Source organism: Mixophyes fleayi, chromosome 11 (assembly GCF_038048845.1).
Source record: "Mixophyes fleayi isolate aMixFle1 chromosome 11, aMixFle1.hap1, whole genome shotgun sequence".
NCBI classification, from domain to species: Eukaryota; Metazoa; Chordata; class Amphibia; order Anura; family Limnodynastidae; genus Mixophyes; species Mixophyes fleayi.
This window is the reverse complement of record NC_134412.1, coordinates 73,076,506-73,142,028: the sequence shown is the minus strand read 5'-3', so window position 1 is coordinate 73,142,028 and position 65,523 is coordinate 73,076,506. Positions and strand designations below refer to the sequence as shown.

General features: G+C 41.4%; 1 protein-coding gene across 2 annotated transcripts; it reads left to right on the top strand.

Moving 5' to 3' along the window:
- The first annotated feature begins 22,343 nt into the window (after positions 1-22,343).
- Positions 22,344-34,879, top strand: ENO1 (enolase 1). Of its 2 annotated transcripts, none has more exons than XM_075191670.1 (12): positions 22,344-22,498; positions 25,717-25,807; positions 27,527-27,622; positions 28,452-28,510; positions 30,186-30,255; positions 30,632-30,765; positions 30,994-31,216; positions 32,563-32,760; positions 32,846-33,047; positions 33,533-33,641; positions 33,737-33,795; positions 34,419-34,879. In XM_075191670.1, the coding sequence occupies exons 2-12, from the start codon at positions 25,723-25,725 to the stop codon at positions 34,486-34,488; spliced, it is 1,305 nt and encodes a 434-aa protein (XP_075047771.1). In that variant the 5' UTR covers positions 22,344-22,498; positions 25,717-25,722; the 3' UTR covers positions 34,489-34,879. The 2 variants fall into 2 exon arrangements, with proteins under 2 accessions (XP_075047771.1, XP_075047772.1); XM_075191671.1 differs by lacking the exon at positions 28,452-28,510 and adding an exon at positions 28,168-28,226.
- The last annotated feature ends 30,644 nt before the right edge of the window (positions 34,880-65,523 follow it).

Below are 65,523 nucleotides of genomic sequence, written 5' to 3'. Positions count from 1 at the left end.
GGCTCTGGGCAAACTCTGATATTGGAAGACTGCCAAGAAGTGGCATTTTGTTGGCAAAAAAAATATGTATATTTACATCCCTGCATTGACTATCATGCCTTAAATTTAATCACAGTATTAAAACAAAACCTGCTTCTTCTAGGCTGGACTTCAGGGGGAACTATCATCTGTTCCAGGTTAGATATGGTACAAATGGAAAACAGCATTGCACACCCAATACATCCATATCGAACACATGGTCATGCCATTTGAACTTTGCAACACCTCTGCTACCTTTCATCACATTTTTAATGATGTGTTTAAAGATTTACTGGACCAGTTCATAGTGACTTACTTGGATCCTGATTTATTCACACTTTCTTTCAGAACACCAGAGACATGTCAGAATTGGCATGTCTCCAATTATTTTTGCTAAACTGGAAAAATATTCTTTGGAAGAGGAGTCGTAGGAGAATCATAGGCAACAACAGCCAAACAGCAGGGTCTAGAAATCCGTAAAACAAATCTAACAGAAAGAGAGAAATCACAGATGGGGGTTTTCTTTTGTCATTACTTACAGCTATGTATTAAACCCTGCAAAATCCAAAGTTGTCAAGAAAAGCATGCAATTGTTGCTCCAGGGGGGCTTTGTTCAGCCATACAATGCCACCTTCCTGCTAGTGTCGTCACATAGTCACAGAGAAGCCCTGCAAAGTACTGAACAGAAGTCCTGGACTCCCACAACTGTGAATCACCAACTCCTACGACTTTACCACCCCTACGAAATAGATAAGCAACAAATTTGAAGCTGTTCAGTCACTATGAATCTGAGGATGTAAGGTCGTGCCTGACTACTTCTGTTAGTTGTGAGCTGCAGTTGCAATATAAGATACCACTGGACTAGCTTTACATATACTTGCCCACTATTATAAGAGCATTAGAGGTCATTATGAGATGCCTTTATCCCTCATCTTGAGAGGTTGAGTCTCTCCATTCATGGGGCATCGAAATCAGGGGCAGGCTGGGCTGGGGGGCAGGGGGAATCTGCCCCCCAGGCCGGTCTCACCGTGGGCTACCTTGGGCTTGGTCACTAGGCCACCTGCATTTTTTTCCTTTAAAATAGGCTGCTGAGTCGAGTCTTGACCCCAGGCCAAAATTTGCCAGCCCTCCCCTGATGGAGATCCACCTCTCAAATGATGAGACATGATCAAATACGCAAATGCTATTTACCCTTTTCCCCTCTCTACCTATTCTTTCCCCATTGGCACCGATACCCCTAATGTGTACTAATCACACCTAGGCAAGTATCTTGATAAAAAGCAGAATGCACTTTTATTGTAGCCTTAAAACAACATTGAAAAAAGCCATAGCACTTTTAAGGCAAAGTACCAGTGGGTTCACTGCAGCAGATAGAGACAAAGTCACCAGTCCCCTGAGAGATGTTCCAGCTAAGCTGACCTTCTGCTTCTTCACTCCTCTAAAAGGCAAACCAGCGACCAAGTCCAGTGTTACGTCTCTTTTGGTTGGCACACAAAGAGACAAAGTCGTCTGAGTCTTATGCCACTTCCAGATGTCCTCAAGGATTTCCTTACCAAGTCCAATGTCTGTACTGTCTGAGCAACAGTCTGTAGAAACTGGAGGAGAGGCTGCTTTTATGGTCAATTTCCCACAGTGGTGACATTTGCAGCTAGGTGGGTGCTAGACAGTGAGCCCCATCCAGGTTGGCAGACGCTTTTCAGAGCGTCTGACACCAACTTTTCTGTCTATCACATAATCAGCAGCAGCCCTGCAGAGTTCGGGAAGCCTGGATGAACTCGATGTTAAACTATAGGGTCCCACTTGTCAGTACAAAGTAACATGAACACTTTGATATTGGGGCATCTGGAGTTACCTCCCAATTTAACCTCTTACTGTTTTTTTGGCAAAATCATGCTCCGAACTGACTGGCACTTCTGATAACATGTGGTCAACTGCTAGCATATGAAGTTCTGCAAGGTGAAGTGCTAGAGGTTGGCAAATGACCCCAGTGAGACCAGCAGATGGTAGCTCATTTTTAGGACTTTGTACATAATATAGCGGTGCCCGAAAAATCCACATGGCTACATTTAAGAATAGTGCCAACTTATCCTTACAAATACATATGTATATACAGTTACATACTAGAGAGGGGATGACAAGTGGGCTTAGTCTTTATTTTCAGTAGCCCGGCACTCTGATCTTACCATAACCTACTGTAGACTGTATCTATTCCCTCGTTGTGCAAGCTTACATCATACAAAATAAAAGGGCTAAACACCCCCAGAGAATAACCTCGGCAATGGCAGCTGTAGAGATTACTAACTCTATTTTGGCCCCCATAAACAGTGGTCTCATGTACTTACTTTACCCATTCCCAATTACCGCCTGGTTTATACCAGTATAATTCCTACCTCTTGATCAGATCATGACCTGGTACACGTAGAATTTCAACCACTAATCTCTTCCTCTAAATTATGTCTTCCAAGACTCAACAAATCCCCTATGGTAGATTAGGCTACATGAACAACTCTGAGGTTGACATGTACTTCTCCTCCAATAAGAAGCCCTAGACCCAAGTGTTATATATGGGAAAAAGTTTGTGGACACCAAAGAGAAAAACAATAATGTAGATAAGCTATGGCTAAAAGCCAAAATTATTAGCTAATCCAAAGCCACCAACGAACACATTCTAGATATCTACTAGCATAATAATCTTATAGCAATATTGCTAAATCAGATGAAGGAAACTCTAATTTTAACAAGAATGCCAATAAAGCAAACAAACTTTCAAACCAGTGGTTTCCATTCAATACTTTGGGCCCAAACATACACATTTTGTAATGTAGCATTGTATCTCTGAGCTTTAGTTTATCAGATCCTGTTATGTCTGGACTCACACGGAGTAATATTGTTTAGTGTGGTTGCTATGGGCAACAGACATTATTGCGCAGTCTTGGGGCTGTTTGGTCTGATCCTCTCCAACTCCAGATTGCATTTTATTTTCCCTTCACTTTACGTGACAGCTCTCAGGATTCAGACGCGGGGATGCAGTCATGCTGCAGGCAGTTTGACCTTAAACACTTCTTCTCGGATTCACAGAAATTCCTTCAAATGGTATTTCTGGCATCACAATAATAAAACAAAACCACAGACATATTTTGGTGGTAGATGGAACCATCTTTTAGCATTGACAAATCTGAGATCACTTACAGATCACTTACAGTTTTCTCCCTCTTGAGACAAAAAAACCGAATAGATGTCAACTTTGAATTGTGTAACAGCGTATGTGATACTTTGGTTCATATTTACCCTGTCACTTTCCTCTCCAATTATCCCAAGACATGGCCAAGAGAATAACACTTTTCTCTGAGGATAGACTATATAACATTTGTGCAATCGCCCTGACATGACACTTTTAGGGGCACATTTATCAATATTCGTCAATAATGAAAAATAGTTATCAATCCTTATCGCATGGATAAGGATTGAACTATTTCTCAAATTTATTAAAAAATCTCCACAGGAGCAGCAGTCACGAAAAACTGCTGTTCCTGTGAAGTTAAAAACTTATCTTTTCACTGCCTGTTCATTCCCAAAGCTACTGTGCGGTCTCAAGAAGCCTTGCACTTACCCCTCTGTCTATGTGATTTAGTAAGAACATTTATGTAATAGCACTTTATAGTGTGTGGTCCAAACCATGAATGGGAGATATTGCGTTAACTGGACACAGTGGTCGTGATGTAGAGAAGACATCAAGCTTGTGTGTTTTCTTTCCCAACCCCCCGGCATGTTTGCTGTGCAGCAGAACTGAGCCAATCACTTCAATCCTGCAGAGACCAAAGACGTAGTTTAGTATTCTGCTCTTCCAGGCAGTCATGTACATAGACACGTCACAGATCATCACTGGAAGGAGCCTGTGACAAAGGCTGTGTGCTGGAACCTTGTAACCACTCAAACAGTGGGGCTCACATGAAATAAAATGCCTGGCAATGTTCTATGGCAGGGCTGTCCAATTATTTACATATATATATATATATGTCATATATACAAATTGGGCCTGATTCATTAAGGAACGCAATTTGCATTTTTTTTGTAATTGGACAGAAATTGCACGCCAGTATTTAAATACAAGCAGATCTGTTAAAACATTTCCAGTTGAATGCGGGTTTAAGTACATTCTGCTTATACGGCACTTGTATGCAGACAGACATAACACCCTGCAGTATACACATAATGCTTATGTGCAATATAAAAACCCAAAATACATTAACACCTATTAATAATATAACCATTAATAAAACTACATAAAAAATGTAAAAAAAAGTTTGTTTTCTTTCCTGATTTTTTTACATGAAATGCATTTATCAGGATGTTATTAATGTCAACTGTACCTAAAAAGCATTTTTACAGTTGCTCTTAATTGAAAATACTAGCATGCATACGAGACCATCATCACTATCAATCGGCACTTACACCTGGTCTGTAGCTGCTGCAAGTGATACAAATAAAAATCATGTAGCTTAGAGATTCCCAGAACGTGAATTGGACGACTGTGTGAGCTCTCGACCTTGGCACGCCCTTACTGTACATTGTCTATGTACATACCTCCTTCCCTCCCCCGTTTCGCCTTTGAAATTGCAGGCTGTCGTAAGTGTCCTTTTCGTTAAAAGATGAATTACAGGCACATAACGGGACTTACATCCTTGATGATTCAAGACCATTATAACTATGTCCTCACTTGACATATACAATGTACCACAACAGAGTCTACGGGGATTATCAGGGACAGTGAACAAATCCGGAAGGCTGCATCCAGCCCCTGGTATCCTATTGGGCAGCCTTGGCCTAAGACAGTGTTTCTCACCTCCAGTCCTCAGGACTCCCTAGCAGTACATGTTTTCCATATCTCCTTGCTGGAGCACAGGTGTATTCATTACTGACTGACACTGTGTAGCAGGTGGTATAATTATTTCACTGGTCACCTGGAAATCCTGCACTGTTAGTGGGTCCTGAGGACTGGAGTTGAGAAACACTGGCCTAAGAGATCAGGACTGTAGTCACTATATTGGCACAGGAATGCACGAGCTCTATTGTTTGTATGTATGTGTATGTGGTAAATGATTATTAACCCCTGAAATCATTTATGAGAAATCAGTTTATAACCGTGCATGCTTACTGCTGCACATTGCTGTGCAAAATAGGCTAAACACAACTTATATCATTTTTTGGACGAGCAGAGAAATTTATTATAACAGATATCCACTGAACAGAGTTTATATGTTGAAAACAATGCACAGATGTCACTAGTTTAAGATTTGAGTAGGCAATTTGAGGGCCCATTACAAACCTGTAATGTCCAGTTTTCTCTAGCCAGAGATACGAAACCACACACCTATCTTTCTGGGTCCCAAGCCTAGGGGGAATTTTTTTATAGCTTCAGATCTCCACGTCACTGGCCCTATCAATGCCGTGTGGTGCATTTGTGCCGTGCCGTGCCATGCCGTACCGTGCCACGCCGTGCCGTACCGTGCCACGCCGTGCCGTACCGTGCCACGCCGTGCTGTACCGTGCCACGCCGTGCCGTACCATGCCGCTGACCAGGATCCCTCATGTGATGATGAAGCTGTCCACATCATTGTACCTGTTCCTGTGAAGCCTCGCTCCTGCTCTGTCCACCCATAACCTTGCCTGCATTCACTGCGAAGCGAGCGTTTCTATGGTAATGCTGAGTGTGCTACACATACATAGGTTCATCGTTTGAGCACAGAATATCTTCCAGTGATCAGTTATCTTCCTACTGCATATACCAAAATACCTAATAATGATCTGAATGATTTTGATCAGAATGGTATTAGGCAACGGTGATTTTGGAGACTCTGCAATATTGGGCTTATTGCCCAATATTGCATATGTGGCCAGTTTCAGGGTATAATAACATTATTTTGCCTCTGTCTGTAAATGTTGGCAGCAATGTAGCAGTGGATTAAAGCTAGAAAACACGCTATGAGCTGGAGAGCTATTGAGCTGTCTAAAGCCATGTAACAATAAATAGAGCAACCGAAATCAATAAAGTCATTTCAAGGATGTTACGTTATGTAATCAATCACATCCAGCCCTATGTCTGTGTATTACATCTCTGTAAACCGAGCAATGAGTATCACCCACAATGAGGGGCTGGATGTACTGGAGTACAGTGCAGAGCAGGGGAGCTGCATGTAACGTATATAATGTATAATGTGTAGGCGTTTCACCTGGAATTGACTACATAGAAATGCTTATTTTTCTACTGAGTTTTAAATTAATAACGGCCGTCCACGATATGTATATTCAACAGAAGAGCGTGTGCCAAGGAAAACTGAATGTTGGCCACCGTCTTAGGTCGGAGTAGACAGGGTCCACCAGCAAAGCAATTACAGAGACCCATTTTAGAGTTGAAAATCACAATATGTAGTGTAGCACACATATGTATAATGTGGACTTATTTGGTAAATGGTTTTGTTATATCAAAGGGTAATAAAGACACGTTATCCATGCTTCCCTTGTATTGAATTCAGCTAAAGAGACTCATTCAAGCTTTAGACTAAGACTAAGACTCTCAGATACATTTCTTGACCAGTCTGAGTCTGCTTGTCCAATATGTACATACAGGAGATTCCTGAATCAATGTCAATTATTACATTATCATATAAATACTAATTGCCTATTTTTATGTATTTTTTTTGCATTTGAGACCCGAACAGAGCGTTATATCTGCCCACATTTTCGTGTATAACACTGACAGCCACTGCTGAACGAAGAGGAATGAGCGCATTCAGAGTGGGCTGCTAGTATTACATAGTCACAGTGCTCATGCACTATTACTGTACAATCCCCATAAGAAGTGACACACTGGGGCTGTACATACCATAAGCTGCAGTAACTTGTTGTGCCATAGGCAATGTCAGCAGATATACGCAGTGACACAATGGTTGTGCTTCTGCCTCACAGTATCCGTGGCTTGGGGTCGATTCTAACCCAGGGCAATATCTTCGTGAAGTTCATTTGTTCTTCCAAAATTCAAGTAGATTTTGTCCACATGCTCCAGTTTCTTCCCACAGTCAAAATACCTACTGGAAGGTCAGTCCTACTTCATAAGACTAACTTACCTACTAGTAGGTTAGTCCTACTTCATAAGACTAACCTACCTACTAGTAGGTTAGTCCTATTTCATAACACTAACTTACCTACTAGTAGGTTAGTCCTACTTCATAAGACTAACCTACCTGCTAGTAGGTTAGCCCTACTTCATAAGACTAACCTACCTGCTAGTAGGTTAGTCCTGCTTCATAAGACTAACCTACCTGCTAGTAGGTTAGTCCTGCTTCATAAGACTAACCTACTTACTAGTATGTTAGTCCAACTTAATAAGACTAACCTACCTACTAGTAGGTTAGTCCTAATTCATAAAACTACCCTACCTACTAGTAGGTTAGTCCAACTTAATAAGACTAATTTACCTACTAGTAGGTTAGTCCTACTTCATACTAACCTACCTACTAGTAGGTTAGTATTATGAAGGAACCAGGAGTTCTTCATTACCCAACACCATTCCAGCATGTCTCAGAACAAAGGTATTTCTCTAGTGATAGATATTAGAAACTCCTCAGAGAGGAGAAACATTTGGGCGCTTCTGTGTAGCCTCAAAGTGGGATTAATTAAAGCAAATAAATAATTACAAAGTCACCATATAATAATGCGTTTTTCTATATTTTCTATGGTCTCTAGTGATAGAGACAGATTTCTGTATACTCCGTTATATTCTCAGTATAGGAAGGTGAATGTCTTTGACTGACCAAGTCAGATCCCTGACCTGAATCCGATACAAGATGTTTGGATGGACTTGAAGACAGCAGTCCATCACCACTCACCACGAAATTTCACTGAGTTTGAAAAACTCCAAATCTTCCAACATCAATAGATAAGGTGTACATGAGAGCACCTTGTTTTTAGGATGATCTTACCTAAAAACAAGAAGTACAGACAAGCATTGGAAAGTATACAGAAAGAAAGAAACTGACAGTCGATTAATTGATGGTTGTAAGTTTTGCTCTTTAATTAAAACATCTTCTATAACTTCCAGAGCACCTGGATAATGTCCTCAGATTTCTGCTACTAACACGATCATCAAGTGGATACACAAATAGCACAAGGAGGAGGAGAAGAGGCAGCAATGGGTTAGGAACCAGGATATAGGGCAGTCAAGGACACAGCTCTCAAGGAGCAGAGAACTGCGGAGAAGATGAAAGCTGTAATAATTAAAGCATGCAGAGCTCATCAATAATCCATTCCTCAGAGAAGAGCCAGTGCCATGGCACAATTGTTTTACTGTTGTACAATTATAGGGAAGTGGGCTGTCCAATAAAGCGGGAGACACCAGATGACAGCCAGTGTTTCTACATCTGACCTTGACAAAGTCACTTTATCTTTTCCTGTCTGTGTTATTAGCATTAGACAAAGTTAAAACAAAGACATGTATTGTTCCTGTGTCATTTTACTGCATATCCTATTACTGCTGCATCATCCCACTGTATGCTGGAGTGTCGAGTATTAAAATACAGCACTTCATTTTCTGTGCAATCTCTTCGGGGTAAATTGCCTTATTATTATTATTATTATTATTATCATTTATTTGTTAGGCGCCACAAGGTTTCCGCAGTTATGTGTAAGTCGCAGCTAATATGTATATATATATATATATATATATATATATATATATATATATATATATATATATAATTTTTTTTTTTTTTTCATTTTATTTTAAAAAGATAATATTTATATAGAATTGCAGAATCACCTCTTCACTGTAAAGTAATAAAACATCAACACGTATGTTTAGTGGTGTGCTAATAACACTTAAGTACTGAACCATGTTGCAAAATTTGGCCCTGGGTATCCGCTCCTGAGACCCTTATCTGCTCTACTGATTATGGACAGAGGCCGAGGGAAAACCTAGTGAAGGTATGTTTGGGCTTTCAGTTCTATAGGCAAAGCGGAACCTCTGTAGAGAATGGACCTACATCTCCCTTCATTTCCGGGCCCACAGCAGCCGCACGGGTTTCTTCCACGGTAGTTTCAACACTAATGCTATGTAGAATACTGCACACATTTGCAAATTTTAGGTGGATCATAACCACTCTTCCACATTTAGGCTGGGTACACACTACAGGGTTTGCAGCAATTATCGAGCCAATCACACGATAAAGGACCATTCGGCCCGATATCACATCAGTGTGTACGCTCCAACGATGTTCCAAAGCACATCGTATCGTTTCATTTGATTTTTAAACCGGACTAAAAATCTTGTTCAACGATGGAACGAAGTCGTTCCAATCCGGCAGTGTGTAAGCACGAACCTTCAGCAATATCCATAGATCTCCATGGGGTGTGCAAAGTCACGATCTTTTCAGCCGATGGTTATGACAGATAAAGAGCACAGATCTGAAGGTAAATCGTGTAAAATGTGTATAGTGTGTACACATGAATCGACATGCTGATCTGGGCTTTTTTTTTTTTTTACCTCAGTTGTTGGTAAAATTGTTAATGATATTGCATCAGGAGACATTTCCTGTAGTGTGTGCCCAGCCTTAGGCAATCTTTAGGACTCCTGCAATTTATAAACAACTCCCCTTGTGTTTAGAGTTAGACAGACAAGGTTACTGGAGGGATTGCTCAGCAATAACTGTAGTTATTAAGATTGCCTCTTGCTTCTTGAACTGAAACCTGCAGTAGTAGTAACATTACTGTGTATACCTTTTGCAAAACAGATATGCTGCAGCTACAATGTCCATTATATAAACCATGGGCATTTTTAAATGCACTGAGATGTCTGTTTAGGTTACATTCAAGGACAAATGTCCTTAAAGGCCTCAGTGGGAGAAGTCATCATCATTCGTCATGTCATCTTTGGGTTAACCCTATGAAGACTACACATTTCTAAGTGTAGATGTGCATTAATATAGAGCCGGCAAGTGAAACAACAGACGGTTTCCGAATATAGAAGAAACACTATGGTGGAGTTACCTTTTGTAACACTTGTGCTGTGTCTATTTCTTTCTTCACCTTGAACTCTGACCCCTGAGCAGGTGTGATGTCACTCAGAACATGTGACAGGTGTAACGTCAGGGACAAGGGCAGAGGGTGAACAATTCAGTAGCCGCGTTTAGGTGTTTAAGCAAATAATATAAGCCCAACATTTTATCATTTTGTGAGAGAAAAAAATAACAACTTCTCTTTTTTTGTGTGTGTGTGTGATTCACCACATTTTTCAGCATTAAGGGATAGATTTAATAAACCTTTTGAAAACGAAAAGTGGAGGTATTACCCAAAGCAACCAAACAGAGTCTAGCTATCAATTATATAGTACATGCTTCACATAAGCCACAGAAAACTGAGTAGAGTTAAGGGCATAGGCAAACTGAGGGGGGGTTTCCTAGTGACTGGAAACCCCCTCCAAGCCTGGGGCACTATATAATTGAGGTGGCTGGACCCTGCCCCCGCTTCACCCGACTCTGCTTGAAAAGGGAGAGCTGCGTGCACTACTGTTAGAACAATGTACTAACAGTCGTGTACACAGCATTGCCCATGTATATTATGGGGATAGGAAGAGTTGGAGAGCAGCCAAACACTGTCTAATATTATAGCCACGCCCCCATGCATGATGGTCACGCCCACTGGCAGAGTGGTGTGGAAACACCCCTCTACGAATCCTGCGTTTGCCCCTGAAGGGCATACCTGCCTCCTCTCCCAGAATGTCCATAAGAGTCCTAAATTAGCAGTTCTAGTCCCTCAAGACATTAGCATAAAAAAACAATCATTTCATAAGCAAGAAATCTCCTCTACATGATACACACATATCCATCCAGGGCAACTCTGCCTCCAACTCCATATGCTCTGAATATGTGAGATGTACAGAACGTGACAATAATAATAATAATAATAAACATTATAGTCCAACACTTTGACATTTTTAGTTTATTTTAAAAGAAAATATTTTTTAGGTCATCAGCACAGAGTAGTGATATGAGGCGTTGATCATTATGGTGCATACAAATAGTGGTGTCAAACAGACATATATATAAAACAAACTTCATACACCCCATTCGTTTTTAGATTAATTTCACTTAAACTTAATATTTGATCCCAACATGTAAATCTTCTTAACATTAGCCTGATTCCTCTTATAAACTTATCTAAAGTTTTAACCCTAGACTTAACATTAGCTACAGCCCCAATCTACCCTAAGTCACATTTGGAAACCTAGATCAAGCCCTGAAATTATCCTAACAGAGATCTGGTATTGTCTCCCCGAATTCTAATAATGTACGAAACATTCTCACAGTATTATCTGCTGTTAAACTCTATTTTTGGGGCGCAACTGCCCCTCGGGTGTTACAATAATGTAATTTTTTCCCCTAGACTAACAAAAATTCTCAAAGTGTCTCTGGTTGTATATGGCCTAATCATAAAGACTACTGTTACATATGATCAAATTGACAATGGCTATAAATGGATTTTAGGCATTATTTATCATTAATATAATTATTTATTTATATGGCTCCACAAGGTTTCCGCAGCGTCGTACAAAATACAAAGTACCATAGGAACAGTGGACCATACAGGGTACAACAGTACAGAACAAGATGAATAAAAGGAAGACTCCAATAGCTCCAAGCATCCTAAAGGGAGGGGAAACAGACAGCAGGCACGAGAGGAGTGAGTGGAGGGGATCAAACACAAGAGGAGCGCAAATAGGAAAGAGGGAGGAGGAGAAAACGATGGAGAAAGTTAGGTGGATGGCTGGCAGGTTTTGAGGAAAAGATGGGTTTTGAGAGCCTGTTTGAAGGTGCTCAGATTAGGGAACAGACGGGTGGAGCGAGGGAGGTCGTTCCAGTGAAGGTGGGCAGCCCGGGAGAAATCTTGAATTCTGGGGTGGGATGAGGTAATCGGTGCAGAGGAGAGGCAACGGTCATTGGCCGAGGACAAGGAACGGGAGGGAGTGTGAATGGAGATATATGGGGCAGTGGAGTGGGAAATGGGCCTTGTAGGTGATGGTGAGCAGCTGAAAAAGGATTCTCTAGGAGAAAGGGAGCTAGTGTAGGGTAAGGCAGATAGGGGACCCTGCGGAGGAGCGGCGTGAGAGAAGGATAAGCCTCGCAGCCACATTGACAATAGAGCGAAGGGGAGTGAGATGTAAGTGGGAGAGTCCGATGAGGAGAAGGTAACAGTAATCAAGACAGGAAATAATGAGTGCATGGATAATGGTTTTAGCAGCATCCTGACAAAAGAAGGCCCAAATTGAAAGCGACAGGATTGGGCATGGGATTCAATGTGGGGAACAAAAGAGAGGGTAGAGTCCAGGGTGACACCCAGGCAGCGAAGTTGGGGAAAAGGAGAGATGGTGGTGTTATGAACAGTGATGGAGAGATCAAGGTGGGGTGAAGATTTAGAAGGAGGGAAAACAATGAGTTCAGTTTTCTCAATGTTGAATTTGAGAAAAACGTGAAGACATTCAAGAGGAGATGGCGGAAAGACAGTCAGAAACACGAGAGGGGGGGGTCAGGAGAAGAGATGAAGGTTTGAATGTCATCAGTGTAGAGGTGATACTGTAGGCCAAAGGAATAGATAAGATCACCCAGGGAGGTAGTGTACAGTGAGATAAGGGCTGAGAACAGTGCCCTGAGGGACCTAACGGGGAGGGCGGAGGGGGGTGAGGAAGAGTCAGGAGTGGAAACAGAGAAGCAGCGGTTTGCAAGGTAGGAGGTGAACCAAGACAGTGCCAGAGAGGCCGCGAGAAAGAAGGGTCTGCAGGAGGAAGAGTCCACAGTGTTGAAGGCCCCATGCAGTCCAGGAGAATGAGTAGGAAGAAATGCCCCTTGGATAAACAGAGAGAAGGAGAAGAGATGGTGGTCTGAGAGAGGGAAGGGGGAATTAGAGAAGTCAGAGAGGACACATAGATGAGAGAAAACAAGGTTGAGGGAGTGACTAAAACAGTGGGTGGGGGAAGAGGTCCACTGAGTGAGGCTAAAGGAGGAGGAAAGAGCAAAATATTTGATTGAGGTGGGGTCGGTGGGGTTGTCAATAGGGATGTTAAAGTCGTCAAGTATGATGGAGGGAAGGTCAGAGAAAAGGAAGTGGGGAAGCCATGCTGCAAAGTTATCAAGGAAAAGTGAAGGGGGCCAGGGGGGCAGTAAATGCATATAATAATGGTGATTTGTCAAATCTTCCCAATATTTAAAGGAACTGTTTAAGCTTAAACATTTTGGAGTTTTGCAAAATTGGGTCATCAAGACAATTTTCATGAATAGAATAAGCTTCCCTTATACAATATAGGCAGATCTACACTGCTCTTAGGCTAGAGCAACGGTTCCCAAAGTGTGCGCCGTGGCTCCCAGGCGCTGTCACTGGGGTGCCGCGGCGCTGTCACTGGGGTGCAGCCAGAGGAAAACGAAAAAAACGAAAAAAAACCCAAAACTTACCAATCTGCGCGGCGCCGGGACCCAGCATCCTCCTCTCTCCTGCAGCGCGCCCGACAATCAGTGACAAGCTGCAGGAGAGAGGAGGATGCTGGGTCCCGGCGCCGCGCAGATTGGTAAGTTTTGGTTTTTTTTCGTATTTTTTTCTTTTTCCTCTGGCTGGTCGCAGGCGCTGCTTTAACCCTTTCATGCACTATGACGTTTTTTTGTATCATATGTGATGTGCCGCACTGCAGAATAATGCTTAAAAATGTAGTACAGGTGCCCAGAATCCCTTCTCAAGACCAAACTTTAAATTCCAATATAAAGAGAAACCATTTCTGGCACTGAATAAACACTTGCATTGTCTGTGTTTTGCGCCGCGCGGATTGGTAATTTTTTTTCCTTTTGGCTGGCCGCGGCGGAGGGGGGCAGAGTGGCGGCAGAGTGAGAGAGGAGCATAGAGAAAGGGCGAGAGACTGTCACAGAGTGAGACGGTGGCAGAGAGGCAAAGGCAGAGTGAGAGGGGCAGAGAGAGTGGCAAAGTGATAGGGGGCAGCGGGGACAGCGTGAGAGGGGGCAGCTGAGAGAGGGCAGAGGGGCAGAGTGAGAGAGGGCAGAGGGGCAGAGTGTGAGGAGGCAGCGTGAGAGAGGGGAGAGTGGGAGCGTGAGAGAGGGCAGAGGGGCAGCATGAGAGAGGGCAGAGTGAGAGGGCAGATGGGGCAGCGTAAGAGGGGGCAGAGGGGCAACGTGAGAGAGGGCAGAGTGAGAGGGCAGACGGGGCAGAGGGGCAGCGTGAGAGAGGGCAGAGTGGCAGTGTGAGAGGGCAGAGGGGCAGATTGTGGAGGCAGAGGGGCAGATTGAGGAGGCAGTGTGAGAGAGGGCAGAGGGGCAGCGTGAGAGAGGGCAGAAGGCAGCGTGAGAGAGGGCAGCGCTTAGAGAGGGCAGAGTGAGAGGGCAGACGAGGCAGCGTGAGAGAGGGCAGAGTGAGAGGAGGCAGTGTGAGAGAGGGCAGAGTGAGAGGGCAGACGGGGCAGCGTGAGAGGGGGCAGCGTAACTGGATGCAGAGGGGGCAGAGTGTGTGGAGATGAAGGAGGTCACAGTGTGAGTTAGTTGTCAATTATTCTTTGACTGAAATATAATTGAAAAAAATATATATATAATAATACTGCTCAGTAATTATTTTGGAGGGGTGCCTTGAAAAAATTATGGAGACTCTAAGGGTGCCGCGAACTGCAAAAGTTTGGGAACCACTGAGCTAGAGCATCTACTTGTCCCCCTAGTGTACTAACGGAGTATGCCAACTTCCTGGTCCTTGGAACTGCATGAAAAATCAATTTGCACCTAAATTTATGGTGTGAAGATCCACAGTACACATGTTGGAAATAATGAAACATCACTTCAAAGTCCAACCTACAAACGCTTCTGGACCTTTTTTTTGTTGTTCATTTAGATTTTTCCATTTTTCTAAAATACTGGTCATGTGAGTGTGGCCACATCAGAACTGTGTTTATTACTTGGACCTTCTTGTGTTTGAAGCTTTTTATTACATTGGTCGCACTGCGTCTAGAAACTCTTTTTTACGTACAATTGCAACTGCAAGGGTGCAAAATGCATATCATTAAAAGTATAGTCCATGAAGCACGGAACATCCCTGTATATACACTATGTCCCCATCTTTTTATTTATAATTTTAGCATGTGGGTGAAAAAGTAGGGACATTCATGCCTCTAATCCTCAGCAAAGAATGCCCCAAGCAGCCCAACTTCTTCACAGGCCAAAGCTGGGTACAACTAAATGCAAAACAAATGCGTGATTTTCACTTCTGTGGTTTGCAAAATTCAATCCAGCGTGAGGTCTCACCTCACAGATGTACTGTAATATCTGGAAGTGTGCGCGGCCTTGTATCGTGCGAGGCTCCTATGTGACCTTGCGCTGAACTGAATTTCCCCCTTAAAGCCACAGAAGTAAACAGTGAATATACTGTATACAGTGCACCATTGTTCACAAATAGATGAAAACTCACTGTTCTGTAGCAAGCATTAACTTTTATGCCATAGATAAGCAACATCACAATAGCTCTGGATGGTGAAATCGGTAACATAATCAGACTGCATATTGTAAATGAAACGCAGGGGTGACCCGTCAGTAACATGAGATGCTGCTGGACTCACCCACAACCCATAAAACCCCCTCACCCTCGCCCCTCCATGCCCCCAGCACTAACACTGCTTTAAAACAACTGTGGGATGGTTTGAACAAAGGAGAGTGTGTGTTCCCCCCTTTCTTTCACTGAAACCATCCACCAAGGGGCATATAATACTCCAATCTTATACCACATCCTGCAAATTCTGCTTTTAACCTTTTACACACACAGGTGCTGCTCCTCTCTGTCCTGGGCACAGCAGGATTGCCGATAGCTGTTCATATAACTCTCCTACACTGAATTCTGATTGGCTGACAGAGTGCAGGGCAGGATCATGTAATAATAACTGAAATTATCCATCTCTCTGGAAGAACAGCAGTACTCTGCTCAAAGCCTGGGGACTAGACTTTTTTAGAAGTTGACAGATCTGCATCATGTATAGTGTATTACATGTTATGTACATGGGTACAAGCTACATGTGGGGCAGTACACTTCCCTTTGGCCCTGTCTCTATATGCATTAACCCTCCTGCATATTTCTAACCTTTGTGTTTTGCAGCATATAAGAAATCAAAACGGCCAGAGATCATGGGCATATTTCAGGTGCTGCTCTATTCTCATACAGTTACATTTAATGGAAAACCCATACACCAAGCTAGATTATTCTGCTGGGAAGTGGAGCTAAAGCTTCTTTTGGTAGATCTATTTATTATAATATTAACATGCTATTGTGACCATAAAAACACAGTTTATTTATTTGTTTTAACAATGCATAAAGGTACACATATGTGTATATAATTTATTAGTGAACCGTACTATAAGCATATGAGAAGCAGTAAACAGATTCAGCATACATTTTTTGGGTACACTACAAGTACTGCACCATAGAAACGATTGAATTATTATTATTATTAGTAGTAGTAGTAGTTTTCATACTTGCCAACTCTCCCGGAATGTCCAGGAGACTCCTTTATAATAGGAAATACTGATTACAGTTAATTTATTTCAAGTAAGAACATGTTCTGTTGGAAATGGATTTATCTGGAATATTACAAAGCATCTTTTTTTGTAACAACCATTAAATATTTTTTATTTGAAAGCCATCAACGGATTTGGTACCTTTTTTATTAATAAACCATGGCTTATTTTTGGCTTCAGTTTTAAAATTCAAAGACTCTGATGTGTTAACCTCAAATTGTCTTCTTGTAATTAAACGGAAAACGCTTCCCAATTAACAATCAAAGTACATTTATTAGAATATTATAAACATTCCCCCTTCTTTCAATTTACAATATGGTTCATTTCCCTGAGCCTTACAAAACCTGTCAGCTGTGACTACAGAGAAAGGGAGTTCAACAGATCAGGAATGTGTCCTAAATAGCAGTGTATTTTAGTGAGGATATGCATGCCAGCCAACTGTCTACAATTTGCAGCCAACGTCTCTTCACATCAGTCTCAAAGTGTTGTGGTGGAACACACCACTTATACAGCAATTTCACTGTTAAACCACTGATTCAGCAACTCTCATCCGTCAACTTAGTATACATGAACTTCACTAATCCATGGTTTGTTGCGTTATTTTCTTTTCGGAATTATTTTGGGATAAAGTCAGGACAAACCATGTTACAATGCAAGTGGTGTAAATTAGTTTACTGCTTAATTATATATATATAATTATTTATAAGTTAAATACTGGCTGTTTTGTCATGTAGCACACCAATGCTTGATAGCTTTATTTTTACACTGAATTTTAAAGTTGATCTAGGACATGTCCTACGCCAACTATAAATCTGTCTCCACATTTTAAATCTACCTCTCACCTCCAATACAACATGGTTTTTCACAGATGTAAAGTTACTCCTTTTTATGGCTTTGCTCTCCTTAATGAGGCAGGCCTATAAGGTTTAAGAGAGAGAATATAACACAGTAGGTTATTTGAGCAAAGGACAGGGGGTTCAGCAAGCTGAGTTAGCAAATTATGTTACACGCCAGACAAGTTTGTGTTCTTATTTTCAGTGACACTAATTATCAAAAAGCTGTTTAACAGCTATGACATGCAAAGACAAATAGTATTCAGTGAGATGTGACTGGAAAATGTCAGACTAGTTTTAAATATTGTCTTGTGTTTGTTAAGGGCAGAAGTGTGAGACAAACACGGTTTGGAACTGTGTCATAGACTATCTGATATATGAAATCATCACAGTGTGACCCTAATCACCGGGATAAAATGGTTCAGGCTACAGTACACCTTCCCACAGTGTCCCTGTGCAAATTGGGACAGTGTCTGTGGCAGCATACACACAAAAAGTGGTGTGGTCCCATCACTTTGGAGCATGACAAGTTATGTTGGAGCTTTGGAGCATGCCATGTCACCAGGATGGGGGGTGCCTAAAGCTTCTAAAGCACAAGGCCGCTGCCAAGCCCTTTACCCTCCTCTCAACACAACCCTGCATGCCCCGCACACCAGTGGCAGGTACAGACAGCACATGCTCACCATTGACGCACTTCTTAACAAGCCTGGTATTTGGGACAAAAGTCCTTACTGTCTGGGTGGCAAAACATTCCCCTCCAATTCAGATTATCCTATCTAAATCGGGACAGTTGGGAGGTATCTTACAGCTGCTCGCATTAATAGCAAGTGTGACAGGATGGACCGCCTATGCCACCCTGTCTGTTGTTGCTGGGAACCGGCTGGGCTTACTTTGCCACTGTTCTCTTTCGTTATCCCAAATGCGCCCTCTAACCGCAGTAGGAGGGGCTTACAAATGCTGCCGCCACTGGACTCCTTACCGGCATCCAGTCCCGGGTTTCTTCTGGGTAACTGACCCTGCTAGTGTACCCCATTGCTGGTGTACCTGGGCTGGTACCCCTGACCTCGTCCTATAGATCAGGGTTGCTGTGGATGGATCCTCCTGGCCTATCACACTGGCCGGAGCTGCTGATAGTAAGCAGAGTAGTGGTACCGGAAAGCTGGGTCCAAATCTCAGAACAGCTGGGAATGGATTAGAGTTGGGTCTAATCTGTAGGTCACAGGGATAGACAAGTTTACAAGCAGGTCTTTGAAGCAAGTAATGTTTATGTGCTCACCCTGGTTGAAGGTACCAGTGAGCAGGTCAGATGAAACAAGAACAATTTTCAATACAAAACAATGCTTTTATATAGTTTTGGACACAGCCTCACAGGGGAAAGCCAGCTCCCTGAGATCTGACCTATTTTTAGAATCAGGATGCAATATGTTTTCCCAAACATGGGTTTACATGCAATGCAAAGCTAACAATATTTACACTTGATGTGATTTCCTGCATCTTGTTATAGACACAGGACATCTAACAGCAAGGCAAGTCTAATTAAACCTTCCTGTGCCTTCAGGTGCTGGACCCTCACACATCAAAAGGTCTAATTAACATGAGATTAACATGGGTCATTTCTTCAGACAGTTGTAGAATACACATTCCCAAAGAAAAGTTACAAACCCCCAACCAAATCATTTCCCCACACCAAAATACACAAAACACTTCCTCAACAATTGCTTTTTGCATCAGGTATATACCTCATAAATAATGCATTTCCTCTAGCAAAGTTAAAACAAAAACGAATTTCCTCCCCTGGTCTCAGAAATAAAGATATTTCCTTAACCAAAATACACATAATATAAAAAAAAAGTACATTTGCAATTATATAAATAAGCGCCCTGCACTATTTCCTTTAAATAAATTTATACCATAAGTTATTTATAAGTGATCCTGTCACAGTAAGCAACCTGTGCTGTCATTGGTTACTGCTGCTACAGCTCTCCCCACTATAGTCAGCTCAGTAGCCAATCAAAATGCACTGCAGAAGAAGCAACCAAAGTGCTTGTAATTAATGACAGCACAGGTTGCTTCTTATTAATACAACTGTATCTGGCAGGATGTCATTCTGGATAATATGGGATCAAAAAATTATCATTGTGAGTTAAATAATATGCTGGACAATTGGCAGCTACATAATACGATAAATAATCAAGCGTTGTATAGCACCCGACAACTTGGCCTAAATAAATGCTGGATAATTGGGGATGAAAAATATGCTTCAAAATTTGGAACTATATAATACACTGGAGAAGTGGGAGCTATACAATATGCTTGTTTTGTGCAGTGTCTCGTGTGACACATACTACTTTCTATGTTACACAGTAAAATTAAATATGTTAACATATCTGCAAAGTAGAAATGATTAGCAGCGCATTAACATCATTTTTTGAAAACAGCCATTGTTCAGATATTTTCACAATATAAAGCAAACGTCTAGTATTTCTAGTATGCAAGTACGAGTGGGGAGACAATTCAGTAAGCATTTTATTAATTTAAAAATAAAATAATTGGCCCAAAATATGACCAGATTTTTCAATTCAAGACCAAGAACACATTAGTGCTCTGCATGATGCACAGTTATTTTATTATTATCTATTATCTATAAGGCGCCACTAAAGGTCCACAGCTTCGTACATAGCGCATAGGTGAAACAGACCTCAGCATACAGGGCAGTACAAGCAACAGAAACAAAGTGCATTTAAATCAATTCAGCTGTGAACAGGTGTGCTGGACGGGTTGGGTATGTGTCCCCGGCTACCAGTACACCGACAAGGACTTACCCGACTTGAGAAGGCAGAAGCTGGCAATCACGAAGCAATGTTAAAAGTGAAGGTTTGAAATCACTACGTGTCAGAATCGGGAGGAATGCAGAAGCCGGCAGATAGAAAGTCATGTGACTTTCTGGGACTATGCTATTATTAGGGGTGTTAAAAGAGTAATGTAGGGAGGCGGCGGATGTACAATATTTTTGTCTATTCTGCGCTTCTATGCATTACTTCGATAACCGCCCTAATAATAGTATAGTCCCAGAAAGTCACATGACTTTCTGTGTGCCGGCTTCTACATTCCTCGCGATTGTACCTGGTAGTAATTTCAAAGCTTCGCTGGGCAAAGGGGTATAGGTGAATTACAGAACAAAGAGAAAATACAAAGGGGTGGAGGAGAGGTGGGGAGTGAGCTGAGGTAGGCTGAACCTGTGCCCAGAAGTGTGGACAGAACTAACAGGATCAGGGCAAGGATGGAGATGCAGAGGTAAGAGAGAAGAGAAGAGCCAAGGGCAGGGGCCAAAGGCTAGGATGCAAAAATAGATATGGTGCGCCAAAGGCAAGGTGAGTAGTGAGAGGAGGACAAGAGAACAGAGGGCCTTACTCAAGGGAGCTTACAATCTAAAGGGGAGGGTACTACATGAAAGGGAGGGTACACTGACAAGAATCACAAAGTCAGGGTGAGGAGACTAGAACTCAGAAGGGAGAGATGAACAAGAGCGGGTAGTCGTAGGAATGAGGGTGAGGTAGAGCACGGTTATTGAAGAAGGATTGTGAAGAGGAGTAGGGAAGGGGAGAGGTTAGACAGAGGAAGGGTAGGCTTTCCTGAATAGATGGGGTTTAAGGGAGTGTTTGAAGTTTTGTAGGCTAGGGGATAGCCTCATAGAACGAGGGAGATCGTTCCAGAGAAGGGGGGCAGCACAGATGAGAAGTGGTAACGAGGTGGGACGTGAGGCGGCAGTCGTTGGCTGACCATAAAGGGCCAGAAGGAGTATGAATGGAGATGTGGTTGGCGACATAATGAGCAGCGGACTTGCGTTTGGTGAGTGTCTAAATGGCCCTAGTGTGGTCAAATGTGCTATTGTCTAAAGTTTATTGATTTATTCTGTGTGGCAGGATATATGGTCTAAGAATCTGCCATTCTTCTTTAGTATATCTATATGTGTGGGTAAGTTGCAGCCCATTTGGTGTGATAGGACTGCTGTAGTCTTAGATGAGAGCGCTCTAGGAAGTGTTACATTTTATATGTTAATTTAACTGTTTTGCACTAATGTAATTTAACCGCTTACTCTACACTTTAATAACATGGGGCCTGATTCATTAAGGATCTTAAATGATGAGGTATCTTATTTCAGTCTCCTGGACAAAACTATGTTACAATGCAAGGGGTGCAAGCTAGATTTCTGTTTTGCACATAAGTTAAATACTGACTGTTTTTTCATGTAGCACACAAATATCAACTTTAATTTACAGTGTACAAATAAGCTATCAAGTATGTGTGTGCTACATGAAAAAACAGTCAGTAACTATTTAACCTATGTGCAAAACAGAAATCTAGTTTGCACCCCTTGCATTGTAACATAGTTTTGTCCAGGAGACTGAAATAAGATACCTCATCATTTAAGATCCTTAATGAATCAGACCCTTGGTAATGACATCTTCACTGAAAAAAACAAATCAAATTGATAAGTTATAATGTGTTTAATAATTGAGGGGTTAGTACCATTTTAAGCAAACACTATCTACACAAAAGCAATGATCTTTAAATGTTATTATATTATATGACTATGATTATCTTAAGGACAATATATAGTAGTTTGCTTTGGATCTATTTTTCTAATTCTTTTGTTTTCTTTCTAATAAGTTATACAACTGTGATGCTCTTTAGCTACTCTATAATGTAATGTAGAAATGTTAACACCAGCATCACGCTTCATGGTACGCATCTTATTTGCGTATGACACAGAGCTCCCTGCAGCTCCCCCATCACGTGTGCGCCCCCGCACGTACAGCGTCCATCCACCTGTGAGTGACAGCTCTCCAGTCCCCAACTTCCTGGCTGCCTCAGCACGGTCGCATGAGCGCCTTTCAGCCAATCGCGTTCAACCAGGGGAACTCCAAGGGGGCTTGTGACGGCCAATATAGGGCGGGCCCTTGTGGAAGGGGTTGCGCTGTATAAAAGCTGAGCGCTGCTGTAATTTCGTCTCATTTCTTGCAGCCGGGAAGCAGAGTATAACACCAACAGGTAAGAGCAGGCAGTGTGATCATAGACTGGAAATCTGTGTCTTTATAAGCTGATAATGATCAATACTGAGCTGCATTTCTGCTTTCTTGTACATCATTAATACTTATTTTATTTAAGCTATAGCTTCACTTCTAGTGGAAGGTAATAATAATCTCTCCTATTTGTGGTGTAATTAAATTCATTTAAAAGATAAAAAGAACATTGCATTTGTATTTATAATGGATTACTTACACTGCAATCTGGTTATTGCATTGCAATGTCTGATTGCTATGTGGTGATAAAAATCCGGCCACTGCAAGCAGATGCAATGTCTGCCTGCTGGCTCCACCTTGGTGTGGATGAGGTAAGTGGTAGTCTGTATAGAGGTGTCCTATGTGTATGTGAGGGCAATATGACACTAGTGGTTACTGTACAGTATGCTTATGACAGATGCTAGGACTCAGCTGCTGTCTACCAGAAATAGAAAGTGCATTCATAGGGTGGGATTTGATTGCTTAGTTCATCTTCTTAGAGTTAATCCCCCACCCCCATTTATGTCTCTAAAATATTCATTTTTGCAGTGAGATTTCAAGACCTGTTGCACAAATGAATGGCGGTTGGTCATGACTGTTCCTTGTTGCTGTGACAGGCGTTGATTGGTGCTGTGGCCTTTTTTTTTTTTTTGTCTTGTTCAGCTATTCTAGAGCACTGCTTATGTTTCCTTGGTAGTAAGTAATGAGGCACATTTCTTAGGCTGTATGCAGAGGAACTGAGTCATAATCTAAAAATGGATGCCATCTCTGTGAAACTTCCACTACATCATATCCTCCCCTTGGGTACTTGCAGAAGAAATGCTATAACGAGCAGATTCCGGGGATGCTTATTGGCATTAAATCATATATTAAAGCTGTTGCATGGTTTTTGTGGCACAGCAGATAAGTGGGTGTGGTACACTTGTAGGTTTGATAATATCTGCCAAATATTTTACAATCTGGCGCGCTGAGTCTGCACATGCTCAATTCTTAGGGGTGAGAAATATCTGCAGCGTGATGCTTGCAGGGACGATAGGCAATGTCTTTATTTGAAATGCACAATGTTATACAGTAGAATATATTTTCCTTGCATGACACCTTTGTTTCTTCTATACAGCTTTTATTGCTATGGTGGCTAAATGTAACTGAAGTACAGGGAGGCATTTGCTTGCTTGATGACCTGCAATATCCCACAGCATTGCACCATGTATTAACTAATCGTTCTAGCTGCCATATTCATTAGTGTGTAATATGGCTGAGCCCCTGCTATGCTGTTGTTGCCATTCAGTGATTTATTTTCACTGTACCATCTTATGTTTCTCATGTATATCTATCTGAGCAGGCCACATAGCCAGTAGAAACTGTTGCACTAAGATAATTATGCTTGGCTTAGAACAAACAAGCTGTGTTTCATATCTTGTTGCTAGGACACCATTTTCATGAAGTTGCAGAATTGCACCAAGGGACCCATTACCCCTGTACAAAATATTCATTCATTAATAGTGATCTCTCTGTGTGAGCAACTGCACGTCTACAAAACCAGGCATTTTCGGTAAATGAGCAATCCTAGCCCTGAGTCACTGGTCTTTCTGGAGCCAGGGCCATCCCCCTGCAAGAAAGGAAGTGCTTTTATGAGTAATAATCCACATTTCAAGAAACGAGGCCACAACTGTTTCTTCACTCTTGCGCCATTGCTGCTGTATTCTGGTACAAAAAAAAAATCAGCCCTGCAAACCTGACTAGCTTCATGGGTATATGAAAGGGTTAATTAAATGCAGCCCTGCTGCTAGGCCATTCTGGATTAGAATGGAGGCAGCTGCAGCTGTAGATCTCTAGGCACCCAATGCAGTCTCGCTTTGGAAGTGGGTCATTAGTGACCTGTTTACTGCAGAGAAAGCTGCAGTGAATGTTTTGCTTTAACGCTGCCCTTTTTCTTCGACCTTTGTACTGTCTGTGGGGAAAAAAAACAATACGTAACATTGTACAGGGCTCACCTCTACAGTGTGGATGGGCACTTTGCTGACAGAGGAGCATCGTGGGAAATGTAGTTTAGCAATTGCTTAAATGCTAATAACTGACAGTTACATGTTCAGTTAAGATGTATATTATATATAAACCAGAATGTTTAGAGTAGGCACACTCTTGTTTCATTAATGATGAATTAAAGGTGAATAATGAAATATGGAGGGGTAACAAATTGTTTGCTTTGACTAATTAAATTAATAGAATCCGGTCAGACAGAAGCATGATCTAGGCAGACATGGGAAAGGGCTCTCAGCTGTGTAGGATGCTCCGTGTTCCCTGGTGAACGTTGCTATGTAAAATATCCTTTAATTGCGTGAGCTGATGCTACGTGATCACTAATATACTAGTGAATGGAGGAAACTCCTCTTCAGCAGGGGAGGGGGAGCGAAATCTGTCTCGGCGTGTAACAAAGGAGTTAACCTGTAGTGCTGCATTATGTTCCAAAGGAGGCGGGGAAACAGGAACCAGGAAGGAAAGGTTCTATCAAGGTCATTACAGCTGTGTATAGACAACATATGATGAACCCTATAGCCAGATATCTGACAACATGGCTCAGTTTTTACAGCTTGCTGGGTTTGTAATAGTGTGTTGGACACAGCCTGTACTGATGATATAGATGACCTTGGGGGAAATGTCAGGCCTTAAGTCCATCCTTGTAAAATTAAATCTTAACCCTCTCTGCCGGTGTAAGATGCTATATCTGCATTCTGTTGCAGACAGCTTCTGTTGGCATCTGCTAAACACATAATAGGTGACCAGTTTAAAACCCCCGTTACAATGCTTCACCATCATCCCAGAGCTTTCTCCCAATCATAAAACTATACATTCAAATATACACTGAGACTTCCAATTATTGGCACACGAATAACCAAAACCTCACATAATGGTTAGTGATGGAACTGGCGACTGCAGTGCTCACATAGTTCCTGTTATAATTGTAGAAACAATGGCTTATTCTATTATAATGGGATTCTGTTGGGCTCCAAGAGCCGGTTGACAAGTAAAAACAGCCGAGGCGAGCACCTGGGAAATAGGTGATGGGGAGCACACTGTGGAGGCTGTAGTGATGACTTATTTCTTCTGTTTTTTTGGTGGTTGGGGGGGGGGGGAGGGTGAGGAGAGTTGTTGTCACAAATATATAACTTGCTTATATACTTATATGTATATTTTCTCTGCAATCAGGGCACCATGGCAGTACTAAAGGTCTGTTCAAGAGAAATCTTTGATTCCCGTGGGAACCCTACTGTAGAGGTTGACCTCTATACAGAAAAAGGTTGGTTACTTAACTATTTGTTCCTGTCGTCCCACAAGTGTTCCCCAATACAAGGCTTGCTTACTCTAGAAAGATGCTATATGGATGCTGCATGCAGTAATCCAGTTATTTACTTATGACTTCAGTCTAAAACAGGATTAATGGAGTGTTAAACAACATAGGGAAATGCATGGAAACTGTTCCTGTGCCAGTATATAACTGTCTCCACACTACCTGGAGCACAAGTGTATTAGGGACTGAAGCCTTCTAAAATATCCACCGGTCATGTGAGATACATGCGCTCTTACTAATGTACAGAATGATTGGAGTGAAAATAAATCTTGTACCTGTTATACAAAGGAAGAGGTTTCAGCAATCTATATCTATTATCTATATCTATCCTTCTACTTGTCCCCCTTCCTTTAAATCTGGGAGTTATGCATGTCATTTGGCTTTTTATGATGCTGCTTTATGGCCTGCAAAGCTACCTGTCCCATCATGCCTTGCTGTTTCTCTGCTTAAGCAGATACTTTATGCACCAGTCAAGCTAATTGACACTGCCTATATTAAACAATATATTTGGCTTGTCTCTGATATGTTTGTTGCATTATATAAGACTTCCAGATTCAAGTAACATAAGTAAGGTGGACAGAGTTGTCCAGCTCTTCCACTGCACAAAATGAGGAGCAGAGGTATCTGAACACGTCTCATCCCCGAACATTCTTAACTTCAATTATCTGACTGCTTCAATTGACGATTGGCACGAAAGCTCAGGGATCCTGCCAGGACAGCTGAGGGTAGTGTGAAAAAGAAATTAAGGATCTCCTAGAAAGAGTTCCACATGCAATGTACTGTCAAATAAGAAGCCAATACTGCATCTTTCATGTGGTCTAATCCAGCTACTGTAAGTTGTTCAAACCTTAATTGCAACTAGGGGGAATTCTACAATTGATATGTAATATATTTGTTCTATCCAGTTAGTTGCTGTATCTTTTCAAGACTGAATTGTATGTAGCGTTATTAAATGCCTACTGCTAGACTTGAGGAGAAGGCTGCGCTTTTATGACCTGACTTTTGCCACTATATTAGTTGGCCGCTAGAAAGTGTAACCCAATGTACTGTATTTCTGACTCTGGTCTTGCTTGGAGTGGATGTTTCTTCCAATATGGGTGGGGTACAAAATAAACTTGTTTCTGGAATGCTGATTGTTGAACTGTGGCTCTTTCTAATACCAGCCTCGGATCATGAATGTTTTAAAGAACTCTTCTACACTCAATCTGCAGCTCAAATCTGTCTCAAAAGGCCTAATTTGTTCTCAGTTGGTGCCTCCAATAATTACACTGGCTTTATTGCTGTAAGATATTTAACCCACCTAATAAAAATAGATGTGTATTTAGCAAAACTGGCTAATCAAGATATTGCCAAAAGTGTAGATCGATACCATTTAAGTCTAGTCCCAAAAGCAGACTAATGAGGCTATAGCTAGTCCTATATCTGATTATGTCCAGGTCACTCTCTTCTAAGGTCGAATTATTTCATGCATACTGTGACTGTCCAGTGAGGCTTGATTTATTCATATGCACAAACAAAGCTTTACATTACCTCTTGTGGAATAGATCTGGAAACTCTGGACTCGGCAAGATCTGCACGGTGGCTTAAACTCTTGGCCATGCTTTAGCTCTACAGACATGTGGTAGACCTGGCATACAAATTAACATTATCTAAACTATCTGCTTTCAGGTCTCTTCCGTGCTGCTGTGCCCAGCGGAGCCTCCACTGGTATCTATGAAGCACTTGAGCTTCGTGACAATGACAAAACTCGCTACATGGGGAAGGGTAAGTCGACCGTATGACATTAGATTACATGCTCTTCTAGGATGACTTTTTAAAAAGAAAAAAAATATATAGAACAGTGTTTCTCAACTCCAGTCCTCAGGACCCACTAACCGTGCAGGATTGCCAGGTGACCAGTGAAATAATTATACCACCTGCTACACTGTCAGTAATGAATGCACCTGTGCTCCAGCTAGGAGATTTGGAAAACATGTACTGCTAGGGGGGGGTCCTGAGGACTGGAGTTGAGAAACGCTGATATAGAAGAACTGGGACGTAACTTTGATTTGTGCTCCAATTCTTTGTAGTTGACTTGTTATATGTGGATTTGGACTGGTCTCACAAATGATGTTGGTGGGGTGGGTGGATATTTACTTTATATAACCTGAACCACCAGTAAATGTAAAACCATTTCCTATCTAGTATCTTCTGGTCCTTCTACAGATGTAGTCCTTGCACTTAAATCTACCATAGATACTCAGTCCAAATCTTGCAGCTTCTCAGGGTACCTCCATGTTTCCTCATCTGTCTTTATCCCTTACTCTCAGGTGTCAAAAGAGCTGTGAAATATGTAAACGAGTTTCTGGGACCTGCTTTATGCACCCAGGTAATGGGAGCCTGTGCCTTGCACTCCTCCCAGTGCATGGGGTTTGACTAACTCATCCAACGTGGCATTTCTAGACAGCCCACATCTCCTCCTGCTGCTTACCACTCTAGACATGCATGAGGCGTACACAGAACACAAATGGCTTTAACAGGAGATGTTTGTCTAGAAATGCCTCTGGAGCATGCAAGTGTGTGATCAGTGATTGAATGTGCTTGTCCTTTCCAGGTGTCTCTAAGGCCGTTGAGCACATCAATAAAACCATTGCACCAGCACTGGTTGGAAAGGTATGAGCTCTCGTTTTACTAATTGGCTGCTAACCTGCTATGCTCTTAAGGTTTTGTTTTCTTATTGATGAAAGTAGACAATATTTTAGTACTTGATCCTTAAAAGCTAAAATGCTAATAGGAACATTTCCAAGTTTTCAGGATCTTGGTAAGGTTGTGGCGTCGGCTTGGTCCTTCTGCACGTACAAAAAACAGTCATTGGAACCTTATGCACATACAATGTGCCTAAGCATAAAGCCAGTTGTCAGACTTAAACACAAACCCCTAAAGTTTATAATGCAAATCTGATTATTTAAACAAGTCTCTGACTTTCCTTTTGATTATCCCAAGTAGCCCAATGACTCGCCAGAGATGGTCTGAGGCTTTCTTTAAATTTAACGCTCAAAGTATTAGCTTCAATGCAACTGTTCTGGAATCGTTGTAGTACAACATGCAAAGAAATAGAAGTGGCTAAAGTCCTAAACCCTAATTCGCTCTTGTCCACCATCACATTGTGCAGGAAAAAATATCTCATGATCCCTAATAAAGACAAGTGCTGCTCATCTTTGTTTTAATGGAGGACTTGAATAGTGTAAATGGGTCTTCTAATCTTCTGCTGTGTAGCTTTGCTGCCTTATTGGGGCTTTGTAATACCGTAGTTATATAACCAAGTACAGAACTGTACATGTGGGAGCAGGCTTGGCTCTGTGAATATACAGCAACAGGTGTCAGTGGAGACGCTTGTTAGATGATCTGGCGGCAGACTTAATGAGCCAACAGCTTCTTGGCTTGCAGCTGACATCATTGTCTTAGGCACTCAAGCATTTTATCCTGTTCACTTGTGTTCAGTTCCATTGTTTAAATATGAATGTTGGGGTCAGACTACAAGTTACTCACTTGTAATGTATTAGAAGTCGCATGATTGTTAAACTTGATATGCAAGACGGTTTAATGGCTTTTGATAGGCCTTCTCTGTAGCTGTGAGAAAGTGAAGACTTTTACCATGTGCATGTGTTGTAACACCTAATTATACTGCAGTATATTCCCTGTAGACCACAGAAACACAGCTGCATACCTAGGACTTGTATAAATGTATAGCTGCCTTGTAGCTTTTATGGGCGCTTATTAATGGTCCATGGATCTTTCAAATGGTGAAAAACAAGCTTACATTACTATAGCTTACACAGTGGTCTGCAGTCACTCCACATATTGCAGTGATTATTAACGTATACCTGTGCCCTGATGATTACCAGTGTCTGTCACCAATGGTCCTCCCTCTCGACACTGCCTTACTGCATGGCAAAATACCTTGTCCATGTTCTTTCCCTATATCACGGGCTAAACAGTTTAAGCATTAATCAAAACTGAATAGCTCATGGTAACATGCATTAGTCTTGTGTTAATGACCCATCTAGTGTTTTAGTTCCTGGTATAGTGAGGTATTCATAGTCTGCTCCAGTGTAGCATACTGTAAATGCAGCTAAGGTGGCTTACACTATTCACACCATTACTGCCAACACATCTGCGCTAACTTAATAAAGGTAAGTAGTGTTTTGAAACCATGTTCCAGCTGAGCACATTGGTGTTCATATAATCACATTGGTGTGCTTAACTGCATCTGTGGACACAACACAAGTGATTTAAACCATGTTTTCTATTGCCTTTGCCATATGGTAAACTTGTGTTTTTCTTGTAGAAATTAAATGTTGTGGAACAGGAAAAGATTGACAAACTCATGTTGGAAATGGATGGAACTGAGAACAAGTGTGAGTATTCTCTACATGCTGTCTAGCCTCTAGTGGTGGTGGTGCTGCTTCATACAATATTTAAGTTTGCTTTACAGTTGTCAGTGTGGTGGTTACATTGGAGTTCTGTTACAATTCAGAATATTATGGCACATGTTGCTTTTTAAATTGATGGTCCAATCTACATTTACAAAAGCAATGTAGGTCAATGTCTGACCCTTGTAGGTCTGCTTGTTTTGTATGTTTTCCTTGTGGCTTATAAAATGCAGTTGTCTTTAAATCCCACCACAGGCCAATTTGAAAGAGTTTAGCTCAAAGAATGCTAGCTTGTTTCAGTGTTCCACACTTAACTTTGTGTAAAGACAACCTGTTTAAATTGTATTATTTCTACTCTCAGCAAAGTTTGGAGCCAATGCCATCCTGGGTGTGTCTCTGGCAGTATGCAAGGCTGGCGCTGCTGAAAAAGGCGTCCCCTTGTACCGTCACATCGCTGACTTGGCTGGGAACCCTGAGGTCATCCTTCCTGTCCCGGTACGTTGTATGAAACGCTGATACAACTTGGCCCCAGTATAGTGTAGTTGTCCATGCATGACTGACATTGGGCAGTCTCTGCTTAAATGCACAGATCACTAAGCACCAAGGTGGAGCTTGCTTAGAAAAAGCAGGCTCTCCTAAACTCTGAGTATAGGAGAGTTAAACAGGGCAGTACTTGGCTTTGTGATCATGCATTTTGTTTAATCTGGGTTGCATTCTTCACAGGCATTTAACGTGATCAATGGTGGCTCTCATGCTGGTAACAAACTGGCCATGCAGGAGTTCATGATCCTTCCAGTGGGTGCCACCTCCTTCAAGGAAGCCATGCGTATTGGAGCAGAGGTTTACCACAACCTGAAGAACGTGATCAAGGCTAAATATGGGCAGGATGCCACAAATGTTGGAGATGAAGGTGGATTTGCACCCAACATTCTTGAGAATAAGGAAGGTGAGTGTTACCTAATGACATATTGACCATGGAACAAATCTTATATGGAAGCTGCTTAATGTAACACTGATCTGAGGAGGCGTCATGAACTACTTTAACTAAAGAACCTTGTATAAAAAAAAAAAAATTGTTGGTCTTCATGTAGGAGATTTTTTTCTATTAGTGCCTTGCGGACAGATTCAATTCAGCACTAGGTGCCACTGAAACTTGCTTTGATGTGCAGATTGCCAGCTATTTTGGTAAGAAAGCTCTACTCATGTTTTCTACCTACATCTATGGGGTGTGCGTAAAAGATCAGAAATTTCTGACGTGACCTTTCCAGAGACTCATTGGGGCATATTCAATTGTCGGCGGAAGCGCTGACAATCTCGCGTTCCATGGACTATTACAGTAATAGTGCGCGGAAAAACCGTTATTACAATTTTCTCACTGGATTTCAGCTCAGGGAGCTGCGAGCTGAAATCCAGCTAACTACTTACGGTAGTAGTGTTAACACCGTGGAAACCCGCAACAATTGAATATGCCCCATGGCGTCAGTAAACAATCTACCCTTAAAGTGTGTGGCCATGGGGTAAATTGTCACAAGTAAACTGTTATTAAAAAAAAGTCTTGTATGTATAACTCTGAAAATGAGTAGTGGCCATGTGCCTATTCCTCAAAGATTATCTAAAATATTGTTGCAAAGCTTGTTTTATAGTAGATTATTTATCTGGGGAGTATTTAACATTCTTTGTAAAGTAGTACTTGCCTGTTACTGTATACCAGCATGAAGATATGTGGTAGGAAGATTGAGTGTATAAATAGCCCTGTTACTCCACTATGCAAGGCGGTGGAAGTCATGGAATGTTAATTGAATGAGCAGCTTCTGATCCAGTGTTGCAGAAATAGACAGCCACACTCGGAGCACATTGACCAGCTCAATGGATGTAGTTTGAGTTCATACATTGAAACTAGAACTGTTCCTCTTGGAGGCACAGTGTAACTACAGACTGGATTACTGAAGTGTCATAAGTTTAGTGTAAAGATAAAGTTTATAGTTTATACCAGAAGCAATTTTCAGTCAATTCCACATTCCTGCTTAAAGTAAAAAAAAAAAAAACTTTGGGAGAGCACACTTTCTGCTTGCTTGGTGCCCTGTAACAATTCTATGTACGCAGACACCACCATAAATGATGCAGGACTAGAAGCCCACTACAAGGGATTTAGAGAGTGATGCCCTTGGTTTTAATTTACCCATGAGGAAAGTATAGATTGCTGTAGGTTCTTCTATATTTAATACTATACTGCTGTTTGACCTAGCATCTGTTCTACCATATAAAACCTAATGATCGCTCTCTCCTAACCAGCTCTGGAACTTCTGAAGACTGCCATTAGCAAGGCTGGATATTCTGACAAGATTGTGATTGGGATGGATGTTGCTGCATCTGAATTCTACCGTGATGGAAAGTATGACCTGGACTTCAAGTCACCAGATGACCCTAGCAGATACATCTCCCCTGACCAGCTGGCCGACTTGTACAGGGGCTTTGTTAAAGACTATCCAGGTAGCTGATTGGTAACAAACTTTCTTGATACTGTAACAAAACATTCAGGACTGCATTAGGTATAACTTTTTGCATATCCTTTTAGTTGTGTCCATTGAAGATCCATTTGACCAAGATGACTGGTGTGCATGGTCAAAGTTTACAGAAAGCACCGGGATCCAGGTAGTTGGTGATGACCTGACTGTGACCAACCCCAAGAGAATTGAGAAGGCTGTGGCGGATAAGGCCTGCAACTGTCTGCTCCTCAAAGTTAACCAGATCGGCAGTGTCACTGAATCACTTCAGGCGTAAGTACAAATAGACTTGATCTGTTAGGATCTTGAAACCTGGTCATATAACTGAGACCTAACTGTGTATAAGATTGTATATTTATATACATTCTCTGTTGCTTGGATGACTCCAATATAAAATATCTCTAATTGTGTGGCAAAGCCGTAACCATACACACTAGAATAGTGTTGGGTAACCTGTGGCACTCCAGGTGTTGTGAAACTACAAGTCCCAGCATGCTTTGCCAATATATAGCAGCTTATTGCTGGAAGGGTATGCTGGGACTTGTAGCTTCACAACACCTGGAGTGTCACAGGTTAGCAAATGCTTAACTAGAAGCATCTTAGACAGATATTTAAAGTGAAGCACCTTAATCTGTTTCAAGTGAGATCACTCCAGCATAGTACAGACTGCATAAGTGTTCACTGTTTCAGTGTACTTTGAATAGAACTAGTATTTGTGTCCTCAAATTTCTTTTTTTTTTTTTTTATTCCCTGTGCAGATGCAAACTGGCTCAGACCAATGGCTGGGGAGTGATGGTCAGCCATCGATCTGGAGAAACTGAGGACACCTTCATTGCTGATCTGGTGGTTGGCCTCTGTACTGGACAGGTAAAGCATATCTTGGGTTATTCTGTGATTATTGGAGAGGGTCTGTGATGAAGTAAGAACTAGTAGTTTGTCATAACTTTTTGCTTTGTTTTTAGATAAAGACTGGTGCCCCATGTAGATCTGAGCGTCTTGCAAAGTACAACCAACTGCTCAGGTGAGTCTAAATACTTACCTGTCACTTTATAAATGCGTAACCACTTCAGACACCTGCACGATGTGATGTCCAGTGGAGACCATAGAAGTTTGATCTCAAGAATTGGTGTCAATTTGAGATCGATTACATATTTCTTTTAAAAAAAAAAAAAGTAAGTTTTGTTAGGCTATAGACTTTCCAAATCTGGAACATAAAACATGAGATTCTCACAGGATACTTGTCCAAAATATTAAATAGTCACAATTCATACAAATATCCCTTGTAGTTGATGAAACATGATCACCATATATCTACACTGGTAAAACTGTAGGGGGTATTCCTGTTTCTTACAGTAAGTGGTCACAGGATGTTCAACTCTCTGTATATCCTGCACCAATAGCAAGAGCCACAGAGCAGAGCTACTCAAGCCTAGTCAAGAGCTACCAACAGGTCATGTTTCAGGATTTCTGCCTGCACTGACTTGGAAAAATTAACTCACCTGTGCATTATTATTCAAACTGAATTCTAGCCAGGTCTTGAGGATGGTGTTTGAACTCTAGTTTGAATTTGAGGGAGGGGGCGTTTTCCCCCAAACCTGTATGATTGGTGTGAAATCACTGAGCATTCTTTTATCTATTATACAGAATTGAGGAGGAACTGGGATCCAAGGCTCGTTTTGCTGGCAAAAACTTCAGGAAGCCCGTCTTCAACTAAGGAGATACACACAGCACTTAACCATTATATGTAGTCACTGTACACCTAGAGGAGTCTGCAGGAAGCGGCTTAAACCCTTCACTGCTGTAGAGGCCTGTTCTACTGCAAGCCCCTGCAGCAATTACTGTATGGTGTTCCCGGCCTCATTGCAATCCTGCAGTTTCTGACCTTCCAATCCCAGAAGCTTTGCTTATTAGGATGATTCCTTCTTTGTCACTCTCGGTGCCTGCATGTTGTCTGTGTCTTCTACTGTGGCTGTGGTCCTGATCACTTCAACCTTGTTTACTAGTTTGTTGTCACATTCTATCAGGAAGCTAGAAAACTGTTTATGTGCAGAGTCCAGATAATGTAGTTCTATGAAGTAATAAAAAAAAAAAGTGAAAACCTGAAATCTCCATTTATCTGTTTATACATGAAACTGTTCCAAAAGCAGCAGACATCACACACACTCTCTGCTGGAAGGGGGAGCTAATGTAATCCTGTACATGATACATGCTGTATAGATTATGGACCAGTATTTGGAATGAAATATCTCCATACACTGCTAGCAGAAACTAAATCTTTACACCTAACCCAAAATGGGCAATGCATTGATTTGCACTAGATAAAAACCTGCAATAAGTTTCTGTGACTTGTATCAATGAGGGCGGAGTAGTTGCAGTAACTTAAATGACAGATTAAACTAGTGTTAACCCTTAGTGTAAACAATTTCCCAAGGGACTATACAAAATGGTGTGAAATGAGGGGAAAGCTTTAGATCAAATTTTAAAGGGAAATGCACAAAGCAACTTGCATGGGAGAAATCTGCACCACATCTCGTCTTCATTGTGTGGAACATAGCCAGAGAAAGATCTAATATATAATTGCTTAGTGGCGTCTGTGTGTGGGAAAAAAAAACAAGTTGCAGCGCCACCTGCTGGGCAGAGTTATACACTGACCTACTAAATTCTTAGGGTGTGTGGGGAAAAAAAAATTCAAAAAGGGCTGAAATTTGGTAGGGCTCAAACTCATTTTCGTGAGGTAATTTTACCTCATGAACACACGTGTAGAGGCGTGCGTTAGTGTGTGTGGAAAAAACTCTTTTCTCAGAAAGGGCTCATCCAATTGACCTGAAATTTGGTATACTGACGTTGTTTGACAAAAAAATTATAATAGTCAAGTCAGTTAACTTACATCATCCCCCCTTCCCCCTGTGGGAGGGGTAGTAAAGGCTAAATTTACGAGTTGAGGGGTCAAACTCATTTTCGTGAGGTAATTTTACCTCATGAACACACATTAAAAAGGCTGCTTGCGTCGGGAAGTAACGCTCTTCCCCTGAGGAGGCCTGGGCTAGGTCCAAATGCATGACAAGAACCTTTTTAAGACCTTAAGTAGCTTGATTTGACTAGAATGCATGAGTATCATGCACGGGTTAACTTGTATTATATATATATATATATATAATTATATTGTATGAATACTGGCCACACACTTAGAGTAATGGAGGTTATCAAACTAAATTAGGTGCTAAATCAAGCAATGAGTTTGATGGTATCCATCACTTTCTAAATTGGACACAAATGGTGGTTAATGGGCAATGCTCCTGCAGCCTGTGCTTGCATGAGTGGTGTGTAAGCCTGAAGCAGCAGAAAATTAGGAGTATAATAGGCACTGTACTGTGCTCCATGACTGCTAATGTGCATGCAAGAACATATGCAAACACCAGGGTCAATGATCCAACTGCAATGCGTGACTTGGGTGGTGACTCCCTGGCATTGGGGCACCCACAATTTAGCTGTAGGCAGGAAAGCTGTTAGCACTGGTGTTTTTGTGTGGACATATAGGCTGTAATTGTATACCCAGCTTAGGCTAAAATTGTTCCTGGGCCCATGTGTCAGTGAAAACTATATTGCAGGAGTCAGAATGTCCATCTGTCAAGTTTAAATGTACTAGGTACATGTATACACATCCAATCAGCAGTTAAATGAAAAGTAGCTAGAATATAAATGGGGTGATGTGTTTTAGCTATAGCCCCACACAAGGCTGCCACTGTTTTAACTTGCAGAGTACATGGCTTGGTGTCAAACACTCAGCATTTGAAGACTGATTTTATCCAGGACTGGCTATTAAAACTACCAGATGTTTTTTTTTTTTTTTTTTCACAGGGCACTAGAAAATGTTTAAAGAATTACACTGACTCCCAACAGCTATAACTGGTGCAATATCTGGTTTCTGCTGCTCCCAATCTACCCATACACCAACAGTTTGGTTTTTTTTTAGTTTTTTTTAATTGTAGAAGACTTGGTTACTAGTGTAAACTGTTAAAGGCCTGAATAAGGAACACTTGCCAACAGTGCAGATTTATGGTGACTGAAAAGGGTGTAATGTACCTGGGAATGGCACAAATAGAGCCCACTTCCAACAGTCCTGAAGGGGCTTTGACATATTGAACTGGGTGGTACGGCTTAGTGTCCTGACTTTGCAATTGGTAATGCTTGCTTGGCAGGTATGAAAATGTATCTCGTATGAACAGTTATTTGCAATGAGACTAATGCACTAAACTAAAGCATAGTTATATGTTAAAACACTTATTTCATACTCTTTAATTAAAAAAAAATAGCATTTTGGAACAAATCTTTATTTTAAGGGGGAAAACAGGCAAAAGTTCCTAATCTCACGTGCATTTGTATGATTAAATTTGTACTGCATCAGGGCCCAAATATATTTTGCACAGTTGCAGTTATGGAGCCTTGAGGGCAGTTATTATATGGGCAGGCCTCCTAGCGCTAACAAATGCCCTGGATTACATTATATAACTGCTAGTCTCCTGTGTACAGATGGTTTCTTTTTGTCACATGTGCCCCCCCCCCCCCCCAAAGCCACCCATAAACCTAGGTAAAACTGTCATCACCTGAGTGGAGCCAGATCATCCATTGGGTAACACAGGCTCTTTGTTGACAATGAGGGGCTCTGATTAACCTGTTATGTGGTGGGGAGGATTGACAAACAAAGGGGGTAATAGTGGGTCCAAGTCTTGCCTAGAAATTCACGGTGTTACCATTCACTGCCTGGAGTTAGAATTAGTCAGTGAAAAGATCACTAGGAATGGAAAACCAGAGAGAAAACATTTGTCATTGTGGTAAACACTTACATTTTGCATTGGAATATTCCATGTGTACATATGATGAGCAGGGCTTAAGTTGCAATGACTGAGGGGGCAGTGAAGAGATTTTACAAGGTAAGATTTATTTCTGAGCTACAGATCAGGATGTGTGAAGGAGTTACAGTAAAAAAAAAAAAATGTTTTACAGGATTTTAATTGTAATCAATGTATTACTGGGTTTACCCCCTTTTCTTAATAGGCTATACAAAGACTTTATAAGCATTTAGCAATATATTTGCTGTGTAGGCCAAAGCTACTTCATACTGTGTAGTAAGGAAGTGGTTTCTTATAATTGAGGAACATGGAAGCTGCCTTTATGTGCTTATCCTTTCACTGTGCCACAGTTATTTGTTAGTTATAATAAACCAACAATTTACCGGTGGTAGTCAGCATGTCGATGTGATGCTGACTACCCCATGTGAGGATTCCGAAGGGCTCCTTCCCGACCATCAGTGATGACGACGCCTCTTCAAAGCGACTTCACCCAATCACGATTAAGCAAGAGGCTGGCTCCACTTGACGTCATTCGCCATGGCGATGGTATTAATGTTAAGGGGGAGGGGGGGGGGGGGGTAGTAATGTAAATATGCAACCATTTACCGGGTGTTCAGAAAGTCACTGCACTTTTTATAAAGCAGTGGAGAAGTCACCCATGGCAACCAATCAGCATTGAGGTAACATTTCTAATATGCATATTATAAAATTATACGGAGCAGCTGATTGGTTGCCATGGGCAACTTCTTCACTGCATCACTTTTTTTTTTTTTTTTATAAAAAGACCCCATATTTTGTTTCAGATTTTGATCCCAATATGGTTTTAACTGAAGAACATGTATGGCTAATCGAACACGTATTCCGAAAAGGGGATAGATACACAGATGTGGTGCGATAGCGATACATCGCAATGCAGTTCGTAACATTATCCATAAGTTTCACAAAATAGGATCTGTGGTTGATGCCAAACGCTGTGGAAGGCCAACAATGCTAGCGGAGGAAAAACTGTTGAATATTTCTGACGGTATGCTGCAGAGTCCATCAAAATCATTACGAAAGTTAGCTCAGCAGCATGATATTGGTCTTGGAACTGCCCACAAAATAGCGAGCAACTGATAGAGGTGTTTAGAAACAAAATAAAAAGGATCTAAGCCTGTCTTGATGTTAATGGTGGTCATTTTCAACATTGTTTATTGATTATCATTCGTGTTTACATCATGTATTATATATTGTATATAGAAATGTGTGTTAATAAATATACAGAAGTGCACATTGACTTTCCAAACACCTTGTACAATGTAGGAGACTTTGTAAACTACTTTGTTGTGAGTCAGTCATGCCTGTGTAGTGGGAGGAGCCACTAACCTGGTGTGGTACTATGGAAGAATAAGATAAGCCCACTCATTAGAACGGGGCTGGTTTTCCCCGGGCGGACGGACACATTTTTACTGTGTACTTATGTACAGACAAAAAAAACCCATTCAAATGGCAGTCATCATCATCATCAACTGGATGATGACTCGTCTCTACCGCATGATACTGTGAAAGTCAAATAATTGGATGAAGTCGTTTCAAATTCATAAACGTCAACTTAATTGGCTTTATCTAAAATCTGCGAATAGCACGCTACGCCGTGGAAGGGCGTATTACGTAATAACACTAGCAAACACTTCTACATACATTTACACTCACACATTCATTTGTAAATCGCTCACCTTAATAAAGTTCCAGCACGTTGTCTTTTATAATCAAATGTAATAGATTTAATACTTTCATATAATAATGTTAAAACCACTTTATTGACATCTAAGGTTCAGGATAAAGGAAATGTATCGTGTTTGGTGTTATACTAATCCACTTTCTACCATCAGACATCCGCTACAATCGGCTAAGCGAACGCACCTTACGTATACTAGTTATCAGGAGTGATATAAATGTTGTATCCTTTATATATCACTTAAGCTTATTTTTTACCTTGTGATTTCCCCCCATAGAAAATCTATCCCTGTAAAAACTCTGTGCATGGCGAGCTTTTAAGGAATGAGTTGACTTTGCAGAATTTCACTCTTTTCTGCAACCCTGTCGATTATGCCATCCACATCAAGACTCATGAGAATGTCTTTTTCTGTAGTCATCAGTATGAAAGGATCCAAATGATCCTGGGATACAGTATTGCTTAGTCGATTCTTGATAAACCTCAAGGTGGAGAAGCTTCTCTCACAAGCAACTTGTGTGAATGATAGAGTCAGTATGAATTTGTAGGCCAGGCCGATCACATTATAGTCATCCGTTAATAAATTGTATCGCCGTAGAATTTGATAGCAACAATTGGCACAGTTCTTACATGTCGCACATGGCTTATTCACCAGCTCCATTTCTATATCACCACCTTCTCTACTCTGGTCTTCTGCAGACATTTCTCTTGCCACTCTAACAGTATATTATTCTAGCGCTGATGTCTTTAATTTTTCCCAGGGCAAAGCTAGATTAGTTAATTCACAGCGCAAATTTTCAGCTGTGGCATATTCATCAAATTTGATGAAGACTTTACTTAAATCTTTCATTGCTGGGATCTGAAGTCCTTGTTCTCTTATGATGGAAAAGTTCCTAGGGTCCAGGCAAGCATTTTCGGCGTACAGTGATCCACTGGCGAGAAAACTACGATTTATGCTCTCAGTGTCAATGATCACATTGTGTACTTGTATGTTATATGCTGTAATAACATCACATATTACTTTGGGCAGCACAGTGGCCTAGTGGTTAGCACTTCTTCCTCACAGTGCTGGGGTCATGAGTTCAATTCCTGACCATGGCCTTATCTGTGTGGAGTTTGTATGTTCTCCCTGTGTTTGTGTGGGTTTCCTCTGGGTGCTCCGGTTTCCTCCCAAACTCCAAAAACATACTAGTAGGTTAATTGCATGCAATAAAAAATTGAACCTAGTTTCTGTCTCTCTCGCTGTGTGTGTGTGTGTGTGTGTGTGTGTGTTAGGGAATTTAGACTGTAAGCTCCAATGGGACAGGGACTGATGTGAGTGAGTTCTCTGTTCAGTGCTACGGAATCAGTGGTGCTATATAAATAAATGGCGATGATGATGACTTCAGCAGACTTGGATTTGTTACAGAAGTCTTTGAAAATGCAAGACAGACAGAGCAAAATACAGCGTTTTGTTCTTCACAGTAGGTTAGCCACTTGCGGTTTGATCCACCTTTGTGAAGGACAGCTTTGTTTATGACATGATCACTGATGTTTTGTTTTGGGTGATAATTAAAAAAATAAGGCTAGTTGACTTGTTTTAGGCCAAACAAAGTAACTGAATGGAGACTGTGACTCTAAACCAGGCCTGTCCAACCTGCGGCCCTCCAGGTGTTGTAAAACTACAAGCCCCAGCATGCTTTGCCAGTAACTACCTGTTGATAGCTGGAAGGGCATGCTGGGACTTGTAGTTTCACAACATCTGGAGGGCCGCAGGTTGGACAGGCCTGCTTTAAACGTTGTGTACATGGAGAGATACTGGTTTCATTTAAATCTTGCCTTTTTTCACCCTCCTGTTCTGGCAAGGATTCCTTCATGACAACGCTGGCATCTTGTCCGGGTACTAGATCATATGTTAGTGCTTGAATTTGGTGCTCACACACAGATATAACTGTCTGTTCCTTCTGTTGACTGGTGCTTGTTGAATCTGGAATACATAACTGTGTTTCACTTTCTTGATCAATTTGCATTTCTGAAACATTTTCCTCAGTGGATGTTTTCCCAGGAATATTGTGACCTGGTTGGTGACGACTGAACATATCAGTTATTTTAACACACTTTTCGGCATCAGCTTCAAGATTCTACTTTTTCTTCTCCCTGACTTTTTTCAGCTCCACCTTTTCGTTTTTGTTTGGAGTCCATATTTTCTTCCAACAGGGTACAAAAACCTTTCAAGGGAGATATTTAGGGGTTTATTATTATCCAGGATTAATTAACCAATGAATTGAGTAAATTGTGACATTTCTGTATAGATATATATCTCATCTGAAAAAGGAGCAAAGTCCACTAATTCTGTTAGATGCTCTTCTATTTTTGCTCCACTTTCAGTCCAATGCCCCCCCTCAATGCAGTGCCTTCTGACAGGTATACTCACTCGGGTAAGGGTGTCCCTCCTCTTTGCTGATTGAGCTGTTCCCAGCATCCGCAGATTGGGGGATTCTTTCATGAAAACAGTTTAGGTGCATCAGTGAGTCTACTTTTGTACCAAAATGCAAAAATTATATTACTTTTTGTGGGATAACATTTAAATTATATAAAGTCATAGAGAATGTGCAATTAAAGGGATGTTTCCTGCTTTCAGTGAGGGCACTGCTTTTTTTTTTTTTTAAATCAAAATTATTTTTATTGGAGTATTTAAATGGTAGGGGGAAGGCATACAGAACAAAGGAAGAGAATGGGAAGGGGTACATAGTGGGGAGCAGACACAACACAAGCTGAATACAATCAGAATTGTAAGTGGCATTAACAGATAAAGATTAATAAATCAGTCAAACATTCGGCAGAGAAATACGTTACATATTCTAGGGCCAAACTGTTGCGTGTCCTATGGCACAGCTTGGGAAGACTGTACTTGAGGATTCAGGAATGCAGTGATGAACCTAGCTGGAGGGCCAAGCATCCCAACCTCCTCCCCCTCTGTAGCAAACTCATGCCAGGACATCCACTTAGCTATGAATGAGGACAGGGCCATGGAATAAGGGATTTCGTTTGTCTCCATCTCGTATCTGAAATGAATTTTAGCTACAATTTTGTTGATGGAGGGAGGGGAGGATTGTTTCCACTGCTGAGTAATGGCCACCCTAGCAGCAATCATGATATGACCCCATATATATCTACAAGTTAACCCGTGCATGATACTCATGCATTCTAGTCAAATCAAGCTACTTAAGGTCTTAAAAAGGTTCTTGTCATGCATTTGGGCCTAGCCCAGGCCTCCTCAGGGGAAGAGCGTTACTTCCCGACGCAAGCGGCCTTTTTAATGTGTGTTCATGAGGTAAAATTACCTCATGAAAATGAGTTTGACCCCTCAACTCGTAAATTTAGCCTTTACTACCCCTCCCACGGGGGGGAAGGGGGGATGATGTAAGTTAACTGACTTGACTATTCTAATTTTTTTGTCAAATAATGTCAGTATACCAAATTTCAGGTCAATTGGATGAGCCCTTTCTGAGAAAATAGTTTTTTCCACACACACACACACACTAACGCACGCCTCTATACATGTGTGTTCATGAGCTAAAATTACCTCACGAAAATGAGTTTGAGCCCTACCAAATTTCAGCCCTTTTTGAATTTTTTTTCCCCCACACACTAAGAATTTAGTTGGTCAGTGTATAACTCCGCCCAGCAGGTGACGCTGCAACTTGGGGTTTTTTTTCCACACATACACAGACGCCACTAAGCATTTATATATTAGATGATGTTGCGGTACCCGATCGGGGAATAGTTGGAGAAGGACAATGAGTGGAGACGGGGAAAGTTTTACCAACGGTGAGGGCACTACTTTTAATGGGACACGGACTGCACATTCCAGTTGCATTTCTGTCCAAAAAGTGCATTTCTATGTGAAATGTAATCAAAAAAGCATAAAAACACACAACTGTGATACGTATAATAAAGATGTCCCCTAGCCTTAAAGCAGTAAGTTGGAAAAATGGGCAAGCGTAAGGATCTGAGTGACTTTGACAAGGGCCAAAGTGAAAAAACTAATAAAGACATTGTAAATACATGAGACAAGACCTCAGTTAGGGACTTTTTGACCACATCATAGAAAATAGGACTGTTGTAACCAAAATACCATAAATCAGACAGAAGTGTCAATTTAAGAATAAACATTTTGATCTCTTTGTACCAACAGTAATCATATTGTGGACACAAAACTTGTCATAATGAGCCTGTATGTGCTCCCCAAATCACAAGTGCAAAATACATTTCACTAAAAGCTCCAAGCAGCAAGATCAATGTTTTTAGCCACCTACATTGGTCATATACAGAGCCAGATTAAGGGGGTCGCGGGGGTACCTGCCCTGGACCCCCCTCTTTCATGGGACTCAGACTAGGGATTTACCAGGCAGCATCTCATTCCTGGGTCCTGGACCTTAACTGTGAGTAGATGGGAGAAAACATAATAAAATACTAAAAGGCTTACCATGCAACACTCATTCCTTAAACTTACCCAAAGATACATGAAAGAGAAAAAATCCCAACAAAGTTTACAAAACCTCAACATAGAAGAGGATAAACCACTTTAATTTAGCATGTTCTGGCCAATAAGACTAAAATGTAACAAACTTTATATAAATGAACTACAAATAAAAGTCTCATTGAGATTTGTAAACATATAAGGAACTTATATGAACTAATGTTTTAGGATACATTTTAACATTGTAATCCATTAGGTGGGCCCGTCCATTAAACAATTTCATCTGTTCAATTTCGCTATCCACCAGAGAAGCAGATCCAACCAAAAGAATTAAAACAAGATATTTTGAAATCAAATTGGCTGATAAGTGAAGACAATAGCTTAAATAATATATATCCAAATAATCCCCAGCAGCTGAATTTGCAACACATAGAACAAAAAAGCTGCAGCAAACAGCACTGAAGATTAATAATAAACATATAATATATTACTATAAAACAAAACAGCCCAGAGAGCATGACAGGTCCGCTAAATACTCTTCTTTAATAAATATTACGCTTTCAAGTTCAGAAATTAAGAATAAATGGTAAAGACGGCTTCTTACAAGTAGAGTAGTGTACATGTTATAAGAAACAATACTCTGCCTCTACAACTGCTAAACTATAAACTCGAATTTTGAATTTGCATTTACAGCTTGCAATTAAGACATTAAAATAATTTGTGAAATGATGTCTTGGTGCCTTTTGATCTTTCCCGGCTATATTTTATGGTACTTTAACTTTTTATTGGGACAGCGAACATTTTTGGAGTATGTACTTTAAATTCTCCATTTGCATGGAGACAGTAAAAAATTCTATTTAAGCTCGAACAAGCTAGTTCCTGTTCTCCTTTCTCAAATGTACAATTTTTTTGACCTATCTGAGTTTGAGAATTTATCGTAAATTTTCCAACCCTTCAACTGGTTCGAGGAACCTACTTGAGAATCACTTTGAAACAATTTTTAGCATCTGTACCCACTAATAAAACACAGCCTAGTATGTTACAATGTATTAACACAATAATTGGGAAAAATAACAGACTCCAATGGACTACAAGCATCTTAGTAAGATCACTATTGGTATACCTCTAACTAAAAGATAATCTACAAAAGAAATTATACACAGAACACAGTTTTTATTTGACAAATTTCCCTTATAAAGGTATTAGCAGAGGGAGCTTTTCAGAGCAATTAACTGTAAAAAAAAATAAAAAAGAGTAACTTGATTATGATTCGCTAAATAAACTAGCCAAAAAGTCACAGCAACCGATAAAGACATATTTAGTTGTTACATTGTGAAGACAGTTCCCAGCTTCTGAAGACCTCTCAGTGGAAGAAGAAAGGATCAGGGATCTGTTGTCAGGCGCGGGCTGGTAAGTGGAATCCCAGGGGGGCGTACAGGCGGCCACATCACGGCCTGTGCGCATGTTATGTGATGCGGCCGAAGGTAAATGAGTAGAAATATTGCATCGGGGGGGATCGGCCCTAACAGCGGTTGGACTGAGCGGCCCCCTGCTCCCCGGCCCAGCCCGCCCCTGTCTGTTCTTCAGTGGTAATCGTATTAACGGTGATGTAAACACCGACAGTGTTTACACCTACACAATTAATACGATAGTGAAGAAAGCGAACTGTAAAAAATAACTACTTACCTGGAAACAGACACACTGGAAATCCAAAGTAAGGAGAGAGCGGACACCTTCAAATTACGTCACTTGCAAGTGCAACTGGGACAACGCACGGATCCATGTAAGAATTACCTTTGGGTTAGCGTTAGGGTTTAGGATTAGAGATTAGGGTTAGGGTTAGGAATACAATTCATATTACAGCTCAGAATTCTAGTTGATGTCGCTTTTGAATGAAGTGAATGAAAGTGTTCCAGTGGTGTACAGTGTAGTAAATGTTTTGTGGTAAAGTATATACAGTCCTAAATGCATACAAACATTTACATCTAATGTATACTAACACATACAAGGGTCTATTTATTAAAAAACAGAATATTGGGGGGTATGGCTTGGCAGCCAGAGTGATCAGACATGGTGTACAAGAAACTATTTGCATCAGGGATTGCCCATCCTTTATTTAGTCCTCTTAATGTTTATCTTATGCCTATAGAACACCAGGAGCAGTTTGAGCATAGCCCATGACCTACTTGGATAGGCAATACAAAGACCTCCCGGCCACTGCAGCCTGGCAGCATAGGGGTGCCAATACCTCATGACCACGGACATAAGGACCCCTCTCGATATTAAACTGGCCATCTGTTCAGTTGGGCAATGAGTTTCATCGGCTCCAGGGTTTTATGGTGATGGACCAGTTAACACCTACCCACGGCTTTACCCCAGTTTTGTTCTCTTGGATCACGGTACCCAAGCAGAGCTTCCTGTTACTAGATCTCCCCCCTCCACTCTAACGGACTGGCTTTCCAGAGGTGGCCTCAAGTTCACTCCAGGCAGCACATTCTGCATCATTATTATCAGGACAGAAAAGACTTGGTACTGCTGTGGCCCCTGAGGAGTTGTTCCCAACAAATCTTCTGCAGGTCTGCTTGGGGCCATACACCATTCACCAGCCTCTCTGCTCCAGTACGCCAGAGCCTGGTGATAATTGTAAAGATGCCTGCAGTCTGCTGCCACCCTCTCTTCTTTCACTACTAAATACCGGTTCTCCAGAAGGTGACCTGCCACCGTCTCTGATCCCAGTTGGCCTCCTCAACTACTACTGCATCCCCAATGTCTTCCCTGGGCGTCCGTCCATGAGATCCGAGGGTCAGCCTAGTGGACACTCTCTGGGTACTCATCAGCACCAACAACAGCAGCACTACACCTGCACCAACCACCTCTGGTAAGTGCAACATATAAACGGAGCCTGCTATCAGTAACAGGGGATGAGAAGTAATCTGTCAACTCTCAACTGCATAGTGGACACTGCACCACATGGAACAACTCTCTACAAATAATCACCTGCCTTACATAATAAAGCTTACACCAGGTATTGTCCTCTAACTCAACCTAATAACAACCACCAACTCTAAACCACTAGGGGAACCCAGAACTCCAACTTTGCATTACACGCCTTAGCAAGACTTTATCTCTAGGGGCGGCATGGTGGCTAAGTGGTTAGCACTTCTGCCTTACAGCATTGGGGTCATGAGTTCAATTCCCGACCATGGCCTTATGTGAGGAGTTTGTATGTTCTCCCTGTGTTTGCGTGGGTTTCCCCCGAGTGCTCCGGTTTCCTACCACACTCCAAAAACATACTGGTAGGTTAATTGGCTGCTAACAAGTTGACCCTAGTATGTGTGTCTGTCTGTCTGTGTGTGTGTTAGGGAATTTAGACTGTAAGCCCCAATGGGGCAGGGACTGATGTGAGTAAGTTCTGTGGCTAGCACTGCGGAATTAGTGGCGCTATATAAATAAATGGTAATAATAATAATAAAATCTGACTACACATCACTTGAGAGAGAAGTGAATCATGTGTGTCTGGCTCAGGCAGAAGATGGATTAATCTTTGATTCAATGACTTGCCTGATGCTGACCCCATAGATTTGCACGACAATCGCTCTTAGGGGCAGGCTGGACAGGGGGGCAGGGGGCATCTGCCCCCCGGGCCGGTCCCATAGTGGGCTACCTTGGACTGGGTCCCTGGACCACCTGCATTTTTTTTCACTTTAAAATATTCCTAACAGGCTGTTGAGTCGAATCTTGCCCCCTAGATAATTTTGCCATCCGTCCCCTGATATCTCTCATCTTAAATCACAACGTGCTGTTCAAAAATCTTGTATATCTGTGAATCAATGGTCGTGCTTTTTACTGACATTAACCCAAATTCTATACAGTGAGCAACCAGCACTTTGCTGCCACCAGGTGTTCACCAGCAGTAATACAACACTTCTCTGGGAAAAGCAATACCTGTCTGTCCTGCATCAAACATCTTTCAACCATAGTGCTCTGCTGACATCTGTTGATAGTTTCTGGCATAATCTGATTGCTAAACTGCAGTGACCAGCTCATATTTATTTTTCAGACCTGCACGTATCATTCCTATAGTCTTGCAAACTTTCTAAATTTCTTACATTAGGACAACTTCTCATCCCTCACCCATCAAACCATTATGGAATAATACGGATTTCACCTCAGGCCCTGTTTCTGAATGTGGTTTGAAAGAGGCATCAGGACCATTTCGGACAATCTGGAATCTGACCATTGTACCTCTTTGGCTACCTTGCAAAAATAATTTAACAGTCACCACATTTGCATACTTCCAAGTTACTTTGTTGACTCCCTTCCCAATTCTGATGTATCCAGGTCCATAGCTCTACTTGAGTTTCTTTGTATACACAATATCATCCGGAAGGGCATAATTTAGACTCTGCAATCAGCTGGCAAGTACGATATAGAATGCTGTTTCAGGACACGAGACCAGTTGGGAAACCAAAATGGTGCCCCAGTGTCACAGTTTTATCAGATTTAGTGGATTCTCTTTTCCCCGACCTGAATTAGCGCCGCCAGTAACAGAAGAGCAGAGTCTAGCAAACCCCGGTTTTCAGCATTGGGTTTGGGTTTGGCTGCTGAAGGTTTCCCAATTCGCTGCACTCTTCCCTGCCTCCAGGCATAGTAAACTGGTATTAGATAGAAAGAAGGGACTGGTCAACGAAGATGGGACTAGTACACGGACAGACTGCAAAGTGCCAAATCAAAAAACGTGAAGAAGTACCAGAACAAGCCGGATCAGCAACAAGCAGGGACAAAAGCAGTGCCAAACGACAGGCAGAAGAGAGGTCAGGAATGGTCTGGGTCAGAATTCACAAAAAGCAGCAACAACATGCACAGCAATGCTGGTGTACAGGTATGAAGCCTAATACTCTGGTCCAGAACTGTGCACAGAGCAGGTTTAAATAACTGTGCTGATGAATAGGGTGGACCTCTTGTCAGAAGTCACATGACCACCAGAACTCTTAAAGAACCATGTGAACCCTGTTTACAGAATGGGTTAGTGGCACAAGAGCCTGTGATGGGAGCACAGGGGGAACAGAGAGAGCACGCTGGATAGCGGATGCGGTAAGTGATGGCTGGACTCCTGTGTGTGACACCCAGCAGAGAAGGATGCTAGAGTCTCTAAATCCTCAATCTCATCCATAGTGAAGGATAACTCTTACAAGGACTACAATAGATGGTACCTGGTTCCCGGTAGGTTAAGGAGAATCTATGGAAATTACTCTGGGCCATGCTGGAAGGGCTGCTGTGAGATAGGATATTTTGTCCACAAGATTGCTCAGTTTTGGAGCAGCCTTAGCAGAAATACTACTAAAGCCCCAATCTCAAACTGCCCCTGATCGTTCCTTCTTGGTTCTCCGATGGAGAGGTTAAACAAACATTCTGATAAACTTTCCACAGAAATCCTCAATGCAGCCAGATGCTTAAATGCTAGCCAATGGAAGCCTCCATAGCCCTGTTCCTGAAAGAGTTCCATAACAGAATGTGGTATCTGACAACCATGGAGAAAATCTCTGCATATTTAAATAAAAAGCCTAACAAATACACCCAAGTCTGGTGTGATTGGTTCGTTCCTCTCAAAGAGACCTGTGCCAAGGCTTTACAGACTTCTTACTGTACCTTAGCGTTAGTTCTTCTGTAGCTCGGCCTCATGCTTGAGGTCTCAGCCTCAATTTCCTTCCATGCCCCGCTTCTCCCTCTATTCTACCCCATCCCTATCCTACCCCTTGCCAATTCATACCCTTACACATCTTGTTATACCTTATTTATGCACTCCTTACCAAAGGCAGTCACTTGAATACACCCTAGCTATGTATACTGTTCTTTTCTGAATAGAAAAGAACAGTAAATATATATAGCTCAACTTGAGGCTTGTTTACTTGCTTGTACATTTGCTATCATCCTAAAAAACATACAGGAGATTAGATAACATTCTATCGCCCTAATTTACTAATAAAGTACAGCCAAGGCAGCTGAGTGATAATCAGCTGCACAGTCAATACTATCAAGGAGCACCAATATTTAACTTACCTCTCCGCTGGGCCAGTCTCTCGGAATATACACATTGGTGACCCAGCTAGCTGGTTCAGGCATACTCATTGGAACAGAAAGCCCAGATATTAAATTAAAACATAATAAAATATGTTAAAAAAAAGTTTAGTAATAGAAAAAAAAAACAATAATTCACATGTAAAATATGCTTTATTATTTATTAAGCAAAACGACACGTTCACATAACAGAGAACATCTTCAGCTTGATGATGATGACTGTCTTCTCTACCGCATGATATGCTTAAGAAACATGCAGCTTGGCATACTGTGCATAATACAGAATTTTTCAGGACGCAATTCACGCTTAGGTTTTTTTGCGTCCAATCAGCATTAGGCCCATTGTTGGCAGATATTTTGCATTACACAACTGATTTGATTAAGGGCAAATTCAAACTGTGCCCCCTTCATCAGCACACTGACCCTTTCATCACACTGCTCCCCTTCCATTCTTTACTTACCTTTCTATTACCTTCTTTGCTTCTATATCCTTCTCTTCCTCTTCTCTTTCCTTTAGTGTTCTGCGCCGCTGTTCATTGACAGGGTTGGGTTGTGAGGACGTCACTCCCAACAGTCAGGGATCAGGGAGGAGAGCGTCAGTGCCGGTGCCTATGCAGACTCCGGGTGCAGCAGTAAGTAATTTTTTTTATTGGGCTGGCTGGTGGACAAGAAGGGAAGGCAGACGTAGTGCCTCTACCCCGGCCTGCTTAACGCATTCCACCAGACTGGTAAGGAGGTAAAGAGAAGATAAAGGTTGGAAAATCTGAGTGTTGAGGAGGAAAAGACTAAGGCTAAGTGCCCAGATGTGATTTTAGTCCATCCGTCCTATTTTATTATTATTATTATTATTATTATTAATTTTTATTTATAAGGCGCCACAAGGCGTCCGCAGCGCCGTACAGAGACAAACAAATTACAATACAATGGGAGACAGCACAGTACAGTAAACAGTAAGCACAGTAACTCAGTAAGCTCAATGCACAGCTAGAGAGTGCGGGGAAGGGGGAGGGAGGATCCGCAAATGACGGGGCCCAAGAAGGAGGGCGCATTTATTTAATATTTCCAGGTTTCTGTCTTCTGTCAGACACCAGCACACATGGGATCATTGATCTCTATGAGAAAAAGAACTTGTGCACATTGGCTTCCTCAAATAACATGGGATGGATGTCCTTGTTCATATCCACAGTAGTTCATATACAGTTTGTGATCATACACTCCATGTGCACAGATACTGCTTGTTCTCATATATCAGTCTCATCCTTGAGTGTCTCCTCCAATACTGATGGAAAAATAGGGGCATTAGCCCTAAGGAAGGAAGGTAATAAACTGAAAGAGTCATCTGAAACTTATAAGTAATAAGAACTAATGATACATCTAAGAGATATGTGGTCAAACAGAGGTGAAAAAAGTGTATATAAAAAACAAACACTTTTCTTTTGCCCATTTTAGGTAGATATGTTTTGCAGTGTCAGGGGTATAAGCAAACTAATTGTATTTTCTGATAATTCAAAGTCTTATAAAAAAACAAACGAAGTATATTCGTAATTGTGTGAGTACCGCAAAACAAATTACTGGTATTGATGTTGGAATGTAACCAACCCAAAAAGTGCCAAATAGACTGATCGCCCCTTAGTCCTTTTAGCGTGTAACCTATGTTTTGACTTTGCAATTGATTATCCTGAAGACTGTCTGATATTTGCTCTTTTATAATTCAATAGAAAACATTAGATATTCTGTATAACAATGCTTTAAGATTTTAAGGGGGGTATTAAATTGTTGCTCCGGACCGCCAAAAAACGAGCGCGTTAAAACTATTACCGTTTATATGGTAATTACTCGCTGAATTTCTCTGCGAGATGAAATTCAGCGAGTAAACTACCGTACTAACGGTTTTTACGTGCAAGTTTACCGTATAAACGGTAATAGTTTTAACGCGCTCGTTTTTTTGCGGTCCGGAGCAACAATTGAATACCCCCCTAAATGCTTATCAATGTGCAAGAAATGAACACTGTGGGCCCGATCCATCTTCAGACGTAAGTCCCTTTGCGTGCCATATTTTGAGTTAAAGTGCTCTGCGCACGCTCAGAAACGGACATTACACCAATGAGCGCAAATGCAGGCAATTCATGTCTGAACACAAATGACACAACCACCTACAAGGGTGGAATGGGGGAATGATGGGGCGGATGACCGCAGACCATGTACAGAAAGGGTGTGCTAAAGACGTGCCAACGCAGAAGCGGATGCAGCCGATAGCCATTCTTAGTTTCTCATATGTACATTAGTAGATAGCACAAAACACTTGTATGCAAGAAAGAAACTAAAAGATGGATTGTATGTTCAGTACGCATTAAGAACATCCTGATTTATGCATTTAATGTAATATATATATATATATATATATATATATATATATATATATATACACAAGTTAACCCGTGCATGATACTCATGCATTCTAGTCAAATCAAGCTACTTAAGGTGTTAAAAAGGTTCTTGTCATGCATTTTGGCCCTAGCCCAGGCCTCCTCAGGGGAAGAGCGTTACTTCCCGACGCAAGCGCCCTTTTTTAACGTGGTTTTGTCCACATTTCACCACCTCATCATTCTTCTCCATCACCTCATCCTTCATTTTCATTGCCACATCTATCCAGATGTCTATCCAGACACAGGGATCTCTCTCAGCGGTCCTGAGTATCACACTCATCTCGCTCTGTCACCCCCGGCAACCACCAACCACTCCCCACTGTCACCCCCGGCAACCACCAACCACTCCCCACTGTCACCCCCGGCAACCACCAACCACTCCCAACTGTCACTTCTCCTTCAAGAAATATATATATATTTTTTTTAAATCTTTATAAACACTTTTAACAATTAACAAATTAAATTAACAAATTAAAAACATCTTAGTATACCAAATTTAAGCCCTTTCTGAGGGTTTTTTTCCACACACACTAAGAATTTAGTAGGTCAGTGTATAACTCCGCCCAGCAGGTGGCGCTGCAGCTTGGTTTTATTTTTTCCACACACACACACACACACAGACAGACAGACTAACACACGCCACTAGACATTTATATTATAGAATATATATATTTTTTATTTTTTTTTAAAAAACAACAAATTTTTATTAATGATTCAAGTATTATCAGTTGGTAATATATTTTATAAATGTTCTTTTTTTTCATGTGTTCTCATGGGCCTTTATATTGCACATATGCATGTGCATAGCCTACGCTCTGTTCTACATACAACAAGTACTGTTTAGACTGGGCGTACTTATACCCAGATTCAAATGGAAACATATCTTGAGAACCACTCAGATTTGAGAAAGGACGCACCAATGCTCAAGTTCCAGGCTGTCAACTTGCATGCTGGTTGTGATTGAATGAGGCCTTATATATTTGTTAACATTAAACTAAATCACAGCAACCAATCAGTAACTAGCTTTTATCTGTTTAGAGTAATAAAGACAATGAACTAACATGTGTGATTGGTTGCTGTGATTTTATTTAAATCATCACCTAAATAGATTGCCAGTACTTTCTGTTGCTATATCTGTTTATCTCTATAGACGACCACGACACAGTAAAACAAATTACAATTAGGAGGCTATATAAGAAGGTGCCAATCAGAATTCCTGTTTTGGAAAACCCTATCTCCATTATTTGTCTAAAAATGAACTTTGCATTAAGAGAACTTTGCTAACAGTTTAGCACTGTTATTGTTTTCACCTGAATACTGTATTCAAGTCAATACTTCAGCAGTACTTAGCCTATCTGCAACCTATCTAAGAAGCACTGATGTGTTGATAGTGCTGGTAATGGGTTTGCCAGGATTACTTTCTTTAGTTCAACTATTATCATGGAAGTCAATGGAGCAATTGGCAATGTAGCAAGAGAAATCATTTCCATTCACAGGGTTCTTTACTGGTTCATTTCATAGTTTTAGCAACATAATTTTTTTTGTCCAATAATGTTTATTACTTTGCAAAATAACCATGAACCCCAGCTCATTCTCACTTTTCTATTATTTTTGCTTTATGTCATGCAGAACACACCTACGGGTTTAAAGATTTGCATAAAAATAGACAAAATGAGATTGGTACTTTTAGGTGTGGTAAAGGGCAAATAGATTCAAATACAAAAACAAAATGCTGTTTTGGTTCTTTTTTAATAGGCTCCTTAGTCTTTCTTTAAGCTGTACAATAATCAGCCCCCTCTCAGATCTAGAGCCATGCAAATAATCCCATTCCTGGCTGTCTCCATAGTAGTCAGGGGACCAAGATTATTATTATCCTTTAGTTATATGGCACCAACATATTACAAAGCACTTTATAGGGAATGTTCAATCAGTCCTTGCGTTAGATGCTCTGCCACACAAAAACACACACTAGGGTTAATTTACAGGGGCAAACGCAGGATTTGTAGAGGGGGGTTTCCACACCATGGCGCCAGTGGGTGTGACCAGCATGCATGGGGGCGTGGCTATAATATTAGACAGTGCTTGGCTGCTCTCCAACTCTTCCTATCCCCATAATATACATGGGCAATGCTGCGTGCACTACTGTTAGGTGCACACAGTTCTCTCTTTACGAGCAGAGCAGTGTGAAGCAGGGGGCAGGGTCCAGCCACCTCAATCATACAGTGCCCCAGGCTTGGAGGGCGGTTTCCAGGCACTAGGAAACCCCCCCTCGGTTTGCCTATGATTTAATCAGAAGTCAGTAACCTTAGCAGTATGTTTTTAGACTATGGGAGGAAACCTACATGAACACAGGGAGAACAACACTTAGGGCATGGGTATAAATGGAACCTATGGCTGTGAGGCAGCAGTGCTAATCACTCTGCCTGCATGCTACACCATACAGTAATTAACCCCCCGCCCCCCTCAGTTCTTGGCTGTTTCCATTATAGTCTGGATAGTGAACAATCTGGACTTCGTTGTCCTTCTTTCTGACGGATGCCTCAGATCAAATGATCAAATGACAAGAAAGTCAGGAACAAGAGACATTGATGCAAACAAGTCTCTCACTTTCAACTATTTCTTACTATCTGTGTGTATAGCACACACAGAACAGTACAGCAATCAATGCCAATATACCCTCTTTCACTCATGGTTTTATTGTATCTTATTTTATTTCTAAAACATTTAGAAAAAAATGCAACATTATTAACCTGGACCACATAATGGCAGCCTAATTCTGAAATCCCTGCCCCATTTATTCAATTGGTGTGGCAGGAGAGCGCTGAGCCCTCTCATATCTGCTGGGCCCTAGGTAATAGGCTAGGCCAGTGAAAGGCAACCATATATACTAAACAGGGCCGCACGTTACACTTAATTTCAAAACAACTTCAGCGCCCCCACATCACTCTAAACGCTCCAAAGTTGCACCATATGCCCCTCTGATCCCTACTTGTCACAAAAGTCCCCCACAAACCTCTGCACAACTCCCTTTATATTCCAGTATGTACTGCACTAACTCCTCCCCCTCCTCTGATTAGCTGTGGTGCATGATCTCCCTGCAGTGTGCATTGGAGGTCACATGACAAGGAACCCAGCTGATAAGTGATATAGGAGCATCGGGTTGGGGGCTGCAGGTGAGGGCCCATGGGCCACCTGTTGCCCACCGTTAGACTAGGAAGTCTAACCAGTATTGCTACACTGCTGTACAGCACAGGTTAGCCATTTATGATGCTGAGGAACAGCCTTGAAACAGCATCACGAACATCACTGCATGGAACCAAATCTAGTTGAATTATACCATTCAAAGCAGGGACAGACTTAGAGGGGGTTTCCAGTTACCCAGAAACCCTGTTTGCTCCAATCACATAATCCGCCAACGTCTAGGAACCTCCCAGTGACAGTAACTGTGCATACAATTAACTAGAAATCATTGTCTACAGTCTATGAATCATTTTTGTGAGTATCTGCACAAATTTTAATAAACATTGGCCTCAACCAAACTGATCTTTGGGAGTGTCTCTAATGCATTACTCTTACTTATGTTTTACACCTAGTGCTCTAGTCTTTTTCAGATATATAGAAATGTAAATGAATAAAGTAAATGAGGGGTGCTCCTCTGCGGTTTCCTGATGTGAGGCATTGGGTAAGTAACTATAACCCTAACTTATTTTTTATTTTTTTTTGATTAGTATTAGTTTTGTAGAGTAGTATTACTTTAGTAAGATGGTCAGTTTTATGAGAAAGGGGTTAATATTAACATGGGGTTTTACATTAATATATAGCTTACTTTATGGCTCATTTTTAATTTATTTTCTAATTGTCTGTTATATTTTATACGGCACAGCAGGGCCGCCTTCAGAAAAAAATTGGGCCCAGTACGGGCCCCCGTGCCACCCGGGCCCCCCCCCCATAAGCGCCCCCCCCCCCATAAGCAACACATACATGCTCTGCCTGTGACAGATCACATGATCGCAGGGGGAATGATTCCTCCACCCCTGCGATCGGATCCTGGTGCCTGGCTGTCACGGTGACAGCCAGGCTGAAGACAGAATAGCGGAGACCAGCGGCGGGCCCCAGGTAAGTCTTTGCTGAGCTGTTGTACCGGGCCCCCTGATGAGCCCGGGCCCGGTACAACAGTGCCCCCCGTACCCCCCTGATGGCGGCCCTGCGGCACAGTACCACTTATTTGTATGTCATTGTCAGTAGCTGTTATGACAAGTGCACTTCTATTGTTATAGTGTATATTCTGTATATTTACCTGCCAACGGTCCTGAATTAGGCGTGACAGTACCGATTTGAGGGCTCGGTGTCACCATCCCGATTGAGACAACTTTGTCCTGCGGGTGGGAAATTGACCCTAGTCTCTCTCTCTGTCTCTGTCTGTGTGTTTGTGTTAGGAAATTTAGACTGTAAGCTCCAATGGGGCAGGGACTGATGTGAATGAGTTCTCTGTACAGCGCTGCGGAATTAGTGGCGCTATATAAATAAATGGTGATGATGATGAAAGGTTTTAACCACTCATGCTTCCTCTACACAGATCTTGCTACATTCTCTCATTTTCACACAGGAATATTCCCCAGGGAGGAGTTGGTTTATCTCCTGTTCTGCCATAGTCAAGGTCATGGGCATAGTTTCTTGCAAACAATGATTTACTCCTACAAGCTAGCAGTATCTAATCTGTCTTTAAGCTATAAGAGAACAAAATGGCTAAAGGGCAACAAGATGGCGTCAGCTTAGCAAAATCACATTTCTCAATGGCAAAGGAGCGGTGAACGGGAACCGCGCTCAAAGGTGCGCACGGCAGTGGAATGTTTGGAGGAGAGTATGCGACAGGCTTATTGCAGAAAGTTTTGCTGTTGTTTTTTTGCTTTGTTCAAAACATTAGGAAACCCCCCACTAGAAATCATGTACTTGCCCCTGTAAAGCTCTATATAAACACACCTTTCAACCATGACTCATTTCACTTAGTAAACAACATGCTGTACTTGCAGTAACCTGTGCCCAAATGGTGTGGAAAATTAATTAATTGGGCAGAGGTTACTAAAAGTGAGCAGGAAAGCAGGAGCAGAACATTGTGTACCTGGTGAAAGGAGTCATGTTTGAATGGGTGTGTAAGTTATATATTTGGCGTTGCATTTTCTCAGTTTAGTTATTAATCTTTAACTACCGTATTATTACAAGTGGTATCCAAGGCAACCCCAAGCAGCAGCCTGAGAGCACTATGCAATCACAGCTTATTGATTTCTGTCCGGGCAGGAAAATGTTTTTTGAAGCCTCTAGGGAAATATCACAGCCATGGTAAAGATGTTTATGCATCTTTATGTGAAAAATATGACCCCAAAGCCTAGTAAACGGTATTGTTTACACACTGTGGACAACACAGCATTTCTGATGTTGTATCTGAAAGCTAGCGGGGCAAAAACAAAAGCACATTGGGGACATTTGTGAAAACTTGTACAGTGGAAACGGTGATTGTCCATAGCAACCTGCCAGGTTCTATTTGTCATTTCTCTAGTACAGTTTTAAAAAATGCAACGTGATGCTATAGGCAAAACCACAATGTCTCCTTGCATCTGTTTTCATAAAAGCCTATATTAGCACATTACCATTCTGGCATATTGATTTGCATTAATAAATATACAGTTACAATTTCGAATATTTTATTAGTTAAAGGATTAACTCATACCTGCCTACTCTCCCGGAATTCCCGGGAGGCTCCTAAATTTCGGGGAGTCCTCACGGACTCCCGGAAGAGTAAGCAAAACTTTGGCGAAATCCACAGCAGTGAATGAAGGGGGCGTGGCTTAATTGCATCATTAAGCTCCTCCCCTCCATTCAATGCTGTTAATTTCGACTTTTATATAATGGGGGCGGGGCTATGGTGACGCAAAATGTCACCACACCCTCCTCCCCTCCTTCTAGCCCATGTCACATGACTTCTCCCCCGGAGAAATCTTAAAAGTGGGCATGTATGAGTATACTGTGAATTGGACAGCTACATACTGTGTCAACAATGATGTCAGAAGCAATAGCCATTACAGCGCCACCTATAGGAAAAGAGAGCAACGTCCATAGTCACTGACTGCAGAATATATCCTGTGATTTATTGATGCTCAGTTTGAAGAGTTATTTCTGCTACTATATTTCACCGACAGCATGTCTGGACACCATAGAAAAATTTGGGGGAGAGGGCCCAGCAATTCCGGTCAGACATGCCTTCCCTGCTTTCTACGTCCTGAATTAGCAGAAACATTTAACAGAAGGAACATTTCAGGGGAACAAGATTAGACATTGTAATAAAGCTTTTATTTTATGAAAGGCAGCACTCCCAGAAACAGGGGTATCACTGTGCTGCTAGCAAAATAAGAATTAGGGCTAGATTTACTAAGCTGCGGGTTTGAAAAAGTGGGGATGTTGCCTATAGCAACCAATCAGATTCTAGCTTTCATTTATTTAGTACCTTCTACAAAATGACATTTAGAATCTGATTGGTTGCTATAGGCAACATCCCCACTTTTTCAAACCCGCAGCTTAGTAAATCTAGCCCTTGGTGTCTTAAATAACAAATTATAATTGCTTATAAACATTAGAGTTTGTTGAAAATAAACTGCACATAGTTCTAATAATTGTCAGAATTATTTTCCCTTTTAATCTTTCTTAACCTCTTAGCGCAGGCAATTCAGAACATAAATATAGAAACCCAAAGCAGATGTTCAGCACTTATCGTGACCCTAGTTGAAACTAACAGGAAATTATTGCTTAACTGATATGCAGAGTTCCTTTGGTAACAGTTTGTAACACAAATATTTTAGCTATTGTGCTCCCTCTGGTGGAATTATGAAGTCTTGCAATTATTCTCAGAATACAACTTCATGGAATGTATTTTTTTTCTGTTACAGTATATAAGACTCTGGTAAATGACTATATTTCAAACAGAATGTAAAGAACAATGTATGATTGATTACACCTTGTTTTGAATCTCAGACAGTTTTAAAAGCGCACCTTCAAACTGAAGTTTTTTTATTTATATAGCGCCAATCATATTACATAGTGCAGTACAGAGAATATATAATCATTCACATCAGTTCCTGCATTGCAGCTGACAGTCTACATTCCATACCACGCACACACTATGATCCATTTTGTCAGAAGCTAGTTAACCTACTAGAATGTTTTTGGACTGTAGGAGGTTGTGCGTTACATATGTCTGACAGTTACACGATCGACATTTATATGGGCGACACCATAATATAGACAAGGTTGGAAAGTCAACAACAATAATATGGACAGTGTTATTAGCTCAACAATTCTAATGTGGAAAGTATTATTGACAGTAATATCCCTAAGCCTAACCCTATCCCTACCACATCCTTAGCCCTAACCCTATTCCTAACACTAACCCAATCCCCAACCCTATGTCAAACCCCAACCATAAAAGACTGTCTACATTTGAATTGCAGAACAAATAATACGGTTTACATTTGACTTGTTGACCTAATAATACTGTTGACATTTGAATTGTCAGCCTAATGTTGTCGACTTTTCTGAATGTTGACCAAATGAATGTATAGCCATCGACTGCATACTGTGGGAGTAAACTTGAGCACCCAGAGAAAACACACAAAAACACAGGGGGAACATACAAACCCCACACAGATAAGACCCTGGTTGGAATTAAAGCCAGGAATGCTTACCACTGTGCCACAGCGCTGCCGTAGTTCAACTATAGCGGAAGATCCATTGGTTTAATGTATAAATGTAAAATTTGTAGGCTATATGTTTATATAGAAGGAATATTTTGTATACCCCTCCCTCCCTATTGCCCTTCCCCTGTTATATCATAGCTGCAACAGGTGTGTATCTATCGGAGTGGGTGCCAAACAGGCAGATGTGTGTGGCACCCACTCACCAGTGAGCGTGATACACCTCCCACCAGTCACGGCAGTCAGGATTAAAGTGCTGGCCTTCAGGACTGCAGGACTGTCCCTAGAATTGGGACTGTCCCCTAGAATTGGGACTGTCCTACCTTCATTGGAACAGTTGAGAGGACTGTAAATGCCTCTGTGGAGCCGTCATTTGTTTCTCTCTGGTGAGACCAGCAGAGAGGGAAGTAGTGAAGTGAGAGCTCCGCTGCTAGGGAGCCCAGTGCATTGAGCATCTCATACCTCCCAGTCTCATAACCCTGTCTGCAGCCTGCTGCTGCAGACTGTGTTCCTACCTGTTCCCTTACAGGGAACTGTGGCAAATATCCCTCTTTACCACATTACTAAACTGCGTGTTTCAAAAAAGTGGAGATGTTGCCTATAGCAACCAATCAGATTCTATCTGTCATTTTGTAGAATGTACAAAATAAATTATAACTAGAATCTGATTGGTTGCTATAGGCAACATCTTCACTTTTTCAAACCCACAGTTTAGTAAATATACCCCCATATGTCTAATTAGGTGAAAGGTATACAAAATTCATGACCAGAAGCTGGCTTGACTGGGGGCAAGTGAGCATATGCCCCCTGGGCCGGTCCCATAGTGGGCTACTTTGGGCTGGGCCACTGGGCTACATGCAATTATTTTCCTTTAAAATGTTCCCAATAGGTTGCTGATCAGAGTTTCGCACCCCCCTCCCTCCCCCCAGGCTAATATTTGCCAGCCCTCCCCTGTTCATCATGACCTTTGTATCCCAGAGTAGAAAGCGAATATAAGAAGGAGCTGGTTTAATTAAGAGTGTAAGGAGCACTTTCGGTACACAATTATCCCCACCATCATTGTTTATTTATAGGGAGCCACAGATTCCCGAGTGCTGGACAATCATCTTACATACATGATTTATATCTCACAGTTACTATATGACATATATCTGAATAAAATAACCATACTAACAGATATATGACTATAAGCATAATAATACATACGTGGATAGTCATGAGCTAGCAATTACAGCTACCACGGATACCAATACGAATTACATACGTATGAGTGATCAAATAGCAAAAGATTCAAATTAGGACATAGCATTAGGGTGGACAGACATGAGACATAGGGTAGAGAGGATTAAGACAATTAGTCCCTCCAGCCTTAGTACCTGTAGATGTAGATGTAACCAGTATATATTGCTCATTGCTCCCTTAATGCAGTCGTCTAGCTCCAGGTATGCTCCGGAAATAAGGTCTCTATTATCCACACGGCAATCTAATTACGCAGTACTGTACAGAGAATATTTAATCATGCACATCAGCCCCATTAGAGTATACCTTCTAAATTCCATACCACACACACACACACTAGGGTCCATTTTTGTCAGAAGCCAATTAGCTTATCAGTATGTTTTTGGAACCCAGAGCATTTATTTATAGGTAATATTTCATTATTATTTATTTATACATTTCTATCAAAACAGTTATATGTTCACCCTATTACTACCCCTTCACTGAGATGGGCCCATTTTGTATTAACAGATTAAATAGCGTTTAATACAGATGTAATGAATATAGCCTGCAGCACATGACACGTTACACAGGAGATAGGGTATTATTTTTTACATGTGCTATCACACCTAGGGCTAGATTTACTAAGCTGCGGGTTTGAAAAAGTGGGGATGTTGCCTATAGCAACCAATCAGATTCTAGCTATCATTTTGTAGAAGGTACTAAATAAATGAAAGCTAGAATCTGATTGGTTGCTATAGGCAACATCCCCACTTTTTCAAACCCGCAGCTTAGTAAATCTAGCCCCTAGTATCACTTATCAAGCTGCCATTTTACTCAAAATGCCTCTTATTTATTCTTGTGGCTATTTATTTTGGGAATTGTGTTATCCTATTGAGGTGTCTGTGGAAGAAAGTGTTTTTTTTATGTATGTAGTAAGGCGTCAATGCACTTTAAACTGAAATGTCATCTGAATCATTAATGTCTCGGGGATACATCTCCTGCTGAAAAATGTCATTTAGCAATTCTATGAAAGCATCAGTCACATCAAAGGGCAAACCAGAAAATTGTGTGTGAGCAATACTGATGCTAGCTAAAGCTGAAACACTCATGTTATACATACAGGCCGGCAACACATAATGGTCTAATATACTTATATAAGGGCTAGATTTACTAAGCTGCGGGTTTGAAAAAGTGGGGATGTTGCCTATAGCAACCAATCAGATTCTAGCTGTCATTTTGTAGAAGGTACTAAATAAATGAAAGCTAGAATCTGATTGGTTGCTATAGGCAACATCCCCACATTTTCAAACCCGCAGCTTAGTAAATCTAGCCCAGAGAGTCAATCCTGATTCTAGTCTGTGTACAGCTATGTACACATACCTCCAACATTTCAGGGACATATATCAGAACAAAATTCACCTTGTCTCCAATACATCCAATTAAAACCACAAACATATTTACCAATGGCAAATCACTAAGCCATGCCCCCTTTAAGTCTCACAAATTGGGACTGTAATACAAAAAATGGGACGGATTGTGGTTATAGTGTACATTTCTGTATTTGTGAAAAAATCAAATACATATCTCCCAAAATGTGGACAGGCAGCATCAGGATGAGGGGGTGGTCACTGCATGATGGGGGCCTGACTATGGCATGATGGGGGTGTGGCCATACCCTCCAGGGGAGTGAGTGCCTAGCACTTTTGAAGCTCTCGGCTGCCCCATTCTACTCTCCCCTCTATACCCCTTCATTGTCATGCAGAGCAGCAGTGAACAGAACATCTCCCAACTTCTTTCCCACTGTTCCGGACAAAGCTGTCCCCATCAGGATGGCGGGACAGAGCGCTCAAATTGGGAGTGTTCCGCTTAAATCAGGACGGTTGGGTGGAAGGCACATAGGCCTATGGCGGCAGAATTTCAGAGGGAGCAAGTTAGCCATTATTATCATTTTACCCATTATGTTTTACTTCAGATTATATCCGTACCACAGTTTAGAAAACGGACCTAACATTTGATTGGCTGTGATGGGTTATAGCACATCTTTGCATATTGCACCATGTTGTTAAATAGGCCCCAATGTTTTAATATATATTACGCTTCAGTTTTACTGGCCACTTAGATACTGGGTGAAATTAGATGCACAGATGGGCAAGGACTGTGCTAAATGTGGGCGTGAGGTTATGTGTGCACAGGCCTACAAAGGTAGGGACATTGTGCATCTATAGATGACACGTAAATATATATAAAGCAAAAAAAAGACAGCGATGGTGCTGATCATCCGACAACCATGAATAGTGAATACGAGGAGAGATAATAATATAGATTAGCACATCTCATCCATATCCACAGGTAATTATCAGTTATATGCGCTTGTGATGCGCTGGGCAGAGCAACTCTCATGTGTGTGTTTATAATATAGTAATTTATCTGTAGACTTAAAAGTCAACACAAAATAACAAGATACATAAAAAGCTTTTCAATGCACATGGCGGTGCTAGACCACTCTCTCAGGAATCCTTTCAGGCTACAAATTAATTACCACATTATGGTGCCTATTTATCAATGTGCGCCAATAAGGCTGTTTTTTTTTCTTTTAATGCTGCTATTTACAGAGAAGACTTATCACCGCAATTTATCATTAAAATATCAGCGGTGCAGCTGAGCAATTCTCAGTTGCCTTGTTGATACATTCCTGGGGGGTGGGGGGGGCGGTAAGGGTTAACTTACTACTCTGGCGCGCAGGTCTCAGGGGTTATATATATATATATATATATATATATATATATATATATATATATATATATAAATAAAGCATTTGCACACAATGCTCTATTCAAAGTATACAACCTTTTTCTATATGCTTGTCTTCTGTTATCACCAACCTGAGATGGCGATAACAGAGTAATGAATGCGGCGGTACTCGTAACGCCACAATCATTATTAAATGGACTTCGCTGGTGAATCTTATAGCCCGCAAGCTTACCCCCTTGATGCACGGTGGCGCAGTGGTTAGCACTTCTGTCTTACAGCACTGGGGTCATGAGTTCACTTCCCGACCATGGCCTTATCTGTGAGGAGTATGTATGTTCTCCCCGTGTTTGTGTGGGATTCCTCCAGGTGCTCCGGTTTCCTTCCACATTCCCAAAACATATACTGGTAGGTTAATTGGCTACTAACAAAATTGACCCTAGTCTCTCTCTGTCTGTCTGTGTGTCTGTCTGTGTTAGGGAATTTAGACTGTAAGCCCCAATGGGGCAGGGACTGATGTGAGTGAGTTCTCTGTACAGCGCTGCGGAATTAGTGGCGCTATATAAATAAATGGTGATGATGATGATGATGTATAGGGGGAAGCCCTATCACTGGCAAAAATACCATTTTTCGCTGGCCATAGGGCATTTTGCTCTTTGATAAATAGATTTCAATCAGCACACAAGATTGTCAAGAGCAATTCATCACAAATGAAAGTCGCACTGCGCCAGCAGCCTCCATTTAAATCAAGCACTTGCATTTATCACAAGCGCGCACAGCTGACGTAATAGCATAAGCTCACATCATCCAGTTATAATCATTATTCCTGTCTGTTAGCTAATCAGCACCATCTGTGCCATTCCCTGATGTTAAACACAGGACAACCCCACCTGTGGTCGATGAACTGAGCAGAGTTTTCTTACATATTCCATATCCCAGCAATCAATATTTACATTCTTCGTATTTACATTTATACACAATTGTCATTTTTTGTTGTTTTTATCCACTAGATCGCAAAATAAATATATATCAGAAAAGTATTTCCTCTAGCATCCCTGCGATTCTTCAATGCAAATACATAAATATATTAAGCACACCATGTATTGCCACTGACTTTCTTCATTGCTGTTATCCTGGTGTTTCTCTTGGCTGTCTCCACTTGTTTGAGAACGTTATTAGGTGTTTTATAGATGGCCAGGCATTTGATTGGAGATTACATTGGCTGTTTTAAGACTGACTGGCTGGTTAATAAAGATGGGACAAGTGGGAATAAGAAAGCCATTTGGCTGCATCTCCTACAGAGAGGCCAATAATGAGGTAGAGAACACAGAGAGAGAGCTGACTGCAAAATAAAAACAAGAGCCGAGTGTAAAAATATAGCGTACATCAAGTGATACGGATGGATAATAAGCGCGGTTCTCTGCCAAGGGACGAGAAAGTATTTACAACATAAAACAGCTCATTTTAATAGTTTCCTGGTTAAGGAATGTATTTATTGGCTATTGTAA

Bases quoted from the DNA above. Each gene is read 5' to 3' on its own strand.
- ENO1 (XM_075191670.1), top strand. From the start codon at position 25,723: ATGGCAGTACTAAAGGTCTGTTCAAGAGAAATCTTTGATTCCCGTGGG. The intron at 25,808-27,526 runs GTTGGTTACTTA...ATCTGCTTTCAG, and splicing joins TGACCTCTATACAGAAAAAG to GTCTCTTCCGTGCTGCTGTG. The intron at 31,217-32,562 runs GTGAGTGTTACC...TCTCCTAACCAG, and splicing joins CATTCTTGAGAATAAGGAAG to CTCTGGAACTTCTGAAGACT.